At 48.9% G+C, this 60,948-nt stretch overlaps 1 protein-coding gene and 5 non-coding genes across 7 annotated transcripts; all 6 read right to left on the reverse strand.

The window, feature by feature from the left end:
- Positions 1-30,291: 30,291 nt before the first annotated feature.
- Positions 30,292-47,286, reverse strand: FASTKD4 (FASTK mitochondrial RNA regulator 4). 2 transcript variants are annotated; one of them, XM_088463192.1, is made up of 11 exons: positions 47,186-47,286; positions 45,135-45,598; positions 44,024-44,347; positions 40,490-40,661; positions 40,084-40,241; positions 39,510-39,620; positions 39,050-39,194; positions 38,099-38,341; positions 35,081-35,192; positions 31,020-31,134; positions 30,292-30,501 (listed from the first exon to the last, which is right to left on the reverse strand). In XM_088463192.1, exons 2-11 carry the CDS (start codon positions 45,534-45,536, stop codon positions 30,397-30,399), a joined length of 1,887 nt encoding a protein of 628 aa, XP_088319318.1. In that variant the 5' UTR covers positions 45,537-45,598; positions 47,186-47,286; the 3' UTR covers positions 30,292-30,396. The 2 variants fall into 2 exon arrangements, with proteins under 2 accessions (XP_088319318.1, XP_088319319.1); XM_088463193.1 differs by lacking the exon at positions 30,292-30,501 and having other exon boundaries at positions 31,026-31,134; positions 35,068-35,192.
- LOC148443125 (small nucleolar RNA SNORA5) lies at positions 37,801-37,935 on the reverse strand. The gene has a single exon (XR_015875743.1). It is a non-coding gene; the product is annotated as a small nucleolar RNA SNORA5 (small nucleolar RNA).
- On the reverse strand, positions 38,863-38,997 carry LOC148443126 (small nucleolar RNA SNORA5). The gene has a single exon (XR_015875745.1). It is a non-coding gene; the product is annotated as a small nucleolar RNA SNORA5 (small nucleolar RNA).
- On the reverse strand, positions 39,315-39,448 carry LOC148443127 (small nucleolar RNA SNORA5). Its single transcript, XR_015875744.1, has one exon. It is a non-coding gene; the product is annotated as a small nucleolar RNA SNORA5 (small nucleolar RNA).
- On the reverse strand, positions 39,895-40,026 carry LOC148443128 (small nucleolar RNA SNORA5). The gene has a single exon (XR_015875735.1). It is a non-coding gene; the product is annotated as a small nucleolar RNA SNORA5 (small nucleolar RNA).
- On the reverse strand, positions 43,433-43,566 carry LOC148443129 (small nucleolar RNA SNORA5). Its single transcript, XR_015875742.1, has one exon. It is a non-coding gene; the product is annotated as a small nucleolar RNA SNORA5 (small nucleolar RNA).
- Positions 47,287-60,948: the final 13,662 nt, after the last annotated feature.

Raw genomic sequence — 60,948 nt, forward strand, 5'->3', positions numbered from 1 at the left:
CTGTTCCACCTACCCCATGACAGATGCATAGTTATATTTTCTGCAGATTATTACATTACTGACCTCTCTAGAGATCTGCAGAACATTGCTCTGCTCCATCTACCCCATGACAGACAAAGTGATATATTCTGCAGATTGTTACATTACTGATCTCTCTAGGGATCTGCAGAACATTGCTCTGCTCATCTAACCCTGACAGATACATAGTGATATATTCTGCAGATTATTACATTACTGACCTCTCCAGTGATCTGCAGAACATTGCTCTATCCCATCTACCATGACAGAAACATAGTGATATATTCTGCAGATTATTACATTACTGATCTCTTTAGTGATCTGCAGATCATTGCTCTGTCCCATCTAACCCTGACAGATACATAGTGATATATTCTGCAGATTATTACATTACTGACCTCTCTAGTGAATTGCAGAACATTGCTCTGGTCCATCTACCTCATGACAGATACATAGTGATATATTCTGCAGATTATTACATTACTGACCTCTCTAGAGATCTGCAGAACATTGCTCTGCTCCATCTACCCCATGACAGACACAGTGATATATTCTGCAGATTATTACATTACTGATCTCTCTAGAGATCTGCAGAACATTGCTCTGCTCCATCTAACCCTGACAGACACATAGTGATATATTCTGCAGATTATTACATTTCTGACCGCTCTAGAGATCTGCAGAACATTGCTCTGTTCCACCTAAACCCGACAGACACATAGTGATATATACTGCAGATTATTACCTTACTGACCTCTCTAGTGATCTGCAGAACATTGCTCTGTTCCACCTAACCCTGACAGACACATAGTGATATATTCTGCAGATTATTACCTTACTGACGGCTCTAGTGATCTGCAGAACATTGCTCTGTTCCACCTAACCCCGACAGACACATAGTGATATATACTGCAGATCATTACCTTACTGACCGCTCTAGAGATCTGCAGAACAATGTTCTGTTCCAACTAACCCTGACAGATACATAGGGATATATTCTGCAGATTATTACATTACTGACCTCTCTAGTGAATTGCAGAACATTGCTCTGTTCCAACTAACCCTGACAGATACATAGTGATATATTCTGCAGATTATTACATTACTGACCGCTCCAGAGAGCTGCAGAACATTGCTCTGTTCCACCTAACCCTGACAGACACATAGTGATATATTCTGCAGATTATTACCTTACTGACCGCTCTAGTCACCTGCAGAACATTGCTCTTTTCCACCTAACCCCGACAGACACAAAGTGATATATTCTGGAGATTATTACCTTACTGACCGCTCCAGAGATCTGCAGAACAATGTTCTGTTCCAACTAACCCCGACAGACACATAGTGATATATACTGCAGATTATTACCTTACTGACCGCTCTAGTGACCTGCAGAACATTGCTCTGTTCCACCTAACCCCGACAGACACATAGTGATATATACTGCAGATTATTACCTTACTGACCGCTCTAGAGATCTGCAGAACATTGCTCTGTTCCACCTAACCCTGACAGACACATAGTGATATATTCTGCAGATTATTACCTTACTGACCTCTCTAGAGATCTGCCGAACAATGTTCTGTTCCAACTAAAGGGGCCTATCCATTACACAAATTTTTTAATGATCCAACCAAAACCACGAGGTTTTGGTCGCATTGTTCACAAAGTCGAGTTCTGGATAGCCGGCAAGGACCAGCAATGCCCGTGCATGCTGGGACTTGCTGACCCCGACTATCTGCAGAACATGCTGGTCAACCTGATGACGCTCGTCAGGTTCTACATTAGCAGATATAAGATAGATAGATAGATGTGAGACAGACAGATTGATATGAGATAGATAGATAGATATATAGATAGATATATAGATTGATAGATATTAGATAGATAGATAGATAGATAGATATGAGATAGACAGATTGATATGAGATAGATAGATATGAGATAGACAGATTGATATGAGATAGATAGATAGATAGATAGATAGATAGATAGATAGATAGATAGATAGATATGAGATAGACAGATTGATATGAGATAGATAGATATGAGATAGATAGATAGATAGATAGATAGATAGATAGATAGATAGATAGATAGGAGATAGATAGATAGATAGATAGATAGATAGATAGGTAGATAGATAGATATGAGATAGACAGATTGATATGAGATAGATAGATAGATAGATAGATAGATAGATAGATAGATAGATATGAGATAGACAGATTGATATGAGATAGATAGATAGATAGATAGATAGATAGATAGATAGATATGAGATAGACAGATTGATATGAGATAGATAGATAGATATGAGATAGATAGATAGATAGATAGATAGATAGATAGATAGATAGATAGATATGAGATAGACAGATTGATATGAGATAGATAGATAGATAGATAGATAGATAGATAGATAAATAGATAGATAGACAGATAGGTAGATAGATAGATAGATAGATAGATAGATAGATAGATAGATAGATATGAGATAGATAGATAGATATGAGATAGATAGATAGATAGATAGATATGAGATAGATAGATAGCTAGATAGATATGAGACAGATAGATAGATATGAGTGTAACCAGTGTGTTAAATAATTAATTTCTACATAGGCATATAAGATATAACACATATACCCTGTGCTAGGCCCCATTGAGCTTTGCATAGACTGGACAAATCACCTTGAGGTCAAACAAGACATAAATTGAGGCCTAGCTTGTACCTGTCATTACTATTAGAGATGTATAATGAGCCATTCATAGCTTACATTGTGTTATCAGCAGACAGTTAGCCACATTCCATTGTAAGAAGTGTAGATATGCTAAGCATTATGGGAGATTCAACACAAAGGAGCTTTTAAATAGAGTTATCTCCAGACATACTAGGATACGTCATTACTGTATTTCTTTGTCTGAATATATCTTATACCTCTTTTCCACCAAAACCCAGGTCCGACCTGGGTTTTTGGACATGGTTCCAACCCTGGTCAGACCCAGGTCAGACCCATTTACACTGTATCTTCGATCTGGATTACTCCCAGGTCAGCCCTGTTCACACTGAACTCAGGTCTGCCATGCTAAACCTGTGAGGTCATAAAACGTGGGAGGTGACTGCTCCACAACCACCAATCAGCTCATTTTAAGCATGACCCAGGTCAGATAACCCGGGTTGCTCCGTTTACACTGCACCATTACCCGGGTCCAACCTGGGTCAGACCCTGGTAGCTACCTGGGTCGGATTGCTGGGTCACTTGACCTGGGTTATTTTTCAGGGACCCTTTTACACTGAGCTGCGACCTGGGTAGACCCAGCAAAAACCCAGGTTTTTGCTCTGGTACAGCATAGCACTGACCAAACTTATGTCTCTTGTACATGCTGTGTAAGCACTTATACCCCTTTTACACCAATCAGTGGATACCTAGTATGTAACTAATATGGGCTTAATATCTGGAACGCCAACACCCATATCTGCAGAACACCAACACCCATATCAAGACCTAGAAAAAGGCTCTTGGCTCGTGCATGGACCTGAGACTGCAGTATATGGTGTCTGCAATGTAAATTGAACTACCTGGGCATTGTGAAATGAGTGCTACCCAGAAGATGAAGTACATCTTATGTTGAAGATGATGAATTACTGGTGTCAACTGAATACATAGACAAAAGTTGAGTATACTGTATACTTTGTATGTTAATTGTTTGTTTGTTACTTGTAAATAAAATGTGTTCATTTGTACTCACTCAAATGGTCATGTGTGTGTACTACTCATTTCGATCAGAATGAAACCCACCGTTATGCACTTGGTGTCAGAAGTGGGATTGAAAGGGTTAAATAGTTTGTGACCAATTGACTGATTCTGTAAAAAAAGGCCATACGATGTTTTGCTTTTTCTGTTGCTATCCTATATATTGTATTGTGTTTCCTGTCTCATTCCTATGAGAAAGGATTGTGATTTAGCTTAAATCACACTGTATGTTTTGTCTTTTTCTTTAAAAAAAAAGAATAGAAAAATGCTTTGCAAATTGTTGAAACATGTGAAAATTGCAAAAGGTAGATTACAGAATAAGTTTACAGAATAGATTACAGAATAAATTGATAAAATTTCAGAAATGTGTTAAAAAATCTCAGTTTAATCCAACATGTTTGGGGACGCCTTTACAATGTAATGATGTGAGGTTTTTGAAAGCTAATGATTTTGAATCAGAAGATGAAATGCCATTATATTTTTCTGAGAATTCTCTACGTTTAAGAAATTCCATAGGGAGGGGGAGTGAATCCTCACAAGCAAGAGTTGAGATGTCAACTGGTAATTTAGGTACAGAAATTAGTGAGCTAGAGATACACAGAGAAGTATGTCAGAAAGAACTTGAAACAGAAATTAAGTAATGTATTCACACTACAGAAAATGTGTTTGATCAGAGAAGTGATTGTGTAATGAAAATGTCTGATGATTTGACAAAATGCAAACAAAATGTTGAAACCTATGAATTCAAAGAATATGTACAGAAATCAGAGTCAAAATTGAATGCAAATGAGGTTTCTGGCAAAATGCCAATGATTTGTTGTACTCATGAGGTGAATGATGATATGTTTGAATTGTCCAGGACTGTCCAGCTTGCCATCCACTGTGTAATGAAAGCAAAGCAGGAAATGTTTCAGTGGCCATTAAAAGGGGTGTCGCTAAGTGAAGGGGTGGTGATGATGCCTTTTGCTTGCCCAATGAGACAAAAGCCAAGGGGTGGGAAATGGGCAGGATTGCAGTTATAGACCATGCCCCTGAGACTGAAGACTGTGACAACATTACTTTTACATGGCATGAACATCAACATGTCATTGTTGAGTTTAATAATGCAAAAAGTGAACAAGATGTGTTTTCTGATGAAACATCCATTGCCAATGATGTTTATGGTTTACTTGCTCATTGTGAAGGAGGTGTTGGTGGGTACACACTGACATACCACAAGGGGCATACATGCAGTACAGACACACTGACTAACCACAGGGGGCATACATGCAGTACAGACACACTGACTAACCACAAGGGGCATACATGCATCACAGACACACTGATTGTGGGAATATTTTGTGACAAAGGTGCAGATTTTGTGTTTGGTAATGAAATTCGCATCCCAGTGTATTTCCTTACAAAGCCTTACCAGCCAAAGCTTTTGAAGCAGCTAAAAGACACACAGTTGCTAACGACAATGGCAGAAACTCTCATTCTGATTGCGGAGTTTAGAGTGCTACTTGCTGGCCGTGTGAAATTTAAACCAATGTATGAACTGTTCATATTGGATTTCTTTATGATCACAGCTCCACGGTGGTGGGAAGATTTCCAAGACAGAGAGCATTACTGGTTCATGGACTATGGTGCTACCTGCACCCACACAGGACTGTTGTGGACCATTGCTTGAGCAAAGCAGCTATCTTTACAAGCTGACAGCCGACAGACAGAAGAAGGGGCTAGCGAACTTGTTGAATCTATGACTGTTTTCCAAGTCACTGACAAGACTGGATGCCCTGTAAGTCTTCACACTGAGAAATGGACATTTGACACAAAGTCTATATGGACTGCTGCTGTCCAAAGCTGGAAGATCGACGTGGGACATGCTGATACACACATCTACAGCTTCAATGGTGTGTGCACAAGTGATCTGAGCACAGAACATGGTCTGCATGCAAAGACAGCACTGATGGTGCTAGGAGAACTGTTAAGCCATGACGGATCTGAAGCTGCATTCGAGCAAGCTCAAATCAAAGGGATTCCTTATATCCAAATCATGGTCAGAGACTTTACAAAAACCTGTTATGTTTGCCAACAGCTGGAAATGTGGCCTACCCTGCTTGCTACTGATAAAGGCCTCATATACTGTGAAATGACTGCACAAGTCTGACAATTTGAATTCATCGTTTGCCACCAAGAAGATGGAGGACGAGTGCTGTACTGAACAGCTACAGAACACTGTCATTCAGGAGTGAAGTTGTCTCAAGCAGATACAAGATAAGAGACTTTCCTGATCATGTGACACAGACTGACTGTGTTGATATTATGGGATGTCTGAGAGCAATCAAGCAGACAAAGACGTCCATTTTACTGAAACAACATGGAGTATATTGGGTTTTCTATGCTTCATACCATTCACAAAACTGACATCAGTATGATTGAATGAATGGATGTATTGTTTAGGAAACAGGAACGTGTGTATATATATATATATATATATATATATATATATATATATATATATATTAGGGATGTGCAGGCTCGGATAGGTTCGAGTTTGCACGTGGAGTTCGGATTTTTCCCTCCAAAAAAACGGAACTCAGAAAGAGGCAAAACGTTATCTTACATGGACGACCATCATCATTCTTTCTGAGTTCCGTTTTTTTGGAGGGAAAAATCCGAACTCCACGTGCAAACTCGAACCTATCCGAGCCTGCACATCCCTAATATATATATATGTATTGAACATGAAATCGCGGCACTCAGGGTACTTGGAAAAGGCAAATTTAATGCGACATCATTAAAAGCAGCAACGTTTCTGTGCCCACAACCGGCACTGTCCTCAGGCCTGAGGACAGTGCCGGTTGTGGGCACAGAAACGTTGCTGCTTTTAATGATGTCGCATTAAATTTGCCTTTTCCAAGTACCCTGAGTGCCGCGATTTCATGTTCAATACCTACCTCCTCCTCGCGGGCACCGGGCCAAGTTACCTGACACCAGGGAGAGCCGGACTTATGGTGTTTATATATATACATACAATGTTGGGTTTTTAGAGCAGGCTGTATACAGTACATATATATTTTGTTAACTGGAGGGTGGTAAAAGGTGGAACCTTTAAGTAAGATATCAGATGCACAGACGCAAACACTTATAATAAAGTTATTGTGAAGAAATGTTCAGTAGGAAGAGATATATAGACAGGTAGAAGAGATAATTGCAGCAAGATAAGTAAATGCTTATTTTGTTTTGAAGTTATGGTTTATCTCACACTGTTTATTTGTTTAAGCCAACAGGTTGCTGGTTGGAGCAGGAGGTGAGAGAACGTCGCTGGAGATGTGCCTGAGATGACGATGGCCTGAGAGTGATTTCTTATACAGGAGGTGAGAGAACGTCGCTGGAGGTGTGCCTGAGATGACGATGGCCAGAGAGTGATTTCTTATACAGGAGGTGAGAGGACGTCGCTGGAGGTGTGCCTGAGATGACGATGGCCAGAGAGTGATTTCTTATACAGGAGGAGAGAGAACGGCGCTGGAGGTGTGCCTGAGATGACGATGGCCAGAGAGTGATTTCTTATACAGGAGGTGAGAGAATGTCGCTGGAGGCGTGCCTGAGATGATGATGGCCTGAGAGTGATTTCTTATACAGGAGGTGAGAGAACGTCGCTGGAGGTGTGCCTGAGATGACGATGGCCTGAGAGTGATTTCTTATACAGAAGGTGAGAGAATGGCGCTGGAGATGTGTCTAAGATGACGATGACCTGAGAGTGATTTCTTATACAGGAGGTGAGAGAACGGCGCTGGAGGCGTGCCTGAGATGGCGATGGCCTGAGAGTGATTTCTTATACAGGAGGTGAGAGAACGTCGCTGGAGATGTGTCTGAGATGACGATTACCTGAGAGTGATTTCTTATACAGGAGGTGAGAGAACGTCGCTGGAGGTGTGCCTGAGATGACGATGACCAGAGAGTGATTTCTTATACAGGAGGAGAGAGAACGTCGCTGGAGATGTGCCTGAGATGACGATGGCCAGAGAGTGATTTCTTATACAGGAGGTGAGAGAACGTCGCTGGAGATGTGCCTGAGATGACGATGGCCAGAGAGTGATTTCTTATACAGGAGGTGAGAGAACGTCGCTGGAGATGTGCCTGAGATGATGATGGCCTGAGAGTGATTTCTTATACAGGAGGTGAGAGAACGGCGCTGGAGGCGTGCCTAAGATGACGATGACCTGAGAGTGATTTCTTATACAGGAGGTGAGAGAATGGCGCTGGAGGTGTGCCTGAGATGACGATGGTCTGAGAGTGATTTCTTATACCGGAGGTGAGAGAACGTCGCTGGAGATGTGCCTGAGATGACGATGGCCAGAGAGTGATTTCTTATACAGGAGGTGAGAGAACGTCGCTGGAGATCTGCCTGAGATGACGATGGCCAGAGAGTGATTTCTTATACAGGAGGTGAGAGAACGTCGCTGGAGATGTGTCTGAGATGACGATGGCCTGAGAGTGATTTCTTATACAGGAGGAGAGAGAACGTCGCTGGAGATGTGTCTGAGATGACGATGGCCTGAGAGTGATTTCTTATACAGGAGGAGAGAGAACGGCGCTGGAGGCGTGTCTAAGATGGCGATGACCTGAGAGTGATTTCTTATACAGGAGGAGAGAGAACGTCGCTGGACATGTGTCTGAGATGACGATGGCCAGAGAGTGATTTCTTATACAGGAGGTGAGAGAACGTCGCTGGAGATGTGCCTGAGATGACGATGGCCAGAGAGTGATTTCTTATACAGGAGGTGAGAGAACGTCGCTGGAGGTGTGCCTGAGATGACGATGGCCTGAGAGTGATTTCTTATACAGGAGAGAGAGTCCAAGAATTCAACAGAGTTATAAGATCTGATAGCACAACCATTACGTACATCTATGTGTACTGAACTTGTGCCTTATATTGGTTGGATCCACACACCAATATTCTCAAGACATTTTCAAGATTCCATTGAACTGAACTGAACTTTACTTTACTGATATTAATTATCTTATAAGTAACTGATATATATTGATATAATCATATATATTATTCACTGTTTTATTAGTGTATTCCCATGATATAATGGAATATGATGTAGAGAGTTAGAAATTAAACAAAAGTTCAGTGAGACTTATTGACAGATTCTGAAATACAGCCAGAGTGGTCAAGTCCTGAATGGAAATGTTGCTTTAGTGTGATTTTATGTTATTTGTTATATGTAATTATAGTATTAACCTTGTTATATTATATGTTACATTGTGTGTAAGGACAAGTAGTGAAAGTACAATAAAGGTTTAGATTATGCAATGGGGATCATGGGCCTGATTCAGACCCACTCGCGAGCGGCTGTCCGCTCGCAAGTGGGTCGATGTTATGCACTGAGCATGCGCACGACGGAGGGAGCTCCGTCGTGCGCATGCGCCAGACGCGACGAGCGAAGGAAAGTCCTTCGCTCGTTGTGTCCGATCAAAGGGGGCGTGCTGTCAATGTTGATTGACAGCACGCCCCCTTTGGTGGGCGTGCTGGGGGCGTGCCTCCCTGACGGGGGCGTTCCCACGGGAACGCCTCCCGTCAGAAGCCGGCCCACTGACATCACTAGTGATGTCAGTGGGAGTGATTTTGGCTCTGATAGAGCCAAAATCACTCCGGAGCTTGCGGTTGAAAACCTCAACCGCAGGCTCCGGCTCGCAATTTCGATGGTCGCGATGGTCTCGACCATCGCGGCCATCAAAAAGCACGCTCGTATAGCCTGTGGAGGAGGACGCTCCATGAAAATGGAGCCCGGCCCTCATTCAGAGCGTGCGCTCTGCTCAGAGCGTACGGCTCTGAATGAGGGCCCATGTTCCTTATATTTGATGTAGAAATCAAAGGGTGGAATGTAACCAGTGTGTTAAATAATTAATTTCTACATAGGCATATAAGATGTAACACATATACCCTGTGCTAGGCCCCATTGAGCTTTGCATAGACTGGTCAAATCAACTTGAGGTCAAACGACATAAATTGAGGCCTAGCTTGTACCTGTCATTACTATTAGAGATGTATAATGAGCCATTCGTAGCTTACATGGTGTTATCAGCAGACAGTTAGCCACATTCCATTGTAAGATGTGTAGAGATGCTAAGCATTATGGGAGATTCGACACAAAGGAGTTTTTAAATAGAGTTTATCTCCATACATACTAGGATACGTCATTACTCTATTTCTCTGTCTGAATATATCTTAGTGCTTACGGAGCATGGGCAAGAGACATAAGTTTGGTCAATGCTATGCTGTACCAATCAGTGGATACCTAGTATGTAACTAAAATGGGCTTAATATCCGGAACGCCAACACCCATATACTAGGTTATATAAATCAAGACTTGGACAAAGGCTCTTGGCTCGTGCATGGACCTGAGACTGCAGTATATGGTGCTTGCAATGTATATTGAACTACCTGGGCGTTGTGAAACGAGGGCTACCCGGAAGATGAAGATGAAGTACATCTTATGTTGAAGATGATGAATTACCGGTGTCTTCTGAATACATAGACAAAAGTTGAGTATACTGTATACTTTATATGTTAATTGTTTGTTTGTTACTTGTAAATAAAATGTGTTCATTTGTACTCACTCAAATGGTCATGTGTGTGTACTACTCATTTCGATCAGAATGAAACCCACCGTTATGCATATGAGATAGATATATATAGATATGAGATAGATAGATATGAATTTGATATATAGATATGAGCAGTGGTCGAAGTGGGGCGGTATACGGCGGTATGACATACCGCCACTTCCCGGCCCCACTTCGTTTTAGATGTAGAAAAGAATGCACCAGCGCTGGGATCCAGTATGGGATCCCAGCGCTGGAACAGCGGCGGCAATGTGTTAAGATGTGTCCCGCAGGGGACACATCTCAATCGGGGCAATGGAGGCGCTGACATGTAGCCGGGACAAAGTACCTGGTCCCGGCTGCACTGTAAGCACCACGTACTGGACGGCTGCCAGCCAATCACGAGGCTCGCAGCCACCAGCCAATCGCGGGACTCGCAGCCGCCAGCCAATGAGAAGCTGCCAAATGGCAGCTTCTCATTGGCTTGCAGCGGCGCCAATGAGAAGCTGCCAAATAGCAGCTTCTCATTGGCTCGCAGCGGAGCCAGATAAACTGGAGGGAAGACCCGAGGATCCCGGTGGCTCCACTCCAGCAGCGCAGGTAAGAGGGAATTAGAGAGAGGGGAGGGTGTGAGAGAGGGAATAGAGAGAGGGGCAGACAGAGGCAGGCTAGCTATTGTAGGGGGTGAAAGAGAGATGGAATCAGTAAGGGCAGGGTGTGAGAGAGTGGAGCAGGCAGGGAGAAGTGTGTGTGTGTGTGAGTGGGGGGGGGGGGGGTTGAAGTACAATGGAGTGATATGGAAGCAGGGGCCCATAGGGGGGGGGGGGGGGAGATTCAATCTCCATACCCCCACCTCTAAATTACCACTTCGAGCACTGGATATGAGACAGATAGATAGATAGATATGAGATAGATAGATAGATAGATAGATAGATAGATAGATAGATAGATAGATAGATATGAGACAGACAGATAGATAGATATGAGATAGATACATAGATAGATATATAGATATTAGATAGATAGATAGATAGATAGATAGATAGATAGATAGATAGATAGTAGTATTTAGAAACAAAGGCACTCAAAAGGGACTTTAAAATAAAACTTATTGTATGGAATACATTTTGGTCCAGGCCATTACATCATAATTAATGAGTTCCTGCTTGTTCCTGCTGAAAAATAGCACTGGTGATATATTCTGAAATAATGACATTACTGACATCTCTAAAGATCTGCAGAACATTGCTCTGTTCCATCCGTCCCCTGGCAGGTACATAGTGATATATTCTGCAGACTAATACATTACTAATCTCTATAGGGATCTGCAGAACATTGCTCTGTTCCATCTACCCGCTGGCAGATACATAGTGATATATTGTGTAGATTTTTACATTACTGACTTCTCTAGCGATCTGCAGAACATTGCTCTGTTCCATTTATGCACTGACAGATACATAGTGCTATATTCTGCAGATTTTTACATTACTGACATCTCTAGAGGTCTGCAGGTCTTTTACATCTAATGCAGATTATTACATTACTGTTCTCTTTAGGAATCTGCAGAACATTGCTCTGTTCCATCCAGGGTTGGACTGGCCCACAGGGGAACAGGGGAAATCCCCCATGGGTCCCACTGCCTGAGGGCCTCACCACTTGCCCTAATGTCAGGTTCCAGACTGTTCACTTGAATTAAACATTGTTACTCTATTAGAGGGTCAGATACATGGTATCTAATGTTTGTCCAACCCTCTGTGGGGGCTGGCCTCTTCCGCTGTAGGAACTGACCACACCCCAAAGCATGGGCCCCTACCATTGCATTCCCCCGGTGGGCCCTTCATGCTCCAGTCCAACACTGGTTCCATCCACCCCTTGACAGATACATACAGGGGTATTCAATATGGGAGCGATAACATCGTTTTTGCGCTAATATCGCACTTTTGACGTCATTATCGCAGGTTTGACTTTTACACCGTATTCAATTTCAAAGACTTATCGCAGTTTTGAAAAGTCTTTGATAAAAAACGGGGATAACTTTTCACCATTGAATAGGTGTCGAAAAAAAGTGCAGAATTGGGATTTAGGGGTGCAGGCTTAAAAAAAATAGCCTGCACCCCTGGGAATGACATTTAAAAAAGAACTGTGTCAAAAAAAGTTTTAAAAAAAATAGGGACACCCCAAAAAATGAATTAAAAAATTGGGGTGAAAAAAAAAAAATGGGAAAAAATTGTTTAAGAATAGGGAAATAGGTTCAGGGCTATTCTGCAAGTATGCGGCACGTGTTTTCTGGAATAGAATTATAGTGCAGAATTTTTAAAAACTTACTTTAGGGACATCAAAATATGCTAGTACCCATTTTCATGTACCCCAAATTTGATGGGACCACTTAAAAAAACGAGAAAAAAAAACTGTGCTCTTCTGCAACACTTCTTCAATGTCGGGAAAAAAACACCTGCTGCGGCGATTTAAATCCCCGACTTTCAATTAAAGGCTAAAACGGGGGTACCCATAGTGTTCCCCCATGTTTTTACTACTTTAGGGGGATCCTACAATTTTTTTAAGGAAAAATTCGTAACTTTACGCAAATCCAACTTCGGAGTTTCCCATTTTCGTTAATTTTATATTGATTACGGGTATAAGCGGGAGCGCGCCCGATACTTTAACGCAGGTAAAAACTCCGATATGAAACGTTAACTTCGACAGTGAAGTTAACGTTTCATATTGAATACCCCTCATAGTGATGTATTTTGCAGATTATTACATTACTGATCTTTCTAAAGATCTGCAGAACATTGGTCTGTTCCATCCACCCCCTGACAGATGCTTAGGGAGGAATTTAATTAGGCACAGTAATTTACAGTGGATATTTGATCCCCCGGGGGCCATTCAATTAGGCCTAAAGCAGGCAGTTATCAGAGGGTTTTTATTACCTGCCTAAGGCATAAGGATTAATGACCCGTTTTCATTTTCGTGGCCATGAAAACTCATAGTTCCGTGAACTTATTACATGAACTAATTATGGATTTTATGTGTTTTCAGGCGCATCCAATTTTTTTTTCTTTGCGCTAAAATAATGGGACGTAATTGAATTGCGTGGGATTTTTAAAAAAAAAACTCCTGTTTTTCGAGTGGAAAAAATTAACAAGGCTAATTGCATTCTCCCCATAGTGATGTATTCTGCAGATGATTACATTACTGACCTTTATAGAGATCTGCCCAAAATTCACGTGATATGGTCGCGCCCATTACTTCATAGAGGGGCCCATCAGTTCTCATGGCCCTATTTGTATATCTATGGACTGGGGTTTACAAAATATAGGAAGACAAAGGATATATAGGAAGAATTCAGAATCCGACAGCAGAACATCCAGTATATGTATCATCCTTTATATGTAACATCCTGTATATGCATCATCCTGTATATGTAACATCCTGTGTATGTATCATCCTGTATATGGAACATCCTGTATATGTATCCTGCATATGTATCATCCTGTATATGTAACATCCTGTATATGTATCCTCCTGTGTATGTATCCTCCTGTATATGTATCCTCCTGTATGTGTAACATCCAGTATATGTATCCTCCTGTATATGTATCATCCAGTATATGTAACACCCTGTATATGTAACATCATGTGTATGTAACATCCTGTGTATGTATCATCCTGTGTAAGTAACATCCTGTGTATGTAACATCCTGTATATGTATCAACCAGTATATGTAACATCCAGTGTATGTATCAACCTGTATATGTATCATCCAGTATATGTAACATCCTGCATATGTATCATCCTGCATATGTAACATCCTGCATATGTAACATCCTGCGTATGTAACATCCTGTGTATGTATCATCCTGTATATGTAACATCCTGTATATGTAACATCCTGCGTATGTATCATCCTGCGTATGTATAACATCCTGTATATGTATCATCCTGTATATGTAACATCCTGTGTATGTATCATCCTGTATATGTATCATCCTGTATATGTAACATCCTGTATATGTAACATCCTGTGTATGTATCATCCTGTATATGTATCATCCTGTATATGTAACATCCTGTATATGTATCATCCTGTATATGTAACATCCTGTATATGTAACATCCTGTATATGTAACATCCTGTATATGTAACATCATGTGTATGTAACATCCTGTGTATGTGGGCCCTTTAACTTCATGTGCTTCTCCTTCCCTTACTCATATGATATTCTCCTCCTAACTCCCCACAAGGGCACCTACAGTAACACTTGGTTGCTGACACCCTGCTGCTTTTTAGTGTTATTGCAGCAATGTTTATAAGCTGTGTCCTTGTCCTGCATTGTATTGTACTATATGTCACTGTCTTTTTGTTTGCTCATTTGTCTATACTTTGTGAGCTGCTGGGGAACCCTCGTGTTGCCATATAAATAAAGGATAATAATAATATTATTATTAATATGTATCATCCTGTATATGTAACATCCAATATATTTAAAATCAGTCTCATCCCAACAGAATAGTGAACTCTCCAACTTCAAATTCGTAGGGATCCAGGCAGCAAAAGAGAACAGGGAATGGACCAGTAACAAAGAATTATGAATGAATTAATTAGAAACCAACGAGATGTATGCATTAACCCCTGCTGATCAATACATTGTTAATAAACGTAATTAATTTAAGAACTTAAACTTTGAAGAAGGCACTGAAAGGTGTGGGCGGGTCTTAATGATGCTACTGCATAAAGTGGGTGCTGAGGTCTATTGTCATATTGCTTATATTATTACTATTTCTATACTATTATTATTATTACTACTACTACTATTTTATTATTATTATTATTACTACTATATATTAGTATTACTACTACTACTATATTATTATTATTACTATTACTACTGAATTATTATTACTGCTTCTACTATATTATTATTCTTATTATCATCATCATTATTATTACTACTTCTACTATATTATTATTACAATTATTATTTCTACAATTACTGCTATATTATTATTACTTCTATATTATTATTTATTACTATATTATTATTATTTTTATTATTAGTAGTAGTAATACTATTATATTATTATTACTACTACTATATTATTACTACTATTACTACTGTATTATTTCTACTATATTGTTGTTGTTATTATTATTACTACTACTACAATAATATTATTATTATTATTATTATTACTTATATATTATTATTATTGCTACTACTACTATATTATTACTACTACTACTACTATATGATTATTAGAGATGTGCGCGTACCCTTGTGTTTTGGTCTTGGATCTGGATTCATCTTCGTGTTTTGGTTTTGCAAAACCACCCTGAAGTGTTTTGGTTTTGGATTTGGATAAAAATCAATAAAAACCGCTAAAATATCAAAATCCAAAACCTGAGTTCGTTTTCTAAATCCAAGCTCCAAACCGGCAACAGATCAAAACCGGGACACAAAAGTTAATCCGAACCTCGACCTGGTTCTACTCGGACCCCCTAAATTTGGGTGTGTTCGGATTTCAGAAATCTGGACCTGTACATCTCTATATTATCATTATTACTATTGTATTATTATTACTACTGTATTATTATTAGTATTATTACTACTACTATATGATTATTATTATTACTACTATATTATTATTATTACTATTACTACCATATTATTATTATTACTATTACTACTACTATATTCTTCTCATTATTATTATTACTTCTATATTATTTTATTGCTACTACTACTACTATATGATTACTATTATTATTACTGTATTATTATTATATTATTATTATTACTACCACTACTATATTATTATTATTATTATTACAGGTTGAGTCCCATATCCAAAATGCTTGGGACCAGGGACATTTTGGATATCGGTCATTTTATACTTTATCTTTAACAATTTTGTGCCTTAAACAAAGTTTGTGTACATTGAACTGTCAAAAAGCAAAGGTTTCATTATCTCAGACATGCTACAAATATTCCGTATTTCGGAATAGTTGGATATGGAAAACTCAACCTGTATTACTACTACTACTACTACTATACAGGGCCGGTGCAAGGTTTCTAAACACCCTAGGCATTTCTTCAGCCTTGCGCCCCTCTCCCTCCCCCCGCAGATAGCTAAACAAGCCCTTATACAGTTCCCCCTACGCAGTGCCCCTTATAAAGTGCTCCCAATAGTGGCCCCCTATGCAGTGCCCCTTATATAATGCCCCCAGTAGTAGTACCACCTACACAGTGCCCCTTCTAAACACCCTAGGCATTTCTTCAGCCTTGCGTCCCCCCCTCCTGCTGATAGCTAAACAAGCCCTTATACAGTTCCCCCTACGCAGTGCCCCTTATAAAGTGCTCCCAATAGTGGCCCCCTATGCAGTGCCCCTTATATAATGCCCCCAGTAGTAGTACCACCTACACAATGCCCCTTTAAAAACACCCTAGGCATTTCTTCAGCCTTGCGTCCCCCCCTCCTGCTGATAGCTAAACAAGCCCTTATACAGTTCCCCCTACGCAGTGCCCCTTATAAAGTGCTCCCAGTAGTGGTCCCCCTATGCAGTGCACCTTATATAATGCCCCCAGTAGTAGTCCCACCTACACAGTGCCCCTTATATAGTGCCCCAGGTAGTGGTCCCCCCATGCAGTGCCCCTTATATGTCCCCAGTAGTAGTCCCCCCCTGTGCAGTGCCCCTTATATAGTGCCCCCAGTAGTAGCCTCCCCCCGTGCAGTGCCCCTTATATAGTGCCCCCAGTAGTAGCCTCCCCCCAGCAGTGCCCCCAGTAGTAATCGTGCCCCCAGTAGTAGCCTCCCCCCAGCAGTAATCGTGCCCCCAGTAGTAGCCTCCCCCCAGACACACATAAAAAAACAAACTCCACTTACCGCAATCCCCGCTCCAGCATCCACTCCTCTGTCCCCCCGGGCTCTGGCAGTCCCCGCGGGCCACTTTACATGATGGGAGAGACATCATGACGTCTCTCCCATCACCCACTGCGGGAGCCGGAAAATGGAGCTCACGTGTATGCTCCAGCCCGGCTCCGGTAGTGGGCACAGCGGCCGATGAGAGTCTGCCTGACTCTCATCGGCTGCTAAAACAAACACACAGCTGCCGGTGCTGGCGGCTGTGTGTGTCTAAGTTTGCCTAGTGGTAGCGCTGGCCCTGCTGCTATATGATTATTAGAGATGTGCCCTTACCCCCGTGTTTTAGTTTTGGCCTTGGATCTGGATTCATCTTCGAGTTTTAGTCTTGCAAAACCACCTCAAGTGTTTTGGTTTCGAATAAAAATCAATTTAAAATCGATAAAAATCGATAAAAACAACTAAAATGTCCAAATCCAAAACCAGAGATAATTTTTTAAATCCGATTTCCAAACAGGCAACAGATCCAAACCGGGACACAAAAGTGAATCTGAAATTTGACATGGTTGTACTCGGAACCCCTAAATTTGGGTATGCTCGGATGTCAGAAATCCGGACTGTACATCTCTAATTATTATTATTACTAATAATATTATTACCTTTATGACTACTGTATTATTATTACTACAATATTATTATTAATACTACTACTACTACATTATTATTACTATTACTAACATATTATTATTATTACTGTATTATTAAATTTTTCTATTATTACTACATTATTAGTATTATTACTACTACTACTATATGATTATTATTATTATTACTGTATTATTATTATACTATTACTACTACTATATGATTATTACTGTATTATTATTATACTATTATTACTACTACTACTATATGATTATTAGAGATGTGCGCGTACCCCCGTGTTTTAGTTTTGGTCTTGGATATGGATTAATCTTATAAGAGTCTGAGTTTATTTATTAGCGGTGTGTTTACAGCTGTATAATTCATCCTGTATAAATATGTACATTTCTATGTATGAGCTTCTCACTGAGAACTTGTTACGTAGTAGATCTTGTTATTACCACCTGACAGGCAACATTACAAGACACATACTCGATCCTGCTGTTGAGATCAGCAATCACAAACCACCCCGTATGTCATGTACTGCGCTGACTCTTTATCACGAAAATACATAACTCAGTCATATAACTCCTATACAGGGCTTCCAGCAGAGATTTGGGGGGCCCAGTACATATGGAACAGGCAACCACCCCACCCCATTTTTGTCCCATACCCCGCCGCCTGAATTTGCAGCAGTGGGCCATTGACAGCATTAAAAAAAACACCAAGGGGTCAATTCAATTAGGAAAGAGTGGGTGAGTTGCGTGTGGAAACGCCGCAAAAGATAACGCAACTCATCCCCCTCGCAGCCTAATCTTGCTCTGGACTTGTGGATTTTTTACGTATTGTTGTATAAGTTTTATTATGGATATGGTTCACACCTACAAATAACCACACTCATCACCACGAATGCAGTGTCTCTGTTTGCACTGTAGTAATGCTATAATGCTCCTAGTACTGATCTGCACTGCAGCGTAGAAGAGCTCTGCAGTGAGAACATTGCTGCCTATATCCAGGTCACTACAGACCCCACCCCACCCTATCCCTTCCTAAATCAGAGTGTATTCCATCATATAAACCTTGCCTCAACCGTGACGCGAGGCGGTGGCATGATTTGGGGCTGATCTGCTGCCATCATTGATGGAACTATGACCGTCCGTGAGCTGAGTGCAAGGTCTGGCAGCAAAACAACGACACTAATGACACAGGTAAGGCTACAAGACAATGGCGGAAGAAGTTTTGCGTTTGGAAATGGCCGAGTCAAAATTTAGAATTGACTCCAATAGAAATGTCGTGCCGGGACCTGAAGGGGGGCGCTCATGTACAGAAGCCCCCAACATCCGTGAGCTGAAGCAGTTCTCCAGGAAGCCGATGTGCGGGACTCACTGCTGGTCACCGGAAGGGGCACACGACTTACTTACATTTTAGGCCACATCTGCTAGGCCTTGGGGAGAGATAAAGTACCAATCAGTTCCTAACTGTCATTTTTTTCAAACACAGCATATAATATGAAGTTAGGAGCTGATTGGTTGGTACTTTAACTCTATCCACTTTCTCTCTCTCCAAGGGTCCTACATTATCAATATTATTTTTACTAAAATAATGTGAAAACTGTGTTTTCACACCCTTTTTACTTTATTCTAGTATCACCTAAATGTATTAAAGGGCTTTTGGAGCAGTTTTCGTGAAAAACCTCTCCATGCCCCTAAATTTGCATATTTTTAGCAAGCATATTGCATTTCACATACTTGTAATGGGAAATGTGATCTGCTTCAAATGTACTAAGGTTCAATAGTAAAACAATAACGGGGGGGGGGAAAAGCCGGGGTCACAGTGCAGGAGCCTAACGATCAGGTGACCGGTGGCACAGAGGAGCCCACCAGATCACTGTGCAGCAGACTTACCAACTTTCTGGCTGCCCCCTCCGGGAGGGTGCGGGCAGCAACATGAGGGTGCGGGAGACTCGCCTACTCTCCTGGGTGGCTGGGAGCGCCACCCAATTTTCGAAAGCCTCGCAGCCATTCCGGGTGTGTAGCCAAGTATGCAGTACAGGTACACGTCAGCTTAGTGGGGGAGAGAGGGGGGAGGGTCACAAGCCGGTGGCATTGTATGCGCAGAACCACTCTCAGGGTATTTTTATGCAATACCCTGAAAAGTGCGCAGAGAGGATTCGCGGTGACAGAGCTTTCCCGCAGGCTCCATCCCGGCATGTGATATGAGATACGTCCTTGCGATGTATTCAAATATCGCATTGTGAATCCTGGCGCATTTATCTCATCACATCTGCATCTGTGATGTGGATTATGATAAACAAGGTCCCAAAGCGTAGTACATCTCCCCCATACATAGGCGTGTATGCATGTCATGTGTGTGTGCACGCACGTGTGTGGGTGTTGGTGTGTATGCATGTCATATGTGTGTGTGCACGCACGTGTGTGGGTGTTGGTGTGTATGCATGTCATGTGTGTGTGCACGCACGTGTGTGGGTGAGTGTGCATGCATGTCATGTGTGTGCGCACACGTGTGAGTGGGTGAGTGTGCATGTGTGTATGAATGTCATGTGTGTGTGCACGCACGTGTGTGGGTGAGTGTGTGTGTGTATGCATGTCATGTGTGTGCGCACGCACGTGTGTGGGTGAGTGTGTATGCATGTCATGTGTGTGCACGCACATGTGTGGGTGTGCGTGTGTGTATGCATGTCATGTGTGTGCGCACACGTGTGTGGGTGGGTGAGCGTGCGTGTGTATGCGTGTCATGTGTGTCATCAGCAGCTGTTGTATATACAGCTTGTAGTTTAGCTTTAGTGGGAACTTTAATTAAGCGCCCGGAAGTCGGGTATTATCCATAATAACACTCGGCAGCAGGGGTGTAAATCCCGATCATACGTAGGTCTTACTCCAATACGCTGATCCAAACTCACTCATTATACAGAGATTTCCTCGAGCTTAAACATATATATTAGCCTCAGTTGAGCATTATTATTATTATTACTATTATTATTACACTCTGAATTTTATCAATTGAGATTTCCAATAATGTGATGATGATGGAGTTGGCGTTATGTTCTGTTCCCCGGTGTCCCCTATGTACCACACTCCTAGAAGAGGATGGAGATGTTTGTTAGTCTCACTGGGATAACGCAGATATAAATATAATAGGAGACTGCGATACCCAACACCTAGTGGCTGCATCACCGGAGACAGCTCAGGACACGGGCGGGGAAATATCCTAATGGGGACAGGGGATAATATTTATTAGAGATAACCAGGCAATTAAATAACAAGAGATATGGTAAGAACTTACCTTTGTTATCTCTGTTTCTACGAAGTCCATAGGGTCCACAGGGTTGACCTTGGGGTTATAGCTGGAACAGGATCCATGGGCACCACACAGTTAAGCTTTTAGCTCCCAGGATGCACTTGGGTCCTCCTCTATACCCCACCCCCGAGCCACAGGCACCTCAGTTGGTAAGCAGCCTAGGCCGGAGGAGAATATGGAACAGAGAGAAGGAAGACTGGAACACACAAGAAACCATACTCACAGCAATGGGAGACGGAAAACCGGTGACCAGCCACACAGCCCATTTGAAGCCAGGTGCGTCAGGGCGGGCGCCCTGTGGACCCTATGGACTTCGTAGAAACAGAGATAACAAAGGTAAGTTCTTACCATATCTCTTGTTTTCTACTTCAGGGTCCATAGGGGGTCCACAGGGTTGACCTTGGGGATGTCCCAAAGCAGTTCAACTAAGGGCGGGGACGCTCCTGTGCTGAAAGGAGCACCCGGCGCCCAAAGGATGCATCCTGAGAGGCGAAGGTGTTAAACGCATAGAACCTCAAAAACGTTTGAATAGAAGACCAAGTGGCCGCCTTACACAGCTGAACAGCAGAAGCGCCACGTCTAGCAGCCCAAGAGGGACCCACAGAACGAGTGGAATGAGCCTTAACAGAGGCTGGCACAGGTAAACCCTCCTGTGCATAAGCCTCACAAATAACGGAACGAAGCCAACGGGCTAACGTTTGTTTGTTGGCAGGCCAACCCCTCTTGTGAAAACCAAAGAGGATAAACAAGGAATCAGACTTCCTAACCGAAGCCGTCCGGTCCACATAGATTCTAAGCGCCCGGACCACATCTAAGGAAGTCTCACCAGCTGAAATATCAGGGGACTGAAAAGCTGGCACAACAAGTTCCTGATTAATGTGGAACTTCGAGACCACTGTGGGCAAAAACTCAGGACGAGTGCGGAGCACCGCGCTGTCCTGGTGAAAAATCAGGAAAGGAGGGCGACAGGAAAGCGCCCCCAATTCAGACACCCTCCTGGCCGAAGCAATTGCCAGGAGAAAAACGGTCTTAAATGTCAGCCACTTGAGCTCCACCGACTCAAGAGGCTCAAACGGAGGACCCTGCAGGACCCGTAGAACCACCGCCAAGTCCCAAGGAGCCACAGGAGGCACAAAGGGAGGCTGGATCCTGAGAACACCTTGGAAAAAGATGTGAACGTCTGGCAGCATTGCAATCCGCCGTTGAAACCACACAGACAAGGCGGAAACCTGAACCTTCAGAGATGCAAGGCGTAAGCCGAGGTCCAATCCTGATTGAAGAAATTCCAAGACCCTAGAAACTCGGAACACCTGAGGATCATAATTTCTGGACTCACACCACTGAAAGTAAGTGTGCCACACCCTGTGATAAATCCGTGCTGAAGCAGGCTTGCGTGCCCTGAGCATGGTACCAATAACCGAACTTGAGAAGCCCCGAGACCTCAAGACGGCTGTCTCAAGAGCCACGCCGTCAAAGACAGCCGACCCAGATCCGGGTAAAGGCAGGGCCCTTGAGACAACAGGTCCCGACGCTGAGGAAGAAGGTACGGAGCGTTGATGGAGAGGCTCCTGAGATCGAAGTACCAAGGACGTCTGGGCCACACCGGAGCTACCAGCACTAGCGTGCCGCCGTCCTGCTTGAATTTCCGCAGAACCCGAGGAAGTAGGGATATCGGAGGAAACAGATATGCCAGGTGAAACGTCCATTGCACTGACAGCGCGTCCACCAGACTTGCGCCTGCGTCTCTTGTCCTTGACCCGTAAACGGGCAACTTGTGATTGTGACGGGAGGCCATCAAGTCCAGCTCCGGCAGACCCCACCTGTCCACGAGTAGCTGAAACACCTCTGGGTGAAGCGACCATTCCCCGGGATGCACGTCGTGACGGCTGAGGAAGTCCGCTTCCCAATTGAGGACTCCAGGGATGAAGACCGCCGAGATCGCTGGAATGTGACCCTCCGCCCAAGTCAGGATGCAAGACACCTCCGACATCGCTGCCCGACTGCGAGTTCCTCCTTGGTGGTTGATATACGCCACCGTGGTGGCGTTGTCGGACTGCACCTGTACCGCCCTTCCGTGAAGAGCGGGGCCGGACGACTGCAGGGCCCTGTATACAGCCCTCAGTTCCAGGATGTTGATGGGAAGAAGAGTTTCTTCCGCAGACCAACGACCCTGGAGAGACAATGAGCCGGTCACTGCCCCCCAACCCCGGAGACTGGCATCCGTCGTGAGCAGGACCCAGTCCGGGATCCAAAAGGGGCGCCCCTCGACCAGATGAGCTGTCTGAAGCCACCAAGCCAAAGATTGCCGAACGTCCGGAGACAACACCAGCACCTGAGAGCGGATCCGGTGAGGTAACCCGTTCCATTCCGATAGAATCAGCCCCTGCAGGGGCCGGGAATGGAACTGGGCAAATTCCACCATGTCGACACCATGGACCCCAGAACTCTCATAGCCGAATGGACCGACAGGCGGCAACTGCTCAGGCAACTGCGTATCCGCAGCTGTAGGGAGGCGACCTTCTCCGGAGTCAGGAAGATCCTTTGCTGACGCGAATCCAGCAGGACTCCCAAATGAACCATCCGCTGTGATGGAATCAGGGAGGACTTTTTCCAATTTAACAACCACCCGTGTGCTTGCAGGCAAGCGATCGTCAGGTGGAGATGTTGAAGCAGTACCTCTGGGGAGCTCGCCAGCAACAGGAGGTCGTCCAGATACGGCAGCAGCCGTACATTCTGGTTCCGAAGATGTGCGGCCATGACCACCATAATCTTCGTGAACACCCTCGGCGCCGTGGAGAGACCAAAGGGTAGTGCCCGGAACTGATAGTGGTGTTGAAGGATAGCGAACCTCAGATACCGCTGGTGTGAAGGTGCTATCGGAACATGAAGGTAGGCGTCCTGGATATCCAGGGACACCATGTAATCCCCCGGTTCCATCGCCAGAATGATGGAACGTAACGTCTCCATCCTGAACTTGAGAACCCTGAGGAATTTGTTCAGAGACTTCAAGTTGAGGATAGGGCGATGAGAACCATTGGGTTTCTGCACCAGAAACAGAGACGAATAATACCCCGTCCCTCGTTGTGATTGAGGAACGGGAACAATGACCCCTGCTTTCAGCAAGGACTCTATAGCCTCCTGGATCCGTAACGCCTTGGTCTTGTCCTGAGAAGGACTCGTGCAGAAAAACTGGTGGGGTGGTCTGTACCGAAAAGACATGGCGTACCCCTGGGAGACCACTTCTCGAACCCAGGCATCCGTGGTGGTATTGTGCCAGCACTGGGCAAATAGAAGAAGTCGGCCTCCCACTCTGAGGTCCCCCAGAGGGAGGCCCGTCCCATCAGGCCGCAGGTTTATCTTCCTGCTTGGAAGAAGGGCGCCGTGCACTCCAGGCTTTTCTTGGGCTTAGAGGCAGTCTTACTCGCAGATTGTCTCGGGAAGGACTGACCTTTCGCCTTCCCCTGAACCCGAAAGGAACGAAAAGCCGAACTCCGAACCTTAGCAGGCAGTGCCGCCGAAGGGAGGAAGGCTGACTTGGATTTAGCCAGGGTATCCACAATTTTGTCCAAGTTCGGACCAAATAGTAATTCCCCATTGAAAGGTAAGGCCTCCAGGCCCTTCTTTGAATCAGAGTCCGCTCTCCAGGACCGCAACCATAAGGATCGGCGGGCAGACACCGCTGCAGCCGATACCCGCGAAGTCAGCAGACTAGCATCTAAAGAAGCTTCTCCAATGTAAGAAGCAGCGTCCCTCATCTGTCCCAACAACGCCCGCTGGACATCCGGAGCGTCATCCGAGAAGGTATCTTCCAATGCATTGGCCCACCCCTCAATGGCCTTGGCCACCCAGGAGATGGCCATGGACGGTCGGGCCACCGCCCCGGAGAGGGAGTAAATAGACTTTAAACAAGTCTCAACTTTCCTGTCTGTGGGATCCTTCAGCGAGGATATCGACGGTAATGGTAAAGTAGCGCCCCGAGTTAAACGGGTGACATGGGAATCCACCGTCGGTGGAGTTTCCCATTTTTTACAATGTGCCTCAGGGAAGGGATAATTAGAAGCCAACCGCTTCTGAGGAAGGAATCTCTTACTGGGCACCTGCCAAGCTACCGCCATATGATCAGTCAACTGATCCGACAGGGGAAACACCGCAGAAGCCACCCTAGTTTTTTTGAAACTAGGAAACTTCGACTTAGGAACCGGTGCCTCATCCTCTATAAGAAGAATAGCTCGCACCGCCCTAACCAGTGCTCGCACATTAATGGACGACTTGGTATCCATTTCCTGGAGCGAGGCGTCCGAGTCAGTGTCATCAGGGACCTCCCCATCATCTGAGGAACCCTCTGAGTCCGATACCTGAGCAGCCCGTGCCATGAGTGAGCGTTTTGAAACCCTAGAAGGCATGTCAGTCTGCAACATTGACTGAAAAACCGAGGAAGCGGCCGCCAAATTTTGTACTGAGTTGGAGAGCACATCCACCCAGGGTGGAGGAGTCACCATAGGGGCCTGAAAAGGTACCACAGGCTGCTGCGGCACAGGGGAAGCCTGTATATACATAGGCAACCCCGCATAGGGACCTACTGATTGAGACCCAGGAGGACTCCGCAATAACTGCGGGACACCCGGGGAATGGGGGATGGTCGGCTGGGGTAACGCCCTAGTAGGGAGAGCAGTCGGGACCGATAGACGGTCCGCAATAGACACCAGCACTTGAGAAAACATCGCCCATGGTGGTTCCTGCGTCAGAGAAGGTCTGGATGGGCCAGGAGCCACCTGGCACCGACTACACAGATCCTCCTGTGACAAATCCTCCCTATCCACTCCTGCAGAACAGCGTCCGCAGGAGGCCAACATCGGAGCCACTGAGCGCTCAACCTCCTCGTCTGACATGACAGAATATATTATATATCTGGCACCAGGGTAGAAGTAAAACGCACTCACCGGTGTGCTGAACAACAGCCCACAATATGGCACTGAGTAGCACACAACTGTATGTGACGGACCTCACAAATACGTGATCTCTATAAGTGAGGTCAGTAGAAACGCCCCTCCCCCACACACCTGTAGGGCTTGTAGGAGAAGTAAAGGGATAGGTATAAGCTGACAGTAAGCGGAAAATAAGCACAGACAGGAAGCACTAGCAAAAGTCACATACCATGCAGGAAGATATACTCACTGCACCTTTACACTACAATCAACCTGCCCAGATTCAGTGTCTGGGAGGGCTATAGTGCTGTGTACGCTGTCCTTAATCAGGGGAGAGGTACACAGGGGGACCGGTCCGCATGCTCCCTGAGAGATCTGCGCTGCCACTGTGAGAAAATGGCCGCTGGAGACCTCAGAGGAGGAGTGGCCGAAGAGTCTGCAGCTCAGCGACGCCAGACTGCGTGCTGAAAGGCGCGCTGAGCTGAGGGGAGGAGCCGCTGACAGGGAAGGCTTCCTCCCCTGGCTGGCCATAACCCTAGGGATGCTGGCTTCCCGCTTGCCCCTTTATCCCTGGTGGTCTAGTGGTCCCACGGGTTATGGGGGGGGCCCGCCGCCACTGCCAGCAGCCTCCGGTCTGTCCCCAGGACCGGAGGCTAAAGGACTGCATTTAAGGCATTCCGCGCGCCGCCGCTAGCCAGCGACGCGCGGCTCGCCTGCATCCCAGGCGACTCCGGCAGCAGTCCTGGGAGGTAGAGAGAGTCCGGCTAGTACGGACTCTGCCCTCCCGCCGCGTTCCCCAGATCAGTACTGGCGTCGCGGCGCCAGTCGGGGATCAGAGCGGCAGCGTGGGCGTCTGTACAGACAGCCCGTCGCTGCCGTCTGTAGTAAAAGAAACTAAAATAAATAAATAAATAAAAAAGCTTCTGGGGGCTGCTCCTGCAGCCCCCCTGCGCGGTGACCGACTCCGGCCGGGCACCAGCTTACACTGAGGTGCCTGTGGCTCGGGGGCGGGGTATAGAGGACCCAAGTGCATCCTGGGAGCTAAAAGCTTAACTGTGTGGTGCCCATGGATCCTGTTCCAGCTATAACCCCAAGGTCAACCCTGTGGACCCCCTATGGACCCTGAAGTAGAAAAGATAGATTAAGGCTTTAGTGCTCGTTATGCCGGACTTGTCTACCCTGCTCCTGAGGATTAAGGGCCACATAGTCCTGGGGCTGAAAATGAGCAAGGGCCTGTTGTGAGGTGTAACCAAGTGCTGTGTGGGTGTGGCCAGTGCTGTGCAGGTGTGACAAAGTGCTGTGTGGGTGTGACCAAGTGCTGTGGGTGTGGCCAGTGCTGTGTGGGTCTGACCAAGTGCTGTGTGGGTGTGGCCAGTGCCGTGTGGGCGTGTACACCCCTGCACCCCCCACACTATCAGCCCCAAAGTCTCCCTAAGTATAAGAATAGGAAAATGTACATCATTTTGAAATATGATTTGTATACTTAGGATTTGTGGCCGGCGGTGGGGGCAGCTGGGTATCATCATGCTGTCATGTCTATGTTTATGTGGAGGCTTGGAGCAGTAGTCCCATCCGCCCCACTGTTAATCGGGCCTGCTCCCGAGTTTTCTAGTGATGTGGGCAGGGCATGGTCATGCTGGCGCAATCTGCTGTTATTGTCACGGGCCACTCTGGAGGACCGCGGGGGGTCCAGGACTTACCTGTCCGGGCACTCTGGCAGCGCTGCTGGCGGTAAGCACGGTGTGCGGGAAGGTCCCCGAGAGGCAGCGCTGGGTCTCTGGCATGTTGGAGCTGCCAAGGCTGGGAGTCTGTGCAAACACTGCCGGGTACCGGGCATCGCCATCTTGGATAACACAGCTAGTCTGCGTGCTTGTTCTCTGTGCTCCTGGTCTCATTTACCTCCAGTGCCCCAGGTGCAGGGCCCAGTGCCCCAGGTGCAGGGCTCAGTTGGAGAATTTGTTTGCTGCCAGCCCCAGTTCATAGTGCCGGTGCTCTGCTCTTCTCAGTACTGGTAATCTACCGCTACCTGGGCTACATTACAGTCTCCTCCACCAGCGTTCCCACTCAGCACCGGTACCAGGTTCCCCATACCTCATCATCTCCGAAGCTGCGCTCTGAATACCCGGTGGGGCTTAGTTCCCTTTTCCCTGTGATCTCTGTCCTCCGCATCATCCAGCAAATGTGGAGACCTTCATGAACAAGTATCCCCCGCGTCCAGCCTCAGTCCTATATCAGGATCATGCTCACAAGGACTCACCTGCACCCAATCCGGGTCCATTTCCCACTTCAGATTTGACAGTAGGAAAATTTAGCCAAGGGGTGAGAACGTGGTTTTTTTTTTTTTGTGTGTGTGTACGTACGTGTACGTGTGTACGTACGTGTACGTGTGTACGTACGTGTACGTGTGTACGTACGTGTACGTGTGTACGTACGTGTACGTGTGTACGTACGTGTACGTGTGTGTGTGTGTACGTACGTGTACGTGTGTGTGTGTGTACGTACGTGTACGTGTGTGTGTGTACGTACGTGTGTGTGTGTGTGTACGTGTGTGTGTGTGTGTGTACGTGTGTGTGTGTACGTGTGTGTGTGTGTGTGTGTACGTGTGTGTGTGTGTGTACGTGTGTGTGTGTGTACGTGTGTGTGTGTGTGTACGTGTGTGTGTGTGTACGTGTGTGTGTGTGTGTACGTGTGTGTGTGTGTGTACGTGTGTGTGTGTGTGTGTACGTGTGTGTGTACGTGTGTGTGTGTGTACGTGTTGTTTTTGTGTGTGTGTGTGTGTTTTGCCTCCTGTAACAGCACCGATTTACATCTAGCAACTGATTAAACAACTTGCATTTTGTATAAAGGTTATACAGTAGCAGGGGCTGAAGCGGCTTCTAGATATATTATAATCCTCCCTGACGTGTAAACACTTCGCTATTTAGCACTAAGCACAACTAAAGATCCTGCTCTGTTCCTGTCTGCATATATCTGCTGAAACCCTACTTACAGAGAAGAGTGAACCCTCTAATCCGTTCCCCCATCTGTCCTGCATAGAACCCAGCGTCTGGAGTGTACTCTCTGCCTTCTACCCTGCAGTCCTGATCCTAAGCAGACGCTCAGGAGGATCCAGCCATATAACCGGGAAAGAGGCGCTGCAGCAGCTACAGAACACCCACAAGTCAGCAGTTCCAGGTGCTGGGGAAGGAGACCAGTGTTGGAAGCGATTACTCCCCTACAACCAGTGCACTGAGTGGGTGAGTAACACCAGTAAGGAGGGGTCAGCACCACCAGTAAGGAGGGGTCAGCACCACCAGTAAGGAGGGGTCAGCACCACCAGTAAGGAGGGGTCAGCACCACCAGTAAGGAGGGGTCAGCACCACCAGGTTACAGAGAGTAGGAACCACAAGGCGGTACAAGCATACATAATAATACAGGGTGTCAGACTACCCCCCCCCCACCCCTCTGTCCTCACTCCAATAGGAAAATGCCATAGCAACCAGAGTCTACTTAACATTTACCTAGCACCCTCTAGAACTGGGGTGGGCAATAAGCAGTCCTTCAGCTATTGTTGAACTACACATCCCATATTGCCCTGCAAATGTTTTAGCAAGGCTATCTGGCAAAAGTGTGACAGGACATGCTGGGATGTGTAGTTATACAACAGCTGGGGGGTGCTATCTTGCCCACCCCCTGTTCTAGAAGATAATAGCCAGAATCTTTGGTAGCTCTGGGCAACATATCTCAGAACCACTGATTTTTGTTCAGAGCTTCATACAAAAAATTTAGTCTGTGGGGGGGGGGGGGGGGGGGGGGGGGGGGGGGGGAGGAGATAAAGCCACGAGGGGGGCGAGGTGCGGTGCCATTGCCGCTGTTTCCACGCCTGTGCCACGACAATTCGACCAATAGGATCGATCCTTATGAATAAATGTACCAAAAGATGCAGTGTAACTGAGCATTGACAACACTGTGGTACAGTGGTTAACATTGCTGCTCCCCAGGGCTAAGGCCATGAGTCAGATTGCAAGCAAGGCACAGTGTGTGGAGTTTGTACGTACTGTGTCCGCTTGCACGGGCTCCCAGTAGCCCGCTGGTAGGGCAGGGGCCAATGGGATGGTGACATTCTCTGTACAGCGCAGTGAAATATGTAAATGAGAACTCCGGAGAAGACAAACACCACAAGTACCAGCAGTGACAGGCTTTATATTCCGCTTTATCTGTGATCATTTGCCTTCAGTCACACATCTCAATTTAAAATATATACAAGACTCCTCTGCTCGACACTGCAGCGCTGGCCTCAAAAGGACATTTCGTCAGCTGCTGCCGCTTTCTTAATCTGCTCCTTCAGGAAGGACGATTTCTGCCACTGAGACTTCAGCTCCTGCCACTCGTAAAAAGGCACCTGCAGGGGGGGTTCACAGAGGGGCGGAGAACATGAGTCAGGGTGATCGCAACAGCAGCAGGGGGAGACCAGAAAGGTCATGAGAGCAGCAACGCCAAAGTGCAGAGACATTACTCACCAGCAGAGGGAGACAGTGATCAGTCTATGAGGCTATGATTTTTGTCTGCGCCTATTACTGTTTTCTCAATACTGCGAGTCTTCTGGCGCAGCGGCGAGGAAAGACTAGCAGCAATATTGCTGTTTGCGATGCTTCCGAGCCATTAATTGAATCACCCCCTTAGAATGTAACGACTCTGTAGCATGGAACAGGGGTAGGCAACACCTGGCACTCCAGTTGCTGTAGAACTACAAACCTCAGCATGACCAGTCAGTTTTAGCATGCATTAACAGCAAAACTATTGCAGAGCATGCTGGGATGTGTAGTTCCACAGCAGCTGGCATGCCGGACGTTGCCTAACTCTGGTATGGAGTATGTATGTATATTACTGCCGTGCATGCCACACTGCCCCCACACTCACCTCTACCAGCAAGAATCCGGCAGCCTGCAGGTGACGTCGGCACATTTCGGACCAGCCCACCAGCTCCTTAGATCGCAAGTTATAATTGGACAATCCCCAGCTCTTAACGGCAAACCTGGCAAGAGGAAGAACCATGAGGCTGGATCCGTCTCCCAATTCAGTACGAAAGCAGAAAGCAGGTTACTATAATGCCAATGAGACGACTAACGGCACATATTCATTGCTGTAACCCCAATAGGGCGTGTGCACAGGTGTGCGTGTTACAGTGCTAGGATATCATGTCACATGCACACCACCCCATCTTATGAAGCGCTCTCCTGGGGAAGTTACGGGCAATCCCGAGGAGAAAGGGGTCTGCCTGAGCCTTGTAGCGGAGTAAAACTTGAAGACCCTTGTCCCTTAAAAGGGCCTTTTGGCTCCGGTAATCGGGGAGATCAATGGGCCCCCCTCATACTTTTACAAAGGGGGACCCCAAAGTTTAATTTTTTTTTTCTCCTCAATAGGGCATTTTGAAACGGGGCCCTAATCCATTTGGAGCGGGCTCAAAATCCCAATCCCCCCCTCCGCCCCCAGCACAGCTTTACAGCTCGGGCTTCAAAAAAAAATATATAAAAAACTTTCCGTCTGTCTGCAGGACGTAAATCCGTCTACAGGAGAGGAAATAGTCACTAAACCCCTATATCGTCCGATGAGAGGCTGCAGGAGTGTTTCTAGCTTAGCATGTGAAGAGGACAGTTACACGGGTGCAGGATAGTTACTAGCTGTATGTATGAAGAGGACAGTTACACGGGAGCAGGATAGTTACTAGCTTTATGTATGAAGAAGACAGTTACACGGGTGCGGGATAGTGACTAGCTGTATGTATGAAGAGGACAGTTACACGGGTGCGGGATAGTGACTAGCTATATGTATGAAGAGGACAGTTACACGGGAGCAGGATAGTTACTAGCTTTATGTATGAAGAGGACAGTTACACGGGTGGGGGATAGTTACTAGCTTTATGTATGAAGAGGACAGTTACACGGGTGCGGGATAGTCACTAGCTGTATGTATGAAGAGGACAGTTACACGGGTGCGGGATAGTTACTAGCTGTATGTATGAAGAGGACAGTTACACGGGTGCGGGATAGTGACTAGCTATATGTATGAAGAGGACAGTTACACGGGTGCGGGATAGTTACTAGCTTTATGTATGAAGAGGACAGTTACACGGGTGCGGGATAGTCACTAGCTGTATGTATGAAGAGGACAGTTACACGGGTGCGGGATAGTGACTAGCTATATGTATGAAGAGGACAGTTACACGGGAGCAGGATAGTTACTAGCTTTATGTATGAAGAGGACAGTTACACGGGTGGGGGATAGTTACTAGCTGTATGTATGAAGAGGACAGTTACACGGGAGCAGGATAGTTACTAGCTGTATGTATGAAGAGGACAGTTACACGGGTGCGGGATAGTGACTAGCTGTATGTATGAAGAGGACAGTTACACGGGTGGGGGATAGTTACTAGCTTTATGTATGAAGAGGACAGTTACACGGGTGGGGGATAGTTACTAGCTGTATGTATGAAGAGGACAGTTACACGGGAGCAGGATAGTTACTAGCTGTATGTATGAAGAGGATAGTTACACGGGAGCAGGATAGTTACTAGCTATATGTATGAAGAGGACAGTTACACGGGTGAGGGATAGTTACTAGCTTTATGTATGAAGAGGACAGTTACACGGGTGCAGGATAGTTACTAGCTGTATGTATGAAGAGGACAGTTACACGGGAGCAGGATAGTCACTAGCTTTATGTATGAAGAGGACAGTTACACGGGTGCGGGATAGTGACTAGCTGTATGTATGAAGAGGACAGTTACACGGGTGCGGGATAGTGACTAGCTATATGTATGAAGAGGACAGTTACACGGGTGGGGGATAGTTACTAGCTTTATGTATGAAGAGGACAGTTACACGGGTGGGGGATAGTTACTAGCTGTATGTATGAAGAGGACAGTTACACGGGAGCAGGATAGTTACTAGCTGTATGTAAGAAGAGGACAGTTACACGGGAGCAGGATAGTTACTAGCTATATGTATGAAGAGGACAGTTACACGGGTGAGGGATAGTTACTAGCTGTATGTATGAAGAGGACAGTTACACGGGTGCAGCATAGTGACTAGCTGCATGTATGAAGAGGACAGTTACACGGGTGCGGGATAGTGACTAGCTGTATGTATGAAGAGGACAGTTACACGGGAGCAGGATAGTGACTAGCTGTATGTATGAAGAGGACAGTTACACGGGTGCGGGATAGTGACTAGCTGTATGTATGAAGAGGACAGTTACACGGGAGCGGGATAGTTACTAGCTATATGTATGAAGAGGACAGTTACACGGGTGAGGGATAGTTACTAGCTATATGTATGAAGAGGACAGTTACACGGGTGCGGGATAGTCACTAGCTATATGTATGAAGAGGACAGTTACACGGGTGCAGGATAGTGACTAGCTGTATGTATGAAGAGGACAGTTACACGGGTGCAGGATAGTGACTAGCTATATGTATGAAGAGGACAGTTACACGGGTGAGGGATAGTTACTAGCTGTATGTATGAAGAGGACAGTTACACGGGTGAGGGATAGTTACTAGCTGTATGTATGAAGAGGACAGTTACACAGGTGCAGGATAGTTACTAGCTTTATGTATGAAGAGGACAGTTACACGGGTGCGGGATAGTTACTAGCTGTATGTATGAAGAGCACAGTTACACGGGTGCGGGATAGTCACTAGCTTTATGTATGAAGAGGACAGTTACACGGGTGCAGGATAGTTACTAGCTGTATGTATGAAGAGGACAGTTACACGGGTGAGGGATAGTTACTAGCTTTATGTATGAAGAGGACAGTTACACGGGTGCAGGATAGTTACTAGCTGTATGTATGAAGAGGACAGTTACACGGGAGCAGGATAGTCACTAGCTTTATGTATGAAGAGGACAGTTACACGGGTGCGGGATAGTGACTAGCTATATGTATGAAGAGGACAGTTACACGGGTGGGGGATAGTTACTAGCTTTATGTATGAAGAGGACAGTTACACGGGTGGGGGATAGTTACTAGCTGTATGTATGAAGAGGACAGTTACACGGGAGCAGGATAGTTACTAGCTGTATGTAAGAAGAGGACAGTTACACGGGAGCAGGATAGTTACTAGCTATATGTATGAAGAGGACAGTTACACGGGTGAGGGATAGTTACTAGCTGTATGTATGAAGAGGACAGTTACACGGGTGCAGCATAGTGACTAGCTGTATGTATGAAGAGGACAGTTACACGGGTGCGGGATAGTGACTAGCTGTATGTATGAAGAGGACAGTTACACGGGAGCAGGATAGTGACTAGCTGTATGTATGAAGAGGACAGTTACACGGGTGCGGGATAGTGACTAGCTGTATGTATGAAGAGGACAGTTACACGGGAGCGGGATAGTTACTAGCTATATGTATGAAGAGGACAGTTACACGGGTGAGGGATAGTTACTAGCTATATGTATGAAGAGGACAGTTACACGGGTGCGGGATAGTCACTAGCTATATGTATGAAGAGGACAGTTACACGGGTGCAGGATAGTGACTAGCTGTATGTATGAAGAGGACAGTTACACGGGTGCAGGATAGTGACTAGCTATATGTATGAAGAGGACAGTTACACGGGTGAGGGATAGTTACTAGCTGTATGTATGAAGAGGACAGTTACACGGGTGAGGGATAGTTACTAGCTGTATGTATGAAGAGGACAGTTACACAGGTGCGGGATAGTTACTAGCTTTATGTATGAAGAGCACAGTTACACGGGTGCGGGATAGTTACTAGCTATATGTATGAAGAGCACAGTTACACGGGTGCGGGATAGTTACTAGCTGTATGTATGAAGAGCACAGTTACACGGGTGCGGGATAGTCACTAGCTTTATGTATGAAGAGGACAGTTACACGGGTGCGGGATAGTGACTAGCTATATGTATGAAGAGGACAGTTACACGGGTGCGGGATAGTTACCGTGTTTTCGTACCTTTTCGCTCCCTCCGGTAACGGATTTGTCCCTTTAGAGTGCGGAATGTGCGGATTCGCTAAATCTCTCAGCACTAAAGGTTTATTTTCCAAATCTAGAACAAATTCACCATCTTACAAAAAACAAAACAAAAAAAAGAAAACAGAACATTTACATCGGTGAATAGAAAAATCGAAAATAAATGTGAACTGATATTTACAACATAAAGTTGATGGATAAGAGATTACCGAGTATCAGAGTCCAACACCAGGGACAGGCTTCAGCCATTGGGTTTTATCCACTGAGGACTTAGGGGGTCATTCACTCCCGCTCGCGAGGGGCAGTACGCTCGCAAGCGAGTCGATGTTCCCCACTGCGCATGCGCACGACGGAGGGAGCTCCGTCGTGCGCATGCGCGAGACCCGGGGAGCGACGGGCTTTCCATCGCTCCGGGTCTTGCACCAAAGGGGGCGTGCTGACGATGTAGATTGACAGCACGCCCCCTTTGGTGGGCGTGCCTGCCAGATGGAGGCGTTCCCATGGGAACGCCTACCATCTGAAGCCGGCCCCACTGACATCACTAGTGATGTCAGTGGGAGTGATTTTGGCTCTGATAGAGCCAAAATCACACCAGGGCTTATGGCAGGGAGACTCTACCGCATGGTCTCCGTCGCAAGTCCGATGGTCGCGATGGTCTCCATCTTTTTGGCCGCTCGGATAAGCTGTGGGTGGTCACCCACAGCTATGCGAGCGGCCAGGAGGCCGCTCCATTTTCATGGAGGAGGGCCCTGATTCAGAGCGAGCGCTCTGGTCAGAGCGTCCGGCTCTGAATCAGGCCCTTAGAGAACAATGAGAACACAATGCTGTAAGCACTAACGCCAGGCAGCACAAAGCCTTCCTATGTACTGTGCAATAAAGTACAGACTCTCCCCCTGGCTGGTCACTAGAGAACAGACTCTCCCCCTCCCGCTGGCTGGTCACTAGAGAACAGACCCTCCCCCTCCCGCTGGCTAGTCACTAGAGAACAGATTCTCCCGCTGGCTGGTCACTAGAGAACAGACCCTCCCCCTCCCGCTGGCTGGTCACTAGAGAACAGACCCTCCCCCTCCCGCTGGCTGGTCACTAGAGAACAGACCCTCCCCCTCCCGCTGGCTGGTCACTAGAGAACAGACCCTCCCCCTCCCGCTGGCTGGTCACTAGAGAACAGACCCTCCCCCTCCCGCTGGCTGGTCACTAGAGAACAGACCCTCCCCCTCCCGCTGGCTGGTCACTAGAGAACAGACCCTCCCCCTCCCGCTGGCTGGTCACTAGAGAACAGACCCTCCCCCTCCCGCTGGCTGGTCACTAGAGAACAGACCCTCCCCCTCCCGCTGGCTGGTCACTAGAGAACAGACCCTCCCCCTCCCGCTGGCTGGTCACTAGAGAACAGACCCTCCCCCTCCCGCTGGCTGGTCACTAGAGAACAGACTCTCCCCCTCCCGCTGGCTGGTCACTAGAGAACAGACTCTCCCCCTCCCGCTGGCTGGTCACTAGAGAACAGACCCTCCCCCTCCCGCTGGCTGGTCACTAGAGAACAGACTCTCCCCCTCCCGCTGGCTGGTCACTAGAGAACAGACCCTCCCCCTCCCTGGTCACTAGAGAACAGACCCTCCCCCTCCCGCTGGCTGGTCACTAGAGAACAGACCCTCCCCCTCCCGCTGGCTGGTCACTAGAGAACAGACCCTCCCCCTCCCGCTGGCTGGTCACTAGAGAACAGACCCTCCCCCTCCCGCTGGCTGGTCACTAGAGAACAGACCCTCCCCCTCCCGCTGGCTGGTCACTAGAGAACAGACCCTCCCCCTCCCGCTGGCTGGTCACTAGAGACCAGACCCTCCCCCTCCCGCTGGCTACTAGAGAACAGACCCTCCCCCTCCCGCTGGCTGGTCACTAGAGACCAGACCCTCCCCCTCCCGCTGGCTGGTCACTAGAGAACAGACCCTCCCCCTCCCGCTGGCTGGTCACTAGAGAACAGACCCTCCCCCTCCCGCTGGCTGGTCACTAGAGAACAGACTCTCCCCCTCCCGCTGGCTGGTCACTAGAGAACAGACCCTCCCCCTCCCGCTGGCTGGTCACTAGAGAACAGACCCTCCCCCTCCCGCTGGCTGGTCACTAGAGAACAGACCCTCCCCCTCCCGCTGGCTGGTCACTAGAGAACAGACCCTCCCCCTCCCGCTGGCTGGTCACTAGAGAACAGACTCTCCCCCTCCCGCTGGCTGGTCACTAGAGAACAGACCCTCCCCCTCCCGCTGGCTGGTCACTAGAGAACAGACCCTCCCCCTCCCGCTGGCTGGTCACTAGAGAACAGACTCTCCCCCTCCCGCTGGCTGGTCACTAGAGAACAGACTCTCTCCCTCCCGCTGGCTGGTCACTAGAGAACAGACTCTCCCCCTCCCGCTGGCTGGTCACTAGAGAACAGACTCTCCCTCTCCCAATGGCTGGTCACTAGAGACCAGACCCTCCCCCTCCCGCTGGCTGGTCACTAGAGAACAGACCCTCCCCCTCCCGCTGGCTGGTCACTAGAGAACAGACTCTCCCCCTCCCGCTGGCTGGTCACTAGAGAACAGACTCTCCCCCTCCCGCTGGCTGGTCACTAGAGAACAGACTCTCCCCCTCCCGCTGGCTGGTCACTAGAGAACAGACAGAACGAGATGATCGAGACCAGATCTGTCCCCTCTGCTCAAGAATGTTACTGAATTTTAACCACATGTCTGTAGTGCAATTATATCCTCACATTCTACCCAAGAGAAAGTGAAGCCCATGACCTACAGGTTTTTTGTTGCAGCCCATTGGCCCGTGACCGCCATTTAATGGGCGGGACTGAATTTGACGAGGCTGCAGAACATCAACCCTTATCATACAAGAAAGTTCACATAATATATAGGACTCGAGAAACCAGCTGGCCGTGAAGACAGGTAACAACAGACATTCTATATTTTTAATCTAAAAAACAACGGAGGCAGAACCCAGGTTAACGTACAGGGCTACACACATGCTCCTCACCAATATTCCAGCCGTACACAGAGTGACTGTTGTAGTGACAGGTCTCCTCCTCAGGGAACACCTCTCGCAACACGCTCTGCACGTCACTCTCCAGACGAGACAGGGGTCTGCTATTAGTCTCTGACTGCTTCACGTCGGGGGTGAGACTGGGTCCCTGATAGTCCGGAACCTCCAGCTGGGCCGTAGCACTTATTTGCATTAATTTGCGGTAGGACAAGTTATATGACTTGGAAGAACCGTCACCTACAAGGAGAAGAACACACAGCACAAGATGGAGAGATTATCAGACCCCGAAATCACCATAGGTCCATCGGAGGAGGCATCTGCTTATACAGACGACGGACACATCCCGATTACAGGGCCGGCAGACAGCTTTATGAGGACGGCAATGGCGTCCCGTGTGATATAAAATGCTGGAGGGGGAAGAAGAGTCCAGTAATACACAATACTGTATGCAGCGTAGTCTATTGATCAGAGTCAGTGACTTGGGGGAGGGGAGGCTAGACAGACCTCCTCTGAAATAAGGCAATCAGCGAGACATGGATGGTTTTCAGTGTACACCACAGAGCAGCTCGCCGACTATTCAGGACAGCAGATTCATGTACAGTTAGTACTTCCTCTAATCACTGCCTTTAGGTATTTATAAGGTTTTAAAGAGACCGTGAACCCAAGAAAAAAAAAAAAAAAAAGAAAAAATGACTTTTTTCATACATTTACTAATGTCGTAATACCCGACCCTGTACTGAAGATGCCTCTGACTACACACCTGTCTGTAGTGCAATTATATCCTCACATTCTACCCATGAGAACGCGAAGCCCATGACCTACAGGTTTTCTGTCGCAGCCCATTGGCCGGTGACCGCCACGTAGTGGGCGGGACCGAATTTGACGAGGCTGCAGAACATTAAACGCTTTCACGCAGAGATATGGTCTCCAGACACACAAACATACCTAGGATCTGCGCGGAAACCTGCGGCTCCAGCAACTTCTGAATATGAGTCGGGGTCACGTGCTGCAGAATACACAAGGAGTACACCACGTCTAGAAGATAATTTGGGCTCAAGGAGTCAATCTCCGCGCTCAGGCGCTGGTGCACCTAGAACAGCAGTTCGTGAAGGGGAAAAAAAAAAATTATTATATCTGTATATCTTTTTTTGCATACAAGAACTAATGTCATGATACCCGACCCTGGGATAAAGGTGCCTCAGACTATAGCACCTGTCTGTAGTGCAATTATATCCTCACATTCTACCCAAAGAAAGTGAAGCCCATGACCTACAGGTTTTGTGTTGCAGCCCATTGGCCAGTGGCCACCATTTAATGGGCGGGACTGAATTTGACGAGGCTGCAGAACATTAACCCTTTCATACATAGACGGTCAGTGAAAATGACCTCCAGGCCTGATACTTACTATGCTGAAGAATTCCTCCTGCTTGCTGGGCTGGAAGTTTAGATGAGCAAAAGCTATGAGGATACCAGAGAGCTGAGTGATGTTGAACGATTCCTTACGGTCTATGCAGACCTGGGGAGAGGGAATAATGCATTACAAAATAGGAATATTACTTATGCACTTTAAATGTGAAGGGGATGAAAGGCGGCCAATATTCTTATTTAGGCACATTTAGTTTTAAATGCTGAAGATGGCATGTAGCAGCATTGAGCTTCACCGGTTTGGACTATCTTACAGCCTTCTAGGTAACAAATGAAATTCACCACCCTGTAAAGTGCACCACCATATATCTCGTGCCGGAATTCTCCTTTACATATATAGTGACGCAGTGAATTACATACAGCAGAGATGTTGGTTGCACAATTTATCCCCAACTTCCATGAGAAGAAATCAGGGCCCATGGGCACCAGATACTGCTGCAGCCCTTTGGGCCAGCAGACACCACTGAGCGGGCGTTGCTGAATTTGACGAGGCTGCGACTAGTAAGACAACTTGTGGCCCCCCTCCACCCCCCCCCCGATCATCGGGCCCCTACCTGAGCAACGGCTTCGCACAGCGGGAGGCTGGAAAACCTGAGGGTGGCAAAGGATCTCATGCAGCGACTGATGTCCTTGGAGCTGAGTTCCGGGACTGTGGGCAGAAGGTCGGACACCATCTTCTGAAAGACTTGCGGCTGATGGAAGCCGAGCATTGCTGCACGCCAGGAAAACACGCAGATTATACACAACATTGTATTGTTCATTTATAGTGTTCATTGAACGATCAGTGACACGACAATGTGTGCGCGGGCGCAGGTCTTCCTGTAACGGGTCAGGAACATATCACACCAATGCCAACAGCAGTAAATTAGGAAACAAGTTACACCGACATGTGAGGAGGAAAAATGGGGCGGCCATTAGTGAGGCCGTACAGAATATTACCCGTTACTGTCATTGTCTTACCGTAAGTAAACACCAGGTCTAATATCACCGAGGGGCACAACTCTTTGCTGTGCTGCACCAGGTGGAAGGACAGTGCCCTCAGTATGGGCAGAGAGCGCAGGTTCTGTGCTGCCAAGGCCATGATCACACTCCGCGTCTCCTCGGGGGTAAAGATTTCTGCAAATTCTAGGATCTAAAAGGAAAGTGCACAGGATGGGATTACAGCAGCCATACAGACCAGCCATACAGACCAGCCCATACAGACCAGGCTTATAGACCAGCCCATACAGACCAGCCCATACAGACCAGGCTTATAGACCAGCCCATACAGACCAGGCTTATAGACCAGCCCATACAGACCAGGCTTATAGACCAGCCCATACAGACCAGGCTTATAGACCAGCCCATACAGACCAGGCTTATAGACCAGCCCATACAGACCAGGCTTATAGACCAGCCCATACAGACCAGGCTTATAGACCAGCCCATACAGACCAGGCTTATAGACCAGCCCATACAGACCAGGCTTATAGACCAGCCCATACAGACCAGGCTTATAGACCAGCCCATACAGACCAGGCTTATAGACCAGCCCATACAGACCAGGCTTATAGACCAGCCCATACAGACCAGGCTTATAGACCAGCCCATACAGACCAGGCTTATAGACCAGCCCATACAGACCAGGCTTATAGACCAGCCCATACAGACCAGGCTTATAGACCAGCCCATACAGACCAGGCTTATAGACCAGCCCATACAGACCAGGCTTATAGACCAGCCCATACAGACCAGGCTTATAGACCAGCCCATACAGACCAGGCTTATAGACCAGCCCATACAGACCAGGCTTATAGACCAGCCCATACAGACCAGGCTTATAGACCAGCCCATACAGACCAGGCTTATAGACCAGCCCATACAGACCAGGCTTATAGACCAGCCCATACAGACCAGGCTTATAGACCAGCCCATACAGACCAGGCTTATAGACCAGCCCATACAGACCAGGCTTATAGACCAGCCCATACAGACCAGGCTTATAGACCAGCCCATACAGACCAGGCTTATAGACCAGCCCATACAGACCAGGCTTATAGACCAGCCCATACAGACCAGGCTTATAGACCAGCCCATACAGACCAGGCTTATAGACCAGCCCATACAGACCAGGCTTATAGACCAGCCCATACAGACCAGGCTTATAGACCAGCCCATACAGACCAGGCTTATAGACCAGCCCATACAGACCAGGCTTATAGACCAGCCCATACAGACCAGGCTTATAGACCAGCCCATACAGACCAGGCTTATAGACCAGCCCATACAGACCAGGCTTATAGACCAGCCCATACAGACCAGGCTTATAGACCAGCCCATACAGACCAGGCTTATAGACCAGCCCATACAGACCAGGCTTATAGACCAGCCCATACAGACCAGGCTTATAGACCAGCCCATACAGACCAGGCTTATAGACCAGCCCATACAGACCAGGCTTATAGACCAGCCCATACAGACCAGCCCATACAGACCAGGCTTATAGACCAGCCCATACAGACCAGCCCATACAGACCAGCCCATACAGACCAGCCCATACAGACCAGGCTTATAGACCAGCCCATACAGACCAGCCCATACAGACCAGCCCATACAGACCAGCCCATACAGACCAGGCTTATAGGACCAGCCATACAGGACCAGCCATACGGACCAGGCTTATAGACCAGCCATACAGACCAGGCTTATAGACCAGCCATACAGACTAGGCTTATAGACCAGCCAGGCTTATAGACCAGCTTCAAAGGGGACTCATCACATTGCTGATATTTTTATTGTTTTCTTACATAAATATTAAGGGGTACATTTATTCTTATTATAGGACTTTGGGCTATATTTACTGACCTGACGCTTCTCGGCAGGTGGGTGCTGGAAACTTAAAGCGGCGCTTACATTCAGCGTACAGCACACCGGGCATTACACTGAATGTTAACGGCGCTTTGAATTTTCAACTCCAACCCACAGAGAAGCATTGGTGTACAAAAGCGGCTGCACCGTAAACATAGCCTCTTTATCTAGTCCTATGATGGGGGCAATAAGCTCGCCATTCAGGGAAGATCCTGCTGTATTTACAACATATTTCACAATGCTGCAAACTGAGGGGGATCAAGGTGACATACATAAAGGTGGGCCTGGCCAACTGAGCTCACAATCTTCTATTCCCCAGACTCACTTTGCCTCACCCAGGACCTCTTCTGTCATCCTAGGAATACAGGGGTCATGATTCACGGCAGGTCGTCACTGCGGCGTGGATACAGGTGACCTCATTTGGGGCTTCACACATTATCACTGGACCGGGGCCTAGGGATACAGGTGACCTCATTGGGGCATCACATGTCATCACTGGGGCGTGGCCTAGGGATACAGGTGACCTTATTTGGGGCATCTCACGTCATCACTGGGGCGTGGCCTATTGATACAAGTGACCTCATTTGGGGCATCACATGTTATCACTGAGGCATCACCTAGTGATACCGGTGACCTCATTTGGTGTATTACATGTTATCACTGAGGCGTTGCCTATGGATACAGGTGACCTCATTTGGGGCATCACACGTTATCACTGGGACGTGGCCTATGGATACAGGTAACCTCATTTGGGGCATCACACGATATCACTGGGACGTGGCCTATGGATACAGGTAACCTCATTTGGGGCATCACACGTTATCACTGGGGCGTGGCCTATGGATACAAGTGACCTCATTTGTGGCATCACACGTTATCACTGGGGCGTGGCCTAGGGATACCGGTGACCTCATTTGGGGCATCACACGTTATCACTGGGACGTGGCCCAGTCTGGAATGGACTGAAAATATGACAAAGCAGATAATGAGACAACTCCAGTTCTCGCATACAAGAACTAACGACAAAATACCAGACAATGTCATTAAGAATGTAGCATGTTTCTGTAGTGCAATTATATCCTCACATTCTACCAAAGAGAAAGTGAAGCCCATGACCTACAGGTATTGTGTTGCAGCCCATTGGCCAGTGACCGCCATTAATGGGCGGGACTGAATTTGACGAGGCTGCAGAACATTAACCCTTTCATATATAGACGGTCAGTTAAAATGACCTTTAGGCCGGATACTTACTAGGCTGAAGAATTCCTCCTGCTTGCTGGGCTGGATTTAGATGTGCAAAAGCTATGAGGATACCAGACAGCTCAGTGATGGTGAACGATTCCTTACAGCCCTGTATGGTTCTTCCATAGGGGGCTGTAAGAAATCAGATCTATAAATCTTCATACTGTATTATTCTTCCATCCCTATGCCAAGAATGTTTTTCAAAAACACCCTGCTCATTATTTAGGTCCGTCAGGCTGTCCTGTCCCCAATGTACCAAAGCTACTTCTATATATATCCCCCTCCTCAAGTTAATCCTTACTGTAGTCTTCTGAGTACATTCCAAACACCAAGTCACCAGACCCTCTTCTTTTGAGTACGGTACAACACAGCATTACGCTCCCTAGGGAATGGATGCTACTGTACCTTATCTTCAAGCCTTTCCAGGAGAGTCTTGGACATAGAGCTCAATCTGGTTATAAGCGTCACCAACGTCCTGGTATCCTTTATTTCAGTCCATCTCAACTCCACATTCTTTAACAGATCGAGAACCAGTTCTTTCTGGACCTTGGATTCGGCAAAAGGAACGAGAAAACTTGCTAACTGCGCCAATGTTTCGATGTTAAACCTCCGGAGACGCCACTGGACCTCAGTCTCTACAGAACGAAGGTACCAGTTCTCTTCATCCAGGCCGATCATGTACAGGCTCCGCAGCAGGGACACCAGCTTCCTGTTCCAGATAGAGCGGATCTGGAAAAGTTGGAGGAATCAGGAAAAATGCTTTTACTAGACCCGAGTCAACCAATTGAATGGTTATTTCCACCATCCCAGTCCTGCTCAGGTGCCAGGATCTGTATGTACGAGACCAGGGATTTAGAAGATTCACTTCTTGTTTCTTCTGTGCTTCACAAGCATATATTTATATCATCAAGCAGAGTAAAGGTGCCCACACACATACCGATATACTCACGATCAGCTGATGTGTACGATTTATGTACGATTTCCCTTGAAACTCTCCCCGGCAGCTCTGCACGCGATATGCACACAATTTGGTGTCCAATCTTCAAACGATCTCTCCTGCATGCAGACTTTTCACTGTGTATTGTATCCTAGATTGTCAGATCTGCCCTACAGCACGGCAGATCTGACGATGCGATGTGCGACCAGCGGGGACGCGCATCGCAATCATGATCGCGAGTGGGGACTCACGATTTCGGCATATTTTACACGATCTGTCGTTCCAATGCGTCGGAATCGGCCAGATCGGGTAAAATAACGCTATGTGTGTGGGCACCTTTAGTTGTGTCATATCAATGAGCAACGAAAATAAACAAGTCTGCCTGATGATAAACACACGTGACTGAAAAGCATGAATACATCAGAAACAAAGCCGTAGAATTGCAGGGGGCCAATAAATGTAATAAATGAAAATCACTGGAAGGTGGAGAACTCTGCTGCAGGAGCAGACGGGGAGAGCCAGGCATGACAACAATAATCAACGCTAAACATGTAAAACGCTCTCTTTACACCATCTTACCTGCTTGTTTACAACATTCAGAAGCTTCTGGAACCTTTTGTCATCAGACAGCCGGCTTCTGTTGGCAATGTGCATTTTAGAGATCTGCTGGATTATCAGAGTAGCTTTATAACAGGTGAGATCTCGACCGGTGGAAATCCGTAACAATTCCTCCACACCCGATGCAGAATTTATCATGGCGATGAACTCTTTGTCTTCCGAAACGGCGAAACTCTGCTCCAATGCAGGGAGACTGTCCACATGCCGGCAGAGGGTGGAGGTGTGCAGGGCCGTCCGAGTGGGCGCGGACGGAGTTTGGTGGCACACTCGAGCACATTCTGAAAGGGCAGAGCTAGACTGGGGCTGGAAGGATGCAGATAACGCGAGCACTCGAGAAAAGCGCTGGATTAGACGCGCCGCCATCTTTTCCGCACTGTGCAAACCAAGTCATGAGCCAGGGTGGCAGAATGGTCACTTCAGCATCTCTGTAAGAACAACGGCTAAATAACACACACAGGAATGCATCACATCAATACACTAGCACCACAAAGGTCGCTAAATTCTTGTGCATATCCCGGCTAAATATATAGGTATACACAAGGAGGAAGAGACCCCCGACACTCAGCATTACTGGGGCGAGGAGACCCCAACATCTCACACTACTGGGGCACAGCGGGAGAGGAGACCCCGACACCCGATCTACTGGGGCCCAGAGGAGGGATAGGAGACCCCGACAACCAGCAATACCAGGGTTCCAAGGGAAAGAGATCTCAACACCCAGCACTACTGGGGCCTAGAGGATGAGAAGAGACGCCCGACATTGCGCACTACTGGGGCCCAGATGGGGGAGGAAGACCCGAAACCCAGCACTACTAGGGCCCAGGTTGGGAAGGAGACCTCGAAACCCTACACTACTGGGGCCCAGGTTGGGAAGGAGACCTCGACACCCTACACTACTGGGGCCCATATCAGAAAGGAGAACCCAACACTCCACACTACTGGGGCCTGGGGGGGGGAGCTAAGACTACACTCAGTACTAATGGGCCCAGGGAAAAGGTGAACCTGAAACCGCACACTACTGGGGCTCAGGGGGGTGTGGGAGTATACCTCTGTATGCTGCACTACTGGGGCCCAGGGGTGGGGAAGGAGACCTCAACACCCTACACTACTGGGGCCCAGGTTGGGAAGGAGACCTCGATACCCTACACTACTGGGGCCCAGGTTGGGAAGGAGACCTCGACACCCTACACTAATGGGGCCCATATCAGAAAGGAGAAACCAACACTCCACACTACTGGGGCCTGGGGGGGGGGGGGTTTAAGACTCTACACTCAGTACTACTGGGCCCAGGGGGAAGGGGAACCTGAAACTGCACACTACTGGGGCCCAGGGGGGTGTGGGAGTATTCCTCTATATGCCGCACTACTGGGCCCCAGGGGGGTGTGGGAGTATACCTCTATATGCCGCACTACTGGGCCCCAGGGGTGTGTGGGAGTATACCTCTATATGCCGCACTACTGGGGCCCAGGGAGGAGACCTCGACACCCTACACTACTGGGGCCTAGTGGGGGGGGGGAAGGAGAACCAGACACCCCACATTACTGGGCCCAGTGGGTAGGGGAACCTGAAATTGCACACCACTGGGGCCCAAGGGGGTGGGGGAGGATACCTCAATATGCCGCACTACTGGGACCCAGGTTGGGGAGGGGACCTCGACACCTTACACTACTGGGGCCAAGGGGGGGGGGGGGGGGGGGGGAGACCCAACACCCCGTATTACTGGGGCTCAGGGAGGGAGACCCCACACCCAGCACTACAGGGACACAGGGTTGTGGGAGTATACCTCTATATGCCACATTACTGGGGCCCAGGGGTGGGGGAGGAGACCTCGACACCCTACACTACTGGGGCTAAGAGGGGGGGAGACACCCAACACCCCGTATTACTGGGGCTCAGGGAGGGAGACCCCACACCCAGCACTACTGGGGCCCAGGGGGGGGAAGGAGACCCAAACCCAGCACTACTGGGGCCCCGGAGACTCATGCATCCCGCACACACCCGTCCCCTCTCACCCAGCATCGTGCAGCCCCAGCCCGGCATTCTCTGACCTCCACAGCAAAAGGAAGTACTAGCTTGTCGCCTGACATACGTCACTTCCGCCTGCACTATCGATGCCGTGGTGCGTTAGATAGACGCTGGCTGACAGGGCAGCATGGGCTCCGAAAACATGGCGGCTGTCGCAGAGCTCTATGCTGCATGGGGGGGAGACCGAGGCGGCCATGTTGGATGAGGGCGGAGTGACCTCTGCAGGGGACACACAGAGCTATTTCCTCTAATAAACCAAAGCACAGACTTCATGGTAATAACCATAATAATTCCCAAATCACCCCATCCCCCCAGCCAACCCCAACGCTCAACCTCCTCCTGAAGGCCTGATGAGGACAGGTGGCCTCTCCACTCGCGTATATTCCCCCACTCAATGGACCTGTTTCAGACCCGGTCTCTAAGTTGCGCTCTCTCTGAGCGATTTTCGCTCGTCTGCGCATGCGTATAATTCGCAGTGCGCGTGCACAAGCCAGTCATTGCGATCTGATTATGGTTGCTCGTAAGCCACTATCAGGTCACTGCTTTGAGTGACAGTGAACATGGGAGTGGATGTGCGAACGGAGGCGTGTCAGGCCGCCAAAAACGCTGTTTAATGGGTGTGCATAATTAACAAAGTAGTGTCATTGTACTCGTCACCTGCATGTATTTCAGCCAGCACTGATCGCTGTGCTTGCGGCGGGGTAAGGCTACCTCAATGGCTGCGAGCAGTTCCGATGTCTCTCGATGTTACCGATTAATCATACAAATCCAGGACATGACGTGTGTTGCGAGGGGAAAGGGGGCGTCTTTATACACTAGTGAGCGCTCACTGCCGTAGCTCGCTAGGACATAGAGGGTGTCCTTACGCCACGCAGTGTGATTGAGGAATTTGAATATCTGGCCCCTTTTCGCCAGTGAGCGAACGCATCTAGCGAGTGGGTATGAATGAGCTCCATTGTGTACACTCCCCCATCCTCCACTCATTGTGTACAACCCCCCATTGTGTACGTCCCCCCTCCACTCATTGTGTGCTGTGCATTCCCCCCATTGTCTACATCCCCCAACCTCCACTCATTGTGTACATCCCCCATTGTGTACATCCCCCCTACACTCATTGTGTACTGTGCATTCCCCTCATTGTGTACATCCCCCAATCTCCACTCATTGTGTACATCCCCCCTCCATTCATTATGTACATCCTCCCTCCACTCATTGTGTACTGTGCATTCCCCCCATTGTGTACATCCCCCCTCCACTCATTGTGTACATTCACCCCCCCACTCATTGTGTACATCCCCCCTCCACTCATTGTGTACACCCCCCTCCACTCATTGTGTACTGTACATTCCCCCCCATTGTGTATATCCCCCCTCCACTCACTGTGTACTTCTCCCCACTCATTGTGTACATCCCCCCCTCCACTCATTGAGTACATTCACCCCCCACTCATTGTGTACATCCCCCTCAACCTCCCCTTACTGTGTACTGTACATTCCCGCCCATTGTGTACATTCATCCCCCTCCACTCATTGTGTACATTCACCCCCCCTTCACTCATTATGTACATCCACCATTGTGTACATCCATCCCATCCTCCACTCATTGTGTACATCCCCCTCCACTCATTGTGTACATCCATCCCATCCTCCACTCATTGTGTACACCCCCCTCCACTCATTGTGTACATTCACCCCCCCACTCATTGTGTACACCCCCCTCCACTCATTGTGTACATCCCCCATTGTGTACATCCCCCCTACACTCATTGTGTACTGTGCATTCCCCCCATTGTGTACATCCCCCAAACTCCACTCATTGTGTACATCCCCCAACCTCCACTCATTGTGTACATCCCCCCTCCACTCATTGTGTACATTCACCCCACCCCCACTCATTGTGTACATCCCCCCCAACCTCCACTCATTGTGTACTGTACATTCCCCCCCATTGTGTACATCCCCCCTCCACTCATTGTGTACATTCACCCCCCCCGCTCATTGTGTACATCCCCTCATCCTTCACTCATTGTGTACATTCACCCCCCCCCCGCTCATTGTGTACATCCCCTCATCCTACACTCATTGTGTACATTCACCCCCCCGCTCACTGTGTACATCCCCTCATCCTACACTCATTGTGTACATTCACCCCCCCCGCTCATTGTGTACATCCCCTCATCCTTCACTCATTGTGTACATTCACCCTTCCATTGTATACATCCCTCCAATTTTCCACTCATTGTGTACATTCACCACCCTACATGTTGTGATGTGCTGGGCCGTGATGTGCTGGGCTGGGCTGTGATGTGAAGTGATGTACTGGGCTGTGATGTGCTGTTTTGGGCTGGGATGTGCTGGGCTGGGATGCAATCTGATGTGCAGGGCTGGGCTGGGCTGTGATGTGCTGGGCTGGGCTGGGCAGTGATGTGCTGGGCTGGGCTGTGATGTGTTGTGCAGGGCAGTGATGTGATGTGCAGGGCTGGGCTGTGATGTACTGGCCTTGACTGTGATGTACTGGGCTAGGCTATGATGCACTGGGCTGTGATGTGCTGTGGTTTGCAGGGCTGGGCTGTGATATAATGTGTAGGGCTGGGCTGTGCTGTTATGTGCAAGGCTGGGCTGTGATGTGATGTGATGTGCAGGGCTGTGATGTACTGGGCAGGGCTGGGCTGTGATGTGCAGGGCTGAGCTGTGATGTACTGGGCTGGACTGTGATGTACTGGGCTGGGCTGTGATGCACTGGGCTGTGATGTGATGTGCAGGGCTGGGCTGTGATATAATGTGCTGGGCTGTGATGTGCTGTGATGTACTGGGAAGGGCTGGGTAGGGCTGGGCTGTGATGTGCAGGGCTGGGCTGTGATGTGATGTGCTGGGCTGTGATATGATATACTGGGCTGGGCTGTGATATGATGCGCTGGGCTGGGCTGTGATATGATGTGCAGGGCTGGGCTGTGATGTGATGTGCAGGGCTGGGCTGGGCTGTGATGTGCAGTGCTGTGATGTACTGGGCTGTGATGTGATATACTGGGCTGGGCTGTTATATGATGTGCTGGGATGTGATGTGCAGGGCTGTGATGTGCTGGGCTGTGATATATTGGACTGTGATGTGATGTGCAGGGCTGGGCTGTGATGTGCTTGGCTGGACTGTGATGTACTGGGCTGTGATACATTGGGCTGTGATGTGATGTGCTTGGCTGTGATGTGCTGGGCTGGGCTGTGATACATTGGGCTGTGATGTGATGTGCTGGCCTTGGATGTGATGTGCTGGGCTGTGATGTGTTGTGCAGGCCTTGGATGTTATGTGATGTGCTGGGCTGTGATGTGTTAGACTATGATGTGCTGGGCTGTGATGTGTTAGACGATGATGTGCTGGGCTGTGTTGTGATGTGCTGGGCTGGGCTGGGCTGTGATGTGCAAGGCTGGGCTGTGATGTACAGGGCTGGGCTGGGCTGTGATGTGATGTGCAAGGCTGGGCTGTGATGTGCAGGGCTGGGCTGGGCTGTGATGTGATGTGCAAGGCTGGGCTGTGATGTGCAGGGCTGGGCTGGGCTGTGATGTGATGTGCAAGGCTGGGCTGTGATGTGCTGGGCTGTGATGTGATATACTGGGCTGGGCTGTGATATGATGTGTTGGACTATGATGTGCTGGGCTGGGCTGTGATGTGCAGGGCTGGGCTGTGATGGGATGTGCGGGGCTGGGCTGGGCTGGGCTGTGTTGTGCAGGGCTGGGATGTGATGTGCAGGGCTGGGCTGTGATGTGATGTGCAGGGCTGGGCTGTCATGGGATGTGCAGGGCTGGGCTGTCATGGGATGTGCAGGGCTGGGCTGTGATGTGCAGGGCTGTGATGTGATGTGCAGGGCTGGGCTGTCATGGGATGTGCAGGGCTGGGCTGTGATGGGATGTGCAGGGCTGGGCTGTGATATATTTGGCTGTGATGTGCAGGGCTGGGCTGTGATAAATTTGGCTGTGATGGGCTGGGCTGTGATGTGTAGGGCTGGGCTGTGATATATTTGGCTGTGATGTGCAGGGCTGGGCTGTGATGTGATGTGCAGGGCTGGACTGTGATGGGATGTACAGGGCTGGGATGTGATGGGATGTGCAGGGCTGGGCTGTGATGGGATGTCCAGGGCTGGGCTGTGATGGGATGTGCAGGGCTGGGATGTGATGGGATGTGCAGGGCTGGGCTGTGATATATTTGGCTGTGATGTGCAGGGCTTGGCTGTGATATATTTGGCTGTGATGTGCAGGGCTGGGCTGTGATGTGTAGGGCTGGGCTGTGATATATTTGGCTGTGATGTGCAGGGCTGGGCTGTGATATATTTGGCTGTGATGTGCAGGGCTGGGCTGTGATATATTTGGCTGTGATGTGCAGAGCTGTGCTGTGATATATTTGGCTGTGATGTGTAGCGCTGGGCTGTGATATATTTGGCTGTGATGTGCAGGGCTGGGCTGTGATATATTTGGCTGTGATGTGCAGAGCTGTGCTGTGATATATTTGGCTGTGATGTGTAGCGCTGGGCTGTGATATATTTGGCTGTGATGTGCAGGGCTGGGCTGTGATGTGCAGAGCTGTGATGTGATGTGCTGGGCTGTAATGTGTTGCACTATGATGTGCTGGGCTGTGTTGTGATGTGCAGGGCTGGGCTGTCATGGGATGTGCAGGGCTGGGCTGGGCTGTGATATGATATGCTGGGCTGGGCTGTGATGGGATGTGCAGGGCTGGGCTGTGATGTGATGTGCAGGTCTGGGCTGTGTTGTGATGTGCAGGGCTGGGCTGGGCTGTGATGGGATGTGCAGGGCTGGACTGTGATGTGCGGGGCTGGGCTGTGATATGATATGCTGGGCTATGATGGGATGTGCAGGGCTGGGCTGTGATGGGATGTGCAGGGCTGGGCTGGGATGGGATGTGCAGGACTGGGCTGGGCTGTGATGTGCAGGGCTGGGCTGTGATGTGATGTGCAGGGCTGGGCTGTGATGTGATGTGTAGGGCTGGGCTGTGTTGTGATGTGCAGGGCTGGGCTGTGATATGATATGCTGGGCTGGGCTGTGATGGGATGTGCAGGGCTGGGCTGTGATGTGATGTGCAGGGCTGGGCTGTGATGGGATGTGCAGGGCTGGGCTGTGATGGGATGTGCAGGGCTGGGCTGGGCTGTGATGGGATGTGCAGGGCTGGGCTGTGATGGGATGTGCTGGGCTGGGCTGTCATGGGATGTGCAGGGCTGGGCTGTGATGTGCAGGGCTGGGCTGTGATGGGATGTGCAGGGCTGGGCTGTGATATATTTGGCTGTGATGTGCAGGGCTGGGCTGTGATAAATTTGGCTGTGATGGGCTGGGCTGTGATGTGTAGGGCTGGGCTGTGATATATTTGGCTGTGATGTGCAGGGCTGGGCTGTGATGTGATGTGCAGGGCTGGGCTGTGATGGGATGTGCAGGGCTGGGATGTGATGGGATGTGCAGGGCTGGGCTGTAATGGGATGTCCAGGGCTGGGCTGTGATGGGATGTGCAGGGCTGGGATGTGATGGGATGTGCAGGACTGGGCTGTGATATATTTGGCTGTGATGTGCAGGGCTTGGCTGTGATATATTTGGCTGTGATGTGCAGGGCTGGGCTGTGATGTGTAGGGCTGGGCTGTGATATATTTGGCTGTGATGTGCAGGGCTGGGCTGTGATATATTTGGCTGTGATGTGCAGGGCTGGGCTGTGATATATTTGGCTGTGATGTGCAGAGCTGTGCTGTGATATATTTGGCTGTGATGTGTAGCACTGGGCTGTGATATATTTGGCTGTGATGTGCAGAGCTGTGATGTGATGTGCTGGGCTGTAATGTGTTGCACTATGATGTGCTGGGCTGTGTTGTGATGTGCAGGGCTGGGCTGTCATGGGATGTGCAGGGCTGGGCTGGGCTGTGATATGATATGCTGGGCTGGGCTGGGATGGGATGTGCAGGACTGGGCTGGGCTGGGATGGGATGTGCAGGACTGGGCTGTGATGTGATGTGCAGGGCTGGGCTGTGATGTGATGTGCAGGGCTGGGCTGTGTTGTGATGTGCAGGGCTGGGCTGTGATATGCTGGGCTGGGCTGTGATGGGATGTGCAGGGCTGGGCTGTGATGGGATGTGCAGGGCTGGGCTGTGATGGGATGTGCAGGGCTGGGCTGTGATGGGATGTGCAGGGCTGGGCTGTGATGTGCTGGGCTGGGCTGTGATGGGATGTGCAGGGCTGGGCTGGGCTGTGATGGGATGTGCAGGGCTGGGCTGGGCTGTGATGTGCAGGGCAGGGCTGGGCTGTGATATGATATTCTGGGCTGGGCTGTGATGTGATGTGCAGGGCTGGGCTGTGATATGATATGCTGGGCTGGGCTGTGATGGGATGTGCAGGGCTGGGCTGGGCTGTGATGGGATGTGCAGGACTGGGCTGGGCTGTGATGTGCAGGGCAGGGCTGGGCTGTGTTGTGATGTGCAGGGCTGGGCTGGGCTGTGTTGTGATGTGCAGGACTGGGCTGGGCTGTGATGTGCAGGGCTGGGCTGTGTTGTGATGTGCAGGGCTGGGCTGGGCTGTGTTGTGATGTGCAGGGCTGGGCTGTGTTGTGATGTGCAGGGCTGGGATGTGATATGATATGCTGGGCTGGGCTGTGATGGGATGTGCAGGGCTGGGCTGTGATGAGATGTGCAGGACTGGGCTGTGATGTGCAGGGCTGGGCTGTGATGTGATGTGCAGGGCTGGGCTGTGTTGTGATGTGCAGGGCTGGGCTGTGTTGTGATGTGCAGGGCTGGGCTGTGATGTGCAGGGCTGGGCTGGGCTGTGGTGTACAGGGGTGTGATGTGATGTGCAGGGCTGGGCTGTGATGTGCTGGGCTAGGCTGTGATGTGCTGGGATGTGATGTGCAGGGCTGGGCTGTGATGTGCAGGGCTGGGCTGTGATATGATGTGCAGGCTGAGCTGTGATGTGATGTACAGGGCTGGGCTGTGATGTGCTTGGCTAGGCTGTGATGTGCTGTGCTGGGCTGTGATGTGCAGGGCTGGGCTGTGATGTGCTTGGCTGGGCTGTGATGTGATGGGCTGGGCTGTGATGTGCTGGGCTGGGCTGTGATGTGCAGGGCTGGGCTGTGATGTGCTGGGCTAGGCTGTGATGTGCTGGGATGTGATGTGCAGGGCTGGGCTGTGATGTGCAGGGCTGGGCTGTGATATGATGTGCAGGCTGAGCTGTGATGTGATGTACAGGGCTGGGCTGTGATGTGCTGGGCTAGGCTGTGATGTGCTGGGCTGTGATGTGCAGGGCTGGGCTGTGATGTGCTGGGCTGGGCTGTGATGTGATGGGCTGGGCTGTTATGAGATGTGCAGGGCTGTGATGCGATGTTATGTTCAGGGCTGGGCTGAGACCCTGGAGCCTGCCCTGCGGCGCCCCCTCAAATCTGCTGACCGGGGCATGCGCCCCCCTAGTTGCGGTCCTGGTTAGGGGAAGACCAGTAAGGAGATAATTGCATTGGTTAAAGCAGTAGATCATAAACTTGATACAGAGTCAATCACTGACCGACTTCTGCTGGACCCAATTTGCAAATGCACAGCAGGCGCATGGGCAGATTCCTGAGGTCTCCAGGTCATTAAAATCAGGCCCCTAATTACCATCTCCCAATACACATAATCATCACTTAAACCCCTCCTGCCGGCCTTCCACCGTGCCCATATTCTGCCCCTTACACACTGACTTTAGGAATACATGCAGATAAATGGGACTTTATGTACAGTTATACCCTTTCACACCAAAATCCCAGGTCAGACCCAGTTTACACTGCACCTTCTAGTACCTGGGTTATTCCCAGGTAGGCCCCGTTCACATCTGAGGTCATAAAAAGTGGGTGGTGATTGCTCCACATCCGCCAATCAGCTCATTTTAAACACGACCCGGTTTGGACCGTTCACATTGCACCGTGATCCGGGTCGTTCCCGTGTCCAACCCTATTCGCTACCCGTGTTGGATTTCCAGGGCTAGACCCGGGTTATTTATCAGGGACCCTTTCACACCAAGCCACGACCCAGCAATAACCCAGGTTATATCGGCAGTATGAAAGGAGTATTACTTGACACAAGAGCTGACATTCTGCGATTGTCACTCTCACCAAGGGCGTATTAAGAGAGGAGGGGGCCCGTGTTCATTCCTAGCAGTTGCGATCGGTAATGACTCAGGCCCTAGGACCGCTCAAGGTGAGCGCTGGCCGCCAGGTAAGGGTATGCCAGATTCTGGGACGGGCGTGTTGTTGAGGTTATAGGTTGTATAGGTTCATTGTTTTTTTATTATTATTATTATTATTATTATTATAATTAATGTTAGTATTAGTTTTATTATTAATGATAAAAAGTAGAATTTACATTTTATAAAACGTACAGGTAAGAATGGGAAAATACCAAGATACTGAATCTAATGCATTTTGCCCAGTAAGATAAATATAAATGTGGGACCAGCATGAATGGTTCGCAGTTCAAATCCCAACGCCGAAAGGCCAGAAGCAGTGAAGATTCCAATAGGTAAGTATATTAACTATACCTAACCCTCCCTTTTGGGGTGCCTAACCTCCCCCACTAGTGCCTAACACCTCCCTAGAGCCTAAACCTAATCCCCCTCGTAAGTGCCTAAACCTAACCCCCCCTGTCCCCGCAGCCTAATAACCCTCCCGGGGGGGGTGCCTAACCCTAACCTTACCCCTGGGGTGCCTAAATCTAACCCCCCTTCCCCTAGCCTAACCCTCCCGGGAGGGTGCCTAACCCTAAGTCCCCCCTGGGAGCCCCTAATCTAACCCTCCCCCCCCCACAGCTGTCCGTGCCCGCCGCCCGGCTTACCTTCATTCGGTATGCCGGGTGTCGGGCTCCCTGCGTAGGGATAATGATAGGTGCCGGGATTGCACAGTCGGGAAGCCGGCGGTCAGCATTTCGACCTTTGGCTTCCTCACTGCATACCATAAAGGTGATGCCCTTTAAAAAATTTGCAAACACTAAAATAAATGAGCATGTGAGGAGCTGAGTAACGAGTGCCAGAGGCAGATCTCAGAGACCTCAGCCAGTGACAGGACCGGCTACTAGGAGATACAGCAGTAAACACAGGCAGACAGTGACCTGTGACCATCCCTCTGGTGTCTGTGTGTGTGGCCTGGGCATATTCCAGCAGAGACCGGGAGCTGAGTCCTTGTACCTGGCAGCCTGTGCAGACAGGTGACTGACACCCACAGCATGATACCTGCAGAGAGACGGACCCTCAGGTGTAGGACCCAGGCTAAGGTAAGTGCGGGTGACTGACGATACCTCTGTGCCTGTGAGATGTGATATGTATCAGCCCTGCACAAGGCCATTCGCATATTCTCTTATATCTTATTTCGTCACCCAGCTTCCATTGCATGGACCAGGAGCTGGGCTGGGTGGAAGAGGTCTCCTTGCTGGGGTGTTAGTGATGGCGGATGATGGGATAGCCTGAGAGCTGGAAAACTCAGAATGATGAACGCATTTTGTCAGGAAACATTTATTTAAAAAACTAATTTGTAGACGTTTCCCTGGTAGGGCATATATATACTTATGCGCCCAGTGTTGGCGGTAATGTCCCAACTCGCCGATCATAAATGGGTGGAGCTTACCAGAAAGTGGGAGTGGTCATAGGTCATAAGTTGGGCCTGATTCAGAGGGGGACGCTGTGGCAATTCCATGCGAGTCGCAATGCGCATTTCGTCCTAGTGGTTACCCCCGGGACTGGGGGGGGGGAGCAGAATGAATTAGGATGCAGAGAGAGGCAATATCAGTGGGCATCTCTGGGTGGTACCAGGGCGGCGGGTAGTCAGACGCGGGTGTGTTGCTAGCGTGCCGCAGTCAGCTGATGCGATTTTTTTACTCAGTTGCACTGATTTCAGTGGCCATATTCAGATGGACATAATGAGCCCCCCATAGGGCTGGTGCACTGCTCCATGGTGTCAGATGGACATAATGCGCCCCCCATAGGGCTGGTGCACTGCTCCATGGTGTCAGATGGACATAACGCCCCCATAGGTGCACTCCTCCATGGTGTCAGATGGACATAATGAGCCCCCCATAGGGCTGGTGCACTGCTCCATGGTGTCAGATGGACATAATGCGCCCCCCATAGGGCTGGTGCACTGCTCCATGGTGTCAGATGGACATAACGCCCCCATAGGTGCACTCCTCCATGGTGTCAGATGGACATAATGCGCCCCCCATAGGACTGGTGCACTGCTCCATGGTGTCAGATGGACATAATGAGCCCCCCATAGGGCTGGTGCACTGCTCCATGATGTCAGATGGACATAAAGTGCCCCCCATAGGACTGGTGCACTGCTCCATGGTGTCAGATGGACATGAGCCCCCTATAGGGCTGGTGCACTGCTCCATGGTGTCAGATGGTCATAATGAGCCCCCCATAGGGCTGGTGCACTGCTCCATGGTGTCAGATGGACATAACGCCCCCATAGGTGCACTCCATGGTGTCAGATGGACATAATGCGCCCCCCATAGGACTGGTGCACTGCTCCATGGTGTCAGATGGACATAATGAGCCCCCCATAGGGCTGGTGCACTGCTCCATGGTGTCAGATGGACATAAAGTGCCCCCCATAGGGCTGGTGCACTGCTCCATGGTGCCAGATGGACATAATGCACCCCATAGGGCTGGTGCACTGCTCCATGGTGTCAGATGGACATGAGCCCCCCATAGGGCTGGTGCACTGCTCCATGGTGTCAGATGAACAAAATGCGCCCCCCATAGGGCTGGAGCACTGCTCCATGGTGTCAGATGGATATAATGCGTCCCCCATAGGGCTGGTGCACTGCTCCATGGTGTCAGATGGACATGAGCCCCCCATAGGGCTGGTGCACTGCTCCATGGTGTCAGATGGTCATAAAGTGCCCCCCATAGGGCTGGTGCACTGCTCCATGGTGTCAGATGGACATAACGCCCCCATAGGTGCACTCCTCCATGGTGTCAGATGGACATAATGCGCCCCCCATAGGACTGGTGCACTGCTCCATGGTGTCAGATGGACATAATGAGCCCCCCATAGGGCTTGTGCACTGCTCCATGGTGTCAGATGGACATAATGCGAACCCCATAGGGCTGGTACACTGCTCCATGGTGTCAGATGGACATAATGCGCCCCCCCCATAGGACAGGTGCACTGCTCCATGGTGTCAGATGGACACAATGCACAGCCATAGGACTGGTGCACTGCTCCATGGTGTAAGATGGACATAATGCGCCCCCCATAGGACTGGCGCACTGCTCCATGGTGTCAGATGGACATAATGAGCCCCCCATAGGACTGGTGCACTGCTCCATGGTGTCAGATGAACATAATGTGCCCCATAGGGCTGGTGCACTGCTCCATGGTGTCAGATGGACATAACGCGCCCCCAAAGGGCTGGTGCACTGCTCCATGGTGTCAGATGGACATAATGAGCCCCCCATAGGGCTGGTGCACTGCTCCATGGTGTCAGATGGACATAATGCACCCCATAGGGCTGGTGCACTGCTCCATGGTGTCAGATGGACATAATGCGCCCCCCATAGGGCTGGTGCACTGCTCCATAGTGTCTGATGGGCATAATTTGCCCCCCATAGGGCTGGTGCACTGCTCCATGGTGTCAGATGGACATAATGCGCCCCCCCCATAGGGCTGGTGCACTGCTCCATGGTGTCAGATGGACATAATGCACCCCATAGGACTGGTGCACTGCTCCATGGTGTCAGATGGACATAATGCGCCCCCCATAGGGCTGGTGCACTGCTCCATGGTGTCAGATGGACATAATGCGCCCCCCCATAGTACTGGTGCACTGCTCCATGGTGTCAGATGGACATAATGCGCCCCCCCATAGGACTGGTGCACTGCTCCATGGTGTCAGATGGACATAATGCACCCCCATAGGACTGGTGCACTGCTCCATGGTGTAAGATGGACATAATGCGCCCCCCATAGGACTGGTGCACTGCTCCATGGTGTCAGATGGACATAATGAGCCCCCATAGGACTGGTGCACTGCTCCATGGTGTCAGATGGACATGAGCCCCCCATAGGGCTGGTGCACTGCTCAATGGTGTCAGATGGACATAACATGCCCCCAAAGGACTGGTGCACTGCTCCATGCTGTCAGATGGACATAATGCGCCCCCCATAGGGCTGGTGCACTGCTCCATGGTGTCAGATGGACATAATGAGCCCCCCATAGGGCTGGTGCACTGCTCCATGGAGTCAGATGGACATAATGCACCCCATAGGGCTGGTGCACTGCTCCATGATGTCAGATGGACATAATGCGCCCCCCATAGGACTGGTGCACTGCTCCATGGTGTCAGATGGACATAATGCACCCCCATAGGGCTGGTGCACTGCTCCATGGAGTCAGATGGACATAATGCACCCCCATAGGGCTGGTGCACTGCTCCATGGTGTCAGATGGACATAACGCACCCCCCATAGGACTGGTGCACTGCTCCATGGTGTCAGATGGACATGGGTTTTTCCACGTGTCCGAACGCCTAAAAGGCTGCTGTTTGACATAGGAGTACTTGGAGATGATGTCAAGTAAATGATAATAAATAATAAGAAAAAATAATGTGACACATTGGTACAGTCTCATCTGACATTTACTTCAGAGAATCACATATTACATGTATAGCAATTTATAATTGCTGCAGTTATAGGTTACTCTGTGCCATTATTAGCATGTAGCACAGATCAGTGATAATTAATTACTTAGCTGCTAATTTAGCTCCATGATTATTCCAGTGAGCAGAGGACAATCCGGAGTAAGTTGTCACTGACTACCACAGAACTCCTAATACAGGTGCACTAAGCCTCCTCAGCCGCAGGTGACTCGGTGTAAGGTGTCCTTGTCACCTAATGTCAGGGAATGTGTGTTTATTATTTTTGTAGGCTCAATGTGAATGATAATCATGTTTTTCATTCTAGTACCATAGTGATAAGTATATAAATTATTATTATTTGTTATTTAGTATTATTCAAGATACTGTTACCAGATGCACCCAATGATTGCCCAAGTTCTGCGTTGGTTGTACACCGTAAGGCTCATTTGCTGTGACATCACACACCTCCATTTTCACCAATGCAGAAGTTTTCCAGGTAAAAGTGGTGATTGGTGAAATGAGGGCCTGATTCAGAGCCGCTCGCTCTGACAGAGCCGCTCGCTCTGAATCAGGGCCGGGCTTTTTTTTTTTTTTGGGAGCGGCCTCTTGGCCGCTCGCATAGCTGTGGGTGACCACACCATCGGGCTTGCGACGAGACCCTTGTGGTAGGGTCTCGTTCATCACAAGCCCCAGAGAGCTTTCGGCTCTAACAGAGCCGGAAGCTCTCCACTGACATCACTTGTGATGTCGGTGGGGCCGCCCCCAAACGGCAGGCGTTCTCATGGGAACGCCTCCGTCTGGGCAGCCACCCCCCCGGCCTGCCCACCAAAGGGGGCATGCTGTCACTCAACATCGACAGCACGCCCCCTTTGGTGCGAGACCCGGAGCGACGGAGTGCCCGTCGATATCCGGGTCTCGCGCATGCGTACGACGGAGCTGGCTCCATCGTGCGCATGCGCTCTGGGCCACCATCGACCCGGTTGCGAGCGTTCAGCGCTTGCAACCGGGTCTGAATCAGGACCAGAGTCGGTAGGTAGCCTGGGGCAGGGGTGCACTCTGCTCCCTTCTCCTCAATCTGGGGTCTATTTATCAAGCAGTGAAAAGTGTGGAGAATT

Source organism: Taudactylus pleione, unplaced genomic scaffold (assembly GCF_031769625.1).
Source record: "Taudactylus pleione unplaced genomic scaffold, aTauple2 ptg001330l, whole genome shotgun sequence".
In the NCBI taxonomy this organism is placed as follows: domain Eukaryota; kingdom Metazoa; phylum Chordata; class Amphibia; order Anura; family Myobatrachidae; genus Taudactylus; species Taudactylus pleione.

Excerpts from the sequence above, each read along its gene's own strand:
- FASTKD4 (XM_088463192.1), bottom strand. The coding sequence starts at position 45,536 with ATGGCGGCGCGTCTAATCCAGCGCTTTTCTCGAGTGCTCGCGTTATCT. Across the intron at positions 39,195-39,509 it reads AGGAGGAATTCTTCAGCATA|GTGCACCAGCGCCTGAGCGC; the intron begins GTAAGTATCAGG and ends CTGCTGTTCTAG. Across the intron at positions 38,342-39,049 it reads GGTTTCCGCGCAGATCCTAG|GTGACGGTTCTTCCAAGTCA; the intron begins GTATGTTTGTGT and ends TTCTCCTTGTAG.